The following is a 66,343-nucleotide window of genomic DNA, read 5'->3' as shown; positions in this document are numbered from 1 at the left end:
TGAAAGCCAAATGGTTCTCTCCAATACTTGAATGAAAACATTCTTTCCTTTTCTTTTAATGCTGCTCCAAGAACAGTTTTTCCCAGAGTAGCTATTTGAGACGTTTCAAAAACTTCTGATGTGTCTTATTTACGAGGCATAACTTGCAGTTACAGAGTTTGGAGGAGTCAGATGTGCTTTCTACAGATCCTTTGCATGGTGTTTATGGAGGAAGTGAGAGGTTCCTCCCTTTAACACCAGGGAATATACAGTCAGACACACACACATAAGTGCATGTGGACTTACATGCACAAACACAGGGAGCTGCATACAGTGAGAAAAGTCCTGAGTTCAATCACAGGGGGTCAAAGAGAACAAGAAAAATGGAGATTAATAGATGAAACTAAAGGACATCACAACGCAGGGGGAAATGAGGAAGAGGAAAAAAGGTGGTGAGGGTTTAGTGACAGATACAAGGAGGATGGAGGGATAGAGCAGGAAGGGATAAAGGGAGGTCTGCTTGTCCTCATGAGGGGAGAATGAATGGTGAGTTAATGGTCTGGTTTGCCTCCTGGGGTCTTACACACACACACACACACACACACACACACACACACACACACACACACACACACACACACACACACACACACACACACACACACACACACACACACACACACACACAGACCACTACTTTGTTTACAAAGGAGATTAGACAGTTCCACTCTGTACCTCAGCGTAACAGAGGAGCTTCAGCGCCATATGTGTAAACAATGAGAGGAATGTACACTGGTGTATTGACAATGTATGCTATGTACATTTTGTAATATTTATAACCTTCTTATCGCCTAAGGGAACAGCTGTAGTGGCCTACGTTGTCATGTAACTCCCAAATGCATGTTTTTCATGTAAAGTGACACAGGGTCCCCCTCAATCTATTTCATTTTCCAGGAAAATACTCAACTCAAACACAGCTATACACATTCCTTTCTCATTCTTGACCTTGGAAATAGCAGAGACGCTTTTGATCATATCCATTTTCAGTAAAATATGAGGCACTATGTTGTGGGTTTCTAATACCTATGAACAGGTTGCTGGTTCAGTTAGCTGACAGTTTGTCACAATCTGCCCTGCTTCATGTTTTCCTTTGTTTCATCCATTTTATTTAGGTTTAGTGTTTCCTGTTTTATTTTGTTACTTATCTTTTCTCTTATTTCAGAGCACTTGCCTTTTAGTGTTTTCCTGCCGGTTCTGATTGTCACCCCGCCTTGATTAGTTTCACCTGTCCTTCCTGAGCCCTGCACTCCCCAGACCTCCTGCTCAACTGTTCCCACTTCCACATTAGTCAGTCAGTATTTATACTAGCCCAGTTCCTTTGTTCCTTGTCAGTTTGTCTTTGTTGCATCTTTTGTTTGGAGTTTTGCTGATTCTTTCCATTTGGCCTAGCTTCTTCTTCCACTTTGACTCCATGCCAGATAAACTGTTGAGTTGTTACTGCTGCCTCCTAATCCATATCTGCTTGTGGTTGCTTCTACTACATGCACTCCAAATTTTGACACAGTTCAGCTAAGGACATACAAGTTTGTTCAGGTTAGCTAAAATAGGGTTACAATAACTGTGACCCTCAAGGGTACAGCACGTTCATGCATGAGCATGCACTTATGCACGCACCAAAGGCTTTGTCATCAGGATGGGGGACCATCATTTAAGCTCTTAGCACACTTGATGAGTGTTCCTTTCAACACCATGAGCAGTGCCTCAGCAGACAAATAAAGAAAACATGTTTTATCTCCCCATATACACCAATACAGAGCTTATTTGAAAAACTGGCCGCTCAATAGTTGACTGTGACACATTCTCTACCATAGACATATTGTGACATATTGACACACATACAGCCAATTTAATGTAGAATTCAGACTCATGGTGCATTATTCATGTTTTAATATTGGGGAAAGCAATTATGAGTGGGACAGAACATGATTGGTCTATGTAAGCACTGAAAACAAGCACATTATTATTGGCTTTAAACCAGGGCAATCCTGGAAAAACCGAGACGTCTGGTCCCTGTTAGCTAATAGTTTAGTTTTGCAGCAATCTACAACAGTTTGCTTTAGGTTAGTTTTTTTTTCCTGAATGAAAATATATGATTCTAAATAGATAACAATCTGAAGTTCTTGACAAGTGATAGGCGGTAAGTGGTCTAAGACAAAAAAAATTGCGAATATATTTGATGAGTAGTAATGTCACTAAGCTGTACATTCATTTGTCATTCTTTAATCACAAGCAAGTTTTATTCAAGCTACTGTGTTGAAAGCAGAACCGTTTTGAATCAATCCAAATATAACTTTCTGTGTGCTTGCGTGTCTTTGGTGGTGCCATTCAGGATCACACCCTTTTCAAGTAGGCCTTCACATCATCTCAGCAGTTTCCTCTTTGCTTGACGTAGTGTGTCACATTGGAGCGGACAGCGTCCACTCCAGCAGGGCTCCTGTCCAGTCTGCCGGTGAGCTGTTTCTTATCTTATAAGAGTAGACGGAACATCACGTCTGAAACCTGCCTGTCAAAATCTTCGGCTTTGCCTACTCGGTGCGAGGGCATTCGTTCAGAAAAGGGTTTACACACAGGTAGTCCCAAGAGCATTTGAAACAACTTCTGTTTTTACATCACTGCTGGGGGGCACCAAGAGAGTCATATAGCAGTGTCTCTTCAACTTCTCGCTTTTAAAAGTAATAAAAATGGCCAAATTCTACAATAAAACCAATTTAAATTGGCCCTCTGCCACAACATTCAAACAGAGATTTAAACTTCATGTGTGAATAGACACAAACACACAGTGATGTACCACAGGTGTGAGGCTGAGACAGAGCCTTGTAATGCACATTCTCCGGTTGCACCTGAATATTTAACCATCTGAGCGAACGCCTCTCACACACCAATACGCAGGTGATAGTGTTACATTCACACCTCCTGACATTTCCTTCTGCAGCTCCAAAAGTCATGTCAAAATAGTGCATCCACCAAAAGCAAATCTGTGTCTGAGCCGCGTCTGCCATACTCAAGTTAACTGAACTTAACATTACTTATGTCACGTGCATTATATCAAGTGCTTGCATCATACGTATAAGTTGCAGGAATATCTAAGATGTTCCCTTTCTTTCTATATCCTTTTCTTATATTTCACCATGATCATTCTCCTGCAAGTCGACACATATTCAAACCTCTGCTAAATTCAATACATCGCCAGAGAAAACTTTTCTTTTTCTGTCTTGCTGGGTGAACAAGCGTATATTCCATCTGCAGTTCACTAAAGCAATGACTGATAACACGTTTGTGTGTGTGTGTGTGTGTGTGTGTGTGTGTGTGTGTGTGTGTGTGTGTGTGTGTGTGTGTGTGTGTGTGCGTGTGTGTGTGTGTGTGTGTGCGTGCGTGCGTGTGCGTGTGTTTGCGTGTGTGTGTGTGTGTGTGTGTGTGTGTGTGTGGAAGTGATGAGTGGGGAGCCTTCGGCTGGTGGTCCAGACTGTAGGTTTGGCCATGGGCCAGTTGAAGACGATCAGTGCAGTGCTGTTAGACCTCCATGTTAATCCCCTCTGCCTCTGCTTTGTGTTGAAGCCAGTCCAAAGACAGAACAGCAGTGTTTCTTAAACTGTGGCTCAGAGCCTGTTTCTTGTATGAATCAATAAAACACCAATGTTTTCTCTAGACTTTTTACTATCTACTTTAATATAGCCACCCATTAGTGCCAAAACCCTTCAACCTCCCTTTTCTTTTCGTGTTTCTGTTCATGACCTTCAAGTTTTTGAAAATTTACGATTAAATGACTCACAAAAGATAAAACTACTTAATTCAATTGTGAATATGAGAAGATAACAGATCTCAGAGTCTCTTTTGAGCCTAAAAACAGGATAGACAGCATCAGTATTGCGCTGTCGTCATAAGTCTTGAATTGGTAGCTGTATTGTTTCCATCTGTGATGCCTCCTTCTGTGGTTGTCTTTACAATTGACTCGTCATGAAGCCTGAGTCACACTGACAGATTCCAGTGCAGCGGCACAAAGAGCCTCTTGTGGTTTGACATCTCTCATGCAGACATGTCTGATATAGCCGTGATTACACTTATGTTATCATTTGTATCTTTTCTCATGCCAGCTGGCACAATCGTTACCGACAAGGCTGTGCCCACAATACTTCCTCTTGAAAATAATCTGGTCACTGATTTGAATTGTATGATTTGATGATTTGGTCTATGGTTATCTTCTTATAAAGTAAATCTTGAAACCATCATGCTGAGACGCCAAAGACGCTGACTTTTCTCTCTAAAGTTTGATGGGCCGACTTTGAACAGCAGCGTCTCCAGATTGATTTGGAAATCATGGGAGAAATTAACTTCACGTGCCCTATTTACCCCCATTAGCCTCTACTAAAGGCCTTTGGCTGCTCCGCTGTTCTTGTATGTGCACAATACTAGTATCATATTGAAAATGCGTTTAGAAAATTCAACAGAATTGGTTGTATCTATAAGAAGCGCTCTGGCTACTCTGGATAACCCACAGACCTACTTTCTTTTTTTTTTACAAATACAAAAACTTAAGGTCGTGTGTGGATTTGATAAGAGCAATCAGGATATTTATTCTGGAAAAGGCTTTTTATTTTGTAATCCTTCAGCAGTGAGCACCATGAGCTAAATACTATTCAACTCCATTGTACTGAGATAATACATGTAAACATTTTATAGCTAGACACCACCAGGTAAGACTTTAGGTGAACCAACCCTGTTGTTAATGTAACATGAGTGTGTCCACACGTATAGCTCTGCCAGTATTTAGCACCTGTTTGGAACGCCATCCTCTTAACCGCTAACACTTGTGTTGTGTTACACTCCGGTGGAACATCATCCTTCATTACAAGCTCTTCTGACACCATGAACAAAAGAGCAGTGGACTCATCTGACTAATGACACTATCCTCTGACTGTCAGTTTGCCCTAATGGTTTCTTCTGTTGTCCACAGCTAAATCTGAAGGTTTAGCACTGCCATGGTTAACACAGGAATATCTTAAAATTGGCCCCAATTAGCCATCAGACTAAATTCTACATTTGGCCCACCCGAGCTGGGTTATGTTTTAGAAAAAATATTTAGGTTTTTGTCTTCTGTCAGTACAGCTAGATCATCGGTGGCTTAGAAACTTAAATTAATCAGTGGGAGAAATGAAAGTAGTGGCTGAGAAAAGTCTTGACTCACACTATCTGTACTGCTTTTCATAGGTTCATTTTATGAAAATATTGGTATTGCGAGTAACCATTTTGATGCCAAAAACTACTGGCTGCAGATTTAAACTAATAATAATGTTACCATGGTGAAATGTTCAACATCCAATAGATCAAAATTCCAAACACAGAGACATAAACATCTTCATGATTTCAAGTTTTAGTGCCTGCAGAGCAGAACTGTAGAACTAAACACGTCTAACAGTGAAACCTCAGATGTCAAACTGTATTAATCACCGACTCTGAGCTTGACTGGTGTATCGGCTCTGGTTGCAAAATGTCTCACAGAGAATCACAACGTTTATAGAGATAATGAGTTGCAAAAGAAAATATGAGAAACTTGGCTAGCCCAGTTTTTCCCTGCAGTTGTTGAACAGACAGTCAGAGGAAGGGCTGTGAAATGTGAGAGAGCAGGGGATGGATCAGATATCGACCACACACATTAGTTAAGCAAGACACATCATCTCTTCTCATGTTCTCTAAGTCCTACATCATTGTCTTCTCTGGATGGTCGCCACCTTTCAGTCATACTGTCTTTTCATTATCCTCCCTCCCTCTGCCAACATATACTTTAGCTCTTAACTCATCCTTCCATGTTGTTTTCTTTGTGTTGTAACACTCACCTTTCATCCATCCATCTTCCATCCCTCACTGTTCGTCTCACCTTCCTTTGATCCTTATGCTATAGGTACTATACTGTACTGTGGGTTGAGATACTCCCTACTACGTCATTTGATCACATCAGAGTCTATTCATCCTTTATATATTACAAAGGTAAATCCCTGATGCCCCATTGCTCTCTTGTTCCTCTCCCACTTTTACACAAAAAGTGACAAAAATACAATGATTCATTTCTGTTACCTAATGTAAGTATATATAAGACATGTAAAACTGTATCATGTAATGTTGGAGTTTTTTCTGAGCATTGTATGACTTGTTGTCGGCTAAACTCATCCACATAAGGTCGAAACACTAAATTCAAAGTGTAAGTAATTGCAGACGGAATACAGTACACTGGGTATAGTACATTTATTCATAATTAAATGACACAATTTAAAAGTAAATACTGTATAAAAATATAGCTGTAGCTATGTTTCTGAAGTGAGGAAATATTGTTTCACTTACACAGCAATTCATCTGAGCAGAGGACATGAAATTAGCAGTGAATAAACAACTATGCTTTTAGTCATGAGAACTAAATGTTTTGATAAAGCTTTTCTCTCCTCACAATTAAAAACAAAAAGAGGAAACAATGCAGTCAAATGAAACTAAAGTATAAGAATATTGCAGACGCTAAGATACTGAGGAAGGTTTTCCAGCGAAGAAAAAACTTTAAAGGTGTCCTGTCGAGTTTTTGACCACTAGCAGTGCTAACGAGAGGGGCGCCCCAGTTTGTTTGAATTGTATGAGCAGGTGGGCGATGCATACACCGTCCTGCCACCGCTTTTAGATATTCCGCTGATTGAAAATTAGTGCTGGTAACAGCCGAAGTAGCATTGCAACAGTAATGACAAAGGAGAAGAAGCTTGTGAACATTAATGTAAAAAATGCCCAATTTAAAAATATTTAAAAAAAAATGTTATTTGCTAATTTTTTATAAGAAGGAAAATGTAGTGTTATACATCAAGGATACGGAATTTATTTTGATGAGAAACATTGAATATAAATTTGTTTACAAGACAACTCCACAGGGCACCTGAAAGATAATTTTGCAAGGTAAACCATCCGGTATTTTACTGCTTAAAGATATATGAACCTTTGGCACACTCTGAGATATCACACTACAGTAATAAATAACATGTGTTCCTTTTATAAAAACAAAATAAATATCAATAAGTTAATAAATTCAAGATTTCATAAATACATTTCATATGTGTAAAATATTTTCCCATGTAACATGCTGTATGTGCTCTACAGGAAACATTTTAAATCTCTCTGAACAAATTAGCGATGTAAGGTGTAAACTGTATGGGAAATTGTAGATATATTGGAGGAAGAAGAGGTTCAAGTCCTACATGGTCCCACATAATGCCTGAAAGTTTCCTCACAGTGAGACAAGTCAGAAGAAAAACACTCAACAGCATACTTCAGAATTTGGGAGCGAATGTAAAACTACACAAAAACCTGACACTAGCTCACACTCCCTACACACAACCACACTTCCTGGCAGAGTGCTTCCTCACGGTGTGGTAAACGAGGTTGTCATCCAGAAACGAGAGGTCATCGTCAAACGCTATCGGTCTACAGCAAGCCTGAGGGGGCGTGTCTTTAGAGGGCAGCCTCTTGTTGTGAGCCAGGTTGTAAAGGATTTTGTCGTAGTTGGTCTCGGACTTCCTGCAGGGTCCGGAACAGTACCTGAATAACATTTCCTCGCTGGAGCGGTAGCCCAGACCGAGGTCCGTCACATTGAGGTGGATCTGTTTGAGCACACAGCCTTGTCCTCCTCCCCTGGCCTTCCTCCCTGCCCCCCCTTCTCTGGCTCTTCCTCTTCGTCCTCCACTCTGCCGGCTCACCCCCTTCTTCCTCTCCCTTCTGTGTCGAGCCCGACTGCTCAAGTCTTCTTTAAGGGGGGATGAGGTGGTGGAGGAGGTAGATGAGGACACGGTAGATGATGAGGAGCGACGCACTCTACTGATGGTCACTTTGATAAAGTCCACCACGTCTTCAAACTCGTTTGGGGATGGTTCCTCCATCGTGTCTGAAACACATGAAGAAATGGCACTATTACAAGGGCGTATCATATTTGACAGCACATGTTGTTTCACTCTAACTCATCACTCACTCTGGCTACGGAACAGATGGAGTGTTGTGTCATAAACTACACATGCAAATGCGGAAACGGTGCACATTGTATTGTTTTTTTCCCCGAGGAATCCCATTATTTCTTATGCACCACAGTGTTGTATATTTGAGTGGACTAGTTGCATTAAAGATGCAGATGCCACTATGTAGCCCCTTGGCAAATACCACTAGAGCTAGAACTAGTGGATTGACAGAAAATGTATTGACAACTACTTTCATTTTTTTATAGCAAACAATCCAAATATTCATTGGTTTCTATCAGTTGTGAAGATTTACTGCACTTCTTTGTGCTTTGTGAGGAATAAATTGGGTATAATGATGTTTGTCAGAAAAAACGAGCCATTTGAAGATGTCACTCATCGTTATTTGCCACCCTACAAACCATAATATAATTATTTTCAAAGCTCATAAGCATGTCTTATGTTGGAGTTGTACACTGTGGGAAATGTATGAATAATAGCAGGCCTAATTGGTAAGAAGGTTAGAGGCCAGGAGAAGACAAATTTGCACATATTTAAATACTGGATCATGCACTTTAAAATCCATCTAAATAAATTGTTTCGTATCAAATTCAGTGCAAACATTGTATTTTTTTAAAGTTAAAATAAACATTTTTTTTCAATGTTGCAGTTAATCTTGACGTTTTTTTTCTATTTGACACAGAAAACAATGTTATTATTTGTTTTAGGAAAAAAAAAAAAAAATCAAGACTCAGCAAGCCTGCTGGGTGAAAATGACTTCTAAGGATATTATTTGGCCACTTTTGACACACAGACGCCTACATTGTTCTCCTCCAGCCAGCAGCGTCTCTTCCCAGTCCGCTGTAGCCGCCTGTGCGCGGCTGATTCCCGGGGAGGTGACAGACAGGCGGATCTGAACCGGCGGGAGCTCCAGGGGAATCTCGGGGGCGCGCCCGTTACTCTTCGTGGACGTGGACGTGGACTGCGGTCGGCTCCGGAGCAGCCGGCTGGCATGCACGGCGCTCAGCAGTATCAAACAAGTGGTCAGGCTATCCCATAACTTCATTGTCCAGCTCAGTCCCACAGAAGGACATGGCGCGATGAAAAATCAACAGGTATCATCTGGCAAACGCGATGAACGGCATATTGAAGACGTTCAATAGTTTGGGTTCCTGCCACTGAAATACGATGAAGATCAATGTGTTATTGGCTGCGTAGCCTGCTGTAAACTGCACGCTATCACTCGCATGCCAGCTGGCAAACGCTGTGCAGCGTGGCGCAACATCCAAGGAGGCACGGAGCCAAAGGCAGAGGCGCAAAAATGAAGTTTGTAAATCCAACGACGCTTGAAAGACAGCAATACTCCCAGTTTATAATCTACAGGTTTCCATTCTATTGCTCAACGCAGAGACTCCTGCTCATCCATAATCAGCCTCAATCCTGACTGAGCCGTGAGGAGAAGGAGAGGTCTAACTGGAGAGATGGGAGGTGGTGGTGACGTCTGATGGTCCATCCTCTGCCTCTTCCTGTCTCCACCCATGAAGACTACACAGAGGGATGGAGTCCAGATCCATGATTGAACCTGAGGTCCAGAGTTGGTGGGGGTAGAGGAGTTCTGTTATGAAAGAGGCTCAGTCTGTGTGTTCAGATGTCTGAGAGGGAGAGAGAAGTTTCACACTTTTAACTAGCAGTACTCCTGATTCCACATCCTGCCTTTTGTGTTTGGTTGACATTGGACAGGAAATGTGTTTCTAATCAGCCAGTCAAAACAGACTCAGTAGATTGTGTTGCTACTTATAACCACAGTGCTCTTGAAATCACGCTGTTTTGCAGTTGATGAGCAGATGACATTTAACATCAAGGGAGTGTGAGCTGATATCCATTACGGCGACTGGGAGTTTAACTGGGGATTTTGCCAAAAGAAGACGTTATTTTAGTTTGGTTTTGCATAATCCGTGAGGCCAAGTGTCATTTCATTAATTTTCTGGCACAAGCGTTTTCAAGAACAAGTGGCTGAAAAGGTGCAAAAGAGCATTTTAAAGAGATGTGAAATGTTGTTGAAATCGGTACAAGATTTTCAGACTTTTGTTGAGTACTCAACATCCTATGCTATAATGTTGCTGAGACATACAACAGACTGTGCATGGATCAGCTTACTGCACGTGAGTGTACTGTATTGTGTCATGTATTCCCATATTTACTCAGTTTCAAATTTAATAAACAATATTTGTTCAGTAGGTTTCAATGAGCCTTTTTTGTCTTGTATTTCTTCCTGCTCCCTTAATGCGTCACTAGTATCTTTATTTCTATCTTTGTTCTAATTTACTGTCATGCTGGTTGAACTTCTTTCAACATTCACATAGGTGGAATGCACCAGCAATTCACAGGACAAAAGAAGGGAATGTGCCATGATACTGAGCCAAGGAACTGACAGATTAACGACTGCAATTCTGAATACACTGATTTGTTTTCTGTTCATTGCTATGTTTAATAAAATACATAATCTATGAGGTACGTCATTAGCCTTTATTCCATAGCAATATAAAGACCATAATAGATTACATTGTTAATCATCTCTGTCGTTATGATTTTTAGTAGAGAGCACAAGGAGATATATGTGTTTACTTAATACAGAATCTTGCCATTGACATAACTTTGTTTAGGTGTCCACATACTTTTGGCTAACATAAGCTATTGATACCAAACCAAGCTAAAACTGCTAATACAGAATTTTTAAAATGTCTACAGATAAAGCTTCATATTTAACTGCCTTTATGAGCAGGAGAACATTATATAATTGTCACAGTCACGCCTTTTCACTCTTCCTTCACTCTATTTCTCTCAGTTCACTCCAGTCACTCCCAGCTTACAGCCCAACCTCTTCTCTCTCACCACACTTTCCCCCACTCACCTAATCAGCCTCACGCAGTTCACCTGTCCGCCACGCCCACCTCATCAGCGCTATCACTCTCACCTGAGCACTCTGCTGCACTCACAGTATAAATGCCACACTCACTCATTCACTCTTGGCCAGATCGTTCTCCGCATTCATGCCAGACCTTCCAGCAATTTCCCTTGGACTGATTTCCCCTTGCCGACCCTGCCTGTTTGGACTTCCCTGCCTTGCCTGTGCCCTGGTAAACGACTCAGCCTTCTGTCTGCCTGTTTCCCTGACGGCTCGGCGCTCTCCTGATAGGAATCCACTACGTGAGTCTGATCCTGCCTGCTTGTCTGCTGTGTGTTCCGCTTTACATAAAGCTTCTGAACATTACTCTGTCTCAGTTGTACTGCTTTTGGGTCCACACCACACCCGTTACAATAATAGTGTTAGTAAAGTTAACCCAAACTGCTTTACAAATCTAACATCAAGGAGGAAGACCAATCTTAAAAAAATATACATTTTTTATTGTCTGCTATGGTAAATGCACCGTCCTAAAAAGGAAAAGTCATCCCTCCTTCAAGCCACAGAGGGTCTCAAGGGGACACCATCAGGTTGATCTAGGGGTCATGGGGAGTTGGTCCTCCTTTTCATAGAGTTTGGTCCGGGTACTTGTTGCTGATCTGGATCTAAAAGACCTGTTGAAACACCTTCAACTAAACAAATAATCTACTCTTAAAAGTGAAAAAATAAAAATGATGTAATGTTTGTTGGTCATCCAAAGCAAATATTTAAATTAAAAACACCTGAACATTTCTTTCTGCAACATCTTGCCGGCTTAGTACGAGTTTGTAGTGGCTTAAGGGTTTAAGGGTTATACACAGCCACAATTAGTGGTTGTTTTTATGGCATAGAAATGCATTAGAATATTTGAAATAACAATGACGGGAGAAATGTTAATTAGAATATAATCTAATAGTCAAAATGATGACTTGACGCCTCAGGCCTAGCAGGTCCAGGACAGGAAAGGGGATATGGCTGCAGAGAAAAAAAAGAGTAAAAGGAGAGAGAAAGAGAGCCCGAAAAAGAAGAAATCTATCTCTATAAACAACGCTGTACATGTCAAGTGCTCTCCTTCCAAGAAGTAGAAGTTGTTTATTTCACTTTAGTCATCACCACAGTAAAACAAACTAATCTTTTAAAGTGGCCCAATTATGCTTTTCCACTTTTTCCCTCTACTTTAGTGTGTTATATAAATATTTGTACATGTAAAAGGTCCGTAGAGTGTAAAACCTGAAGTCCACGCCTAAAAGGAGTTACCCTCCCCCTCAGTAGCTCCTGAGCTGCCTGAAATGGCTCCATTGAATTATCTCCTTCACTTCAGTAACTTTATGAGGTCACAATGTAACGGAAGTGATGTAAAACTCTCAGGCTAGTTTGGCCCTCAAACAACAAAAGAGAGAGACGGAGCTGAAGCTCCGGAGGAAGAGTTTTTGGAAATGTGACCAATCACAACAGAGCGGGCGAGCTGACCAATCAGGGCAGACTTTGCTTTCTGGAGGAGAGCAAAACAACAGAGCATTTCAGAGAGAGGGTGAGAAGAGATTATAGCCAGGATGAGAAAAACATTAATTAACATATGTAAAAATGTTATAACTAACTTGAGATAAAAATATGCACCCGGAAAATGGCATAATAGGGCCTGTTTAAGACTTTTTTTTTCTGGGTATTGTCTATCATAATTATTCCACATGATCATATTTGATTCAATGTCCAGATGGAACAAGGTAAAGCTCAGTAATATGGAGATGACTAAGACGACTTCAGTTATAGTGCTAAGACACATTGCATCCTTTACTTTCTCTCTTCTTCTGCAGTGATTATTGTGGTTAAAATCTACCGCTGATCTGGTGCACACAAACTTGTTCTCCTGCAAAATCTTTCCAGGAAGAAGAGAAATGTTGCATTTTTGCTGTTCAGCAGAACTGAATAAAGCTGTTTACTCTAATGTAATTTAACTTTACAAGGTTGATGTGAAATACATACCGTACATCTGCATGCGTGTGTACAGTAGGGCTTTATGTAAATGTGTAAACATACATGCACGTCCATGCACCCTTGGAGTGCAGTGTTTCATCATGAATCATGTTTGTGTGAGTGCATGTTAGGCACATGGTATTGTAATCACTCGACTACACCGAACATGTAAAAAACATCTGAGCATCCAAATATGCTGCAACTGTAAAGTCATACAGAATAACAGTTGTCTGTTTCCGCTTGTGTTTTTAGATGTTAGACTCCTAATCGCTCAGAAGAGGCTTCCCTTTCCACTGACCTGCTCACTTAACTGTATGGGAATACCTCATCCTCAAGCAATTACACCCTTGCAAGCAGCCAATACACCAAACAGATGTCCCCTCTCCTTCTTTCAAAGCATTGGGGCTTATCAGTGGCCGATCTACAATTGAATCTGTCAGACATTTTTTGGGCTCAGTTTGACTCACATGTAACACGGCTAATTGCACAGGTCATTTCACCCGTCAGTATTGGCCGACATGGTTCGGCTTATGGGAGCGAGGAGTTGACAGCTGGAATGGATGTCTGATTTGGGACACTGCTGCCGGTGTAATTAGAAGGAAAAAAAAGAATATCCTGACTCTCCACATTGACAAGGAGAGTGGGGAGATTGGTGATAATGTGTCCTGTTTTCTACATTTACACGTTTCAATCTGATGCTTAGAGGGAGGGAGAATCTGTGCTTGTTTTTAGCTGAGCTAGAAGCAAGGATGGCAATGTTGGTCGGTCTGTCCAGACTGAAATATCTATATATCTATTACAACTATTGGATAGATTGCTATGAAATTTGGTGCATACATTCATGGTGCCAAAACGAGGAATCCGAACGACTTTGGTGACATCCTGACTTGTCCTCTAGTTCCAAAAGCAGGTCAACGTTTTTGGCTTTTCTCTTATCCAGAAAAATATCTCTACATAATCTGTTATGGTTCCCAGGCGATGAATCCTAATTTCTTTGGTGATCCCCTTAGTTTTCAGCTAGTGCCACCGTAAGTTTGACGTTTGTGTGTTTGAATGAAATGTCTCAACAACTATTAGAAGGATTGCCATGAAATTTGGTACACACACTTATGTCCCCCTCAGGATACATTTGATCCACTTTGGTGATGACGTAACCTTTCATCTGGTGCCATTATCATGTAAATATTTTTGATTTCTCCAATACCTTGATTTGATATTAAATAACTGCAAAATGTCGTTCCCATCAGCCTCACCTTTAGTGCCATTTGGAAAATGTTAGCATGTTAACATGCTGAACTAGGGTAGTCGTACCAGCTAAACATCAGCCCCTTAGCATTGTTATACTGCTGACATGACACTTGCATGGCTGCAGACCTTTAGTCTTGGTTTACTTGTAGGTGTATAATATCAGCCAGCTTGTTAATTTCACCTGCAAATGCTATGGATATAGTTCAGGGGCAGGATAAATGGATCACCTTTAACCCCATGGTGGACCCTTTGGATTCACTTAAGGATGTGGACTCGCATCAAATTAACATTTAGAAATAAGAAGCTACCACAAATAACATTATTGTCCAGTAAGTCAACTGATTTGTAACCTTGATTTTCTTAGTCATGTTACTTGTATGACATACACTTTTTTAGTGGAAGAGTAAGTAAGAAGTTCCTATGCTGATGATTTTGTCACTATCCATGGGTTTTGATAGTGGATGGATCATTGTGGGGAGCCACAGTGGTGCTTAGAGAGTAATCCACACCATGTGTACTCTGGTGCTGCTGGAGCCTCGGGGTGAGGGCGATCAGGCCAGGGGAGCTGTGAGAGGGGACACCGCTGCTGAGCTGAACCACTGGGAGTAGTCTCTGAAATGTTAAGATGAGGTCAAATAGACCTTTCACTTCATGTTGGTCTCGCGTTTGGCAATGAGTGTGACATTATTGACCGCTAGGTGGATATGTAAAACCTAAATGTCTAATTTTAGGTGGAGAACATAACATTTAGTGATTTGAAACACGAAACCTCCAGATGTGCTGAGTGTTCACACACATGTGCATGTAGGACTTAAATGCTGCCACTAGTGGACACTGTTGACCACCTCTGTTATCAATGTGTTATACATTTACTACATGGAACAGCTCTTCAGTGGTGCTCACACCAGGGAATAATCATATCTGTTTCTCCTTTCTTTAAGACTTACACTTACATTAATTTTTTTCTTTAACTCATTGCTATGATTATTACACCTGTGCATGTGGTAATTACATGAAATATGTCTTAAATATGTTAACGTAAAACAGATTTTTCAAAAACAAATTGTAGGGTTATGACAGCACAACAAAAGTATGTGAAAGAGCCAAATAACTGATGCAAATAAAGACTGAAATCGATTTTTCTTGATATTTTTAATGATCTTTGTAGTGTGGCGAGAAAGAACAAATTAGTTCTCAAAAAATCGAACTCATCACGTCCCATGCCTTTGCTGCTGTTCTTCTCATTGAGAGAGACAATTTTCTAAACCACCAGTCTGGTTTATTTGCTTGTTTTTAATTGAATTAAAAAGTGACAAACAATTGATTTGACTTGGATAAGGCTAATATGAAAACTACATTCTGTTCCCTCTTGGTTTGAGTAAGGTTGATTCACAAAGATAGATATGGATGGATTGGTTGATTGTGGGACAATGTTATGTGAACATATATGGCTTGGTTTGGGCTTTGGCTTAAACCTTCGTTTTTGGTCACGACCAGCCTCGGTTGTTACGTTATCGAGATCCCTGAGAGCTAACCTCAGTTTGGTGTTCATTAAATCCACGCTGCTGATCTGACTGAGGTTTTGAAAGTAAGATTAAAAGAGGAAATCCTCTAGCTGAAATTCCGTACTAAAGTTACAAAGCAAAGTTCACAGGATCACCTATTTACTTGAAATTTCACTTATGTCAGTACACGGAGAAACTAAAGAAATTAATTTAGATGTAACATATTCTAAAGTCATCATACTCAATTGAAACCATTTTTTGTCGTATTTATGTCTCAATCTCCACCTGCCAACCCTGGACCTGTCTGAATATAATATAGGGTGTTGTATGAGCCTATTGACCTTAGTTTCCTGTCACATAATTGAAATCCAGAAATAGAATTCTGCTATGTAAAAATAAAATGATTAAGATGTAAGGTTATATTTACATAAAGCCAGCTTCATTTTGTCCTCTAAAACAGAGATGATATCTCAATCATTTTATATGACATAACTTGAATAGATATCAAGACAACTATGTAATCTTATTTGTGCCCAAGGTCTTTGATTGGTGGTGTGATTTTCTTTTTGGTTTCTTTTCTTATCTTTAGTAAACTAATAGCTGCATATCATAACAGAGGACAAAAACAATAAACAGGTAATCATAAAAAAAATATTTTAACATAACATATAGAAGTAGCACAATCAAATGTAATTGTTGTCTATAAGGCAGACATGAGGACATTGACTTGTTCATGCTTTGACAACAATCCTTGAATTGTCGTTCATTACCTGTTTATACTCCAGCAGTGATGATGACAGATAATAATACCTAAAGTATCCTCACAGAAGCTCACATCTACATTAAAGTATACCAAATATAAACTGCTATTGGTATGTGTATCAGTGGTCATTATATGTGTTTGTGTCCGGTGTGTGAATGAGAGGCAAATTGTTTAGTACTATATAAATTCAACAAATTACAATTAAAACATAGTGGTCATAAGTAAAAAAAAAAGAGCTATCATGTCATAACCCTGCTATTGGGGATGGAATCATGTTCTGTGAGCTACAGGTTTTATACTCCTTCCATGGCCATATATGGGCATGAATGGCAGGTATTGTCTGTGCTACTGTACCAATCAGGTAATTATAAAAATGACTATAATGGACATGTAAATTTACTTGAGGTAGTTAGCATGGTGTATTGCAGGCCCCAAAGATGTATTTTAAATTTTTACTCGGAAAGACATTCAGTCTTTCCAAAACTATGCGAGCCGAGGTAAAAATAGTGGATCAGAATTAAATAAAAGGATTTTCAAATTATTCTGTGCAGGTTGATGGCTTGAGTAATTACTGGATTTAGAATATCGTTTTGTATAAAGGTAGAATGTGCCTGACTCAGAAAATGAAGTCTAAGTAGATGAGTAGATGGCAAATGGCTGCACAAATCAACCTGTTTTGTGGCTGCTGGACAGAATTTTATCCCACAATATCTCATAATATAAATGTATTCAGAAGTTCGGGGACATTTGCTGTCCAAACATTGTTTGAAGCTGATTTGTGCAGGAGATGTACATTACATTACATTACATTACAGTCATTTAGCAGACGCTTTTATCCAAAGCGACTTACAATCAGTAGTATATTACATATCATTCACCCATTCACACACTGATGACAGGCTACCATGCAAGGTGCCACCATCAGACTCTAACTAACATTCGTCATCATGTAAAGGATAAAAGTGCATTATGACCAAATCACTTATAAACTTTGACTAATAAAATGAACTTCATCTATGTTAAATGTGCCTGGCGCCCTGCGTCCATTGTTGAGTCCTCTCTTTCTTTGGCCCTTCTTGACAAAAAGAATGATTATGATGATTTGGCTGAGCTCTCCTGCAAACACTGCTCTCACTGTACACACACATACACACAAGCTCACAGACCTCCTCTCCTTCAAACTTCACTTCTTTATGGCAGGTTTAGACAACACATGACACTTTATCAACTGGGCAGTAGTAATCACATATTAGTGACCACAGCAACTGCTTTGGGGGACATTCATTAATGGATTCATTGTTAGGCTTCCTGGTCATTGTTGTACACACAGTAGTGACTGTTGCCTGAGCGTCTCCCCTGCTTCCTCGTCAAGACAGGCACTCCATCTGTGTGCAGTGTGCGGATTAGAGGCTCGTTATCCTCTTAGCTCTAAACGGCCCCACGTTCCTCCACTTCGCTGTCCATCTCATCTGCGGTCTAAGACGCGAGATTCCTGCGTAAAGATGAGCCCGTCCACCATTCAGCTGTGTTAGTGGTTGAGCGTTACGCGTGGATCCCTCTCCATAGTCCTGTCGGGACACAGTGGCTGTTTGTCCGTCCGTTAATGTGTCCATGTGTCCAAACCCCACTGATCTTTTGCAGACTGTAATCTTATCAGTGTCAAACCGGAGCTGCCCTCTTCTCTCGGGCAGTTTCTGCCTGTCTTCGAATGGCATTTGCGCCAAAATCTGGATAAGGAATATTCTTTTTTCATAGAAAACTTTTTATCAACAGAGGGGTTAGCTACATGCACAGTCACAAGACGCGTTTGGATGTGTGATACAATGATCATTTGATCGTTTTAAACGTTTGATCAGAAGAAGACATGGAATCTACATGTAAAGAGAGGAGTCTTTTATACTTACTTCTCTTTGCAATATGCACAGCCAGCGTTTGCTTTTGTGCAAGAAGATCAAATGCTCGGAGATCTGGTGAGTTAATAACCACTGACCTTTTTTTAAAAAAAATTATTATTATTTATTATTATTTTAAAATGTGGAATAATAGCTACAATGATAATACTTTATATAGAAGCATTGTGGGTGGGGGTGTGCTCATCTTTCTATTTGTATGATGACACCAGTATCAGCTTTTAAACTTTGTCACGTCACATTTGAATTATAAAATGGCACATATAATATTTATGCATTCAGAACATGCCAAGTAACCTAAAACGTCCTTCACGTTCTAGTTTATGTAGATAAATGCTGGAAAATATGAACTTTGGTTATTGGAAAACAATCCATCATCATCATGTAATCTACACATCGCTTTTCATAATGAAGTGAGCATTCTACAACAAAAGCTACAGAGCATCGTGATACTTAGACTATTAATAAAATGTCCCCACTCCTCTCTCTGCAAGGTGCTTTTTAGGCATCAGCAAAAAACTGCACATAAACCATAATTGGTGAGCTACAAATTGTCCATAGAAACAGGACATTAATGGCTAAGAGGGAAAGGACACAGACATAACTTGGCTAAAAAAGGTTTTTTTTTTCTTAAAATATTGTTTGTGTTGTAAAAAAACAACAACTCTCCACATATTTTATGAATTTCACACAGTATGTAAATATTTTTCAAAGGAAGAAAGACAGGAAGGGAATATTCAACTTCAGACCAACAGCACATTTATCAACAACCTTTTCAATGTGCTCCTTCCTGGATGTTGACTTTGTCATCTCCACAGTGTCTTCTCTCACTCCCCGTTATTTAATATCAAATCAGATTTTCCATCCAAGTTTCTTCACTGTTCCTCCTCTTTCCCCCTTTCCATCACTTCCTATTCTCTCGTTGTCAGTCTCTCTGGCTGTCTGGCGTATTTCAGCCAAACTCTTTTGGACCCACAGGCTATAGCAGGCTGACGATTACGTCTGTCTGTCAGCACAGAAAAACTCACCACAGTTGGGACTGCCACACAGAGGAATGCTGTAGTTCTGTCTTCATGACTTCCAGTGACATTTGTACTTGTTTTTTATTTAGTTTTGAGGTCTTTCAGGCTTTATCAGAGGGAGGGGGAGATGTCAACAGGGCTCGATGTCCAGATGAATCACATCAGCCTTTTACACAACAAAGCTGGTTGTACTAGGAAGGAATTACGTTTGAATGGCATCTCTCCCCAAGGTGGTCTTACTTTTTCAGGATTTCGACAGCTTTCTCCCCGGTTAGAATAAGCTGTTGAATTATTTATAAAACCATTCAGTAGCTCTACACTTACTGTAATGTAGATCTAGACTTCTTAACTGGTCATAAAAATCATTGCTTATAAATGAAACCTTTTCTATCACGTCACTCGGTGCAAACAAAAATGTCTGATGAAAGACAAGGACAATGTAATCAATATGAGAAACCATAAAGCCATGCTGAAGAGCAGCAAAACAGCATGTGTCTTTGTGGTCAGTCACTTTTGGATGACTCAGACCCGGAAGGAGCAGCACTTCTACATGACTCACTCTATAAGTGAAAGAAGATATCTCAATTATTTGGCCCAGAGTGGTATAAAAGTGTCCAGAGTATTGACATCTCAACACAAATTAAATGCTGCCTGAAACAGCTTGAAAGCTCTTGCCGTGTGGGACATTTTGAACTTAAACTAGACCGATATTAGCTTCTTGCAGATAGATTGGAATCAGTCTTTATGTCAACCAATAACAAATCAGAAATTTCTGTAGAGAATTAGCAAAAACATGTTGAGGAAATGTAGTAGGAGACTGTCCATGACATACGTTGTCCTCCTGCTCAGCTGTTCCCACTTCCCAAATATTCAGTCACTATTTATACCAGGCCAGCTCATTGACAGTTTGTCTTTGTTGCATCATTGCTGTTTGGAGTTCTGTTCATTTCTAGACAGTTACCTGTCTTCTTTTGCACTCACCCCAGTGAGGCAACTTTCTTAATACATCATCAAAACTGCACCAGTCTGTTGTCCTCATGTGCTTGGATCCTTCCCATGCTGCTTGCCTACCATCCTAACTGTGACAGATTTAGAGAGTAATGAGTCTGCCTCACCTGTCCCATCATGCACTGCATTGATTGGTCAATGACCCAAATGGAATTAACCGGTCAAGTGGAGTTTCTGATTCTTGCGCACAATTGGAAGCCACATCAGCAACGACAGCTGATGGAGCAACTGCATCCCGTAAAAGGCTGAGCTGTTGATGTACTGATGAGTCTTTATTCTGATCCTCTCTCATGATCACCGTGTACCCAGACCTACCTTACACATGAAACACCATTGTACGATGATGGACATAGAAATAAGGATTTAAGAAGTTCCTTCTCTATCTGCTGTAATTCTGTGAGTTCAGCTCACCCGTACCTTGACAGAGTCGCACCCCTGGGGTGATATGGATGATCGGGGAATTCAGATGACATATTGAATGACCCGCTCGGTTGGTAGAGCAGGGCAAGGAGAAGGGTTTGACAGAAAAAAAAAAAAAAGTAGAATAAATGTTCAGAGGATTCAGGAGGTCGGCACGGGAGGTAAAAGAAGGGAGTCACAAGAAAAAAAAGGAAAGTTGAAAAGAGCATCATTGTAGCTACATGATATTTCAATTTACAATGGTCTACCTTGCTATATTAACCTTTTGTTTAATCCCCATGTCAGTGTATACCAGGGAAATCTGTCCTTTGTCACCTAGACCAGATCATATAATCTACTCGCATATAAAGTCATGAATAATATGAATTTATAATACATAATCTTTATCTGCAGTATTTTGTAATTAAGCTTTTTTAGGGACCTTCTTTATGTTCTTGATGTGACAACCCTCTATTTTGTGTAAATGTTACGACATAAGATGCACGCCTATTACTCTATAAGGGTCCTTGTCTGCTCATCTTTCTTCATTAAAGCCAGGTTATGAATATACAGCCAGCGGTGTTGATGAGCTACACTACCAGAGCTCTTTCTATTTCGTCTTTAAGAGGCTTTTCAGGCCACAGTTGGACACTGGAGGTGCAATCACAATCTCTTGAAGTGTCACAGAAGCACCCAGGATTTAACAATGAAAATAATGAGAGTCAGTTGATATTAAAGGCCAGCTGACCAGGCTACAGGTTATGCCATTTTATATGGTCACCTTGTCATTCTTCAAATAAACTATAAGGTGAAATACAAAGTAGGTTCTGTTCATATTATCATTGGATATTTCAGATATTTGTTCAAAGCTCATGGAGCTATTGACCAAGTGTTTACATATATTAGGCAGGACATTTTATTCCTTACTTATTCTGAACCAATAGAATCAATTTTACTCATCTTAAAATAAGCTTCAAAAGGATGAGGCTGTAAATGTGTGTTCTAAAAGAAAAGAATTTCATCTTTATTTAACCTACATTGACACTTTTAAGCCACTTGTGTGCATGAGGAAAATGCTGTGAACAAAACGTTGATGTTTTTACATTGATGAACATATATCGAGTAACAATGGCGTTCATTAAGAGTTGAGTTTAGGACCTGGTGAATCTAATATTTGTCTAATTCACTCTCAGTTTTGCTCAGTTTTGCAATCCACTAGCACCTAAGGGAAATATCTGGCTTCACTGTGCTCACCAGCTAGTCTGCTGTTTGGAGCTATTTGTGGGTTTTCAGAGTGTCTTTACTGCTGCTAAGAAACAATGCGGATGAGAGTCGTGAGTTATAGAACAAAAGCTTTTATAGTTTTATCCAGTTGAATTAGTCTTAAATGGTATGCTGATCTAAATTTTAAATGCTGACATGCTAAATAATCTTATCATATTGTAAAAATTGGTCACATATGGCATGTAAATTCAACATGAATTGTCCTCTGGTTCTATAATTCATCACAGCTAAGAATTAAAATAAAGAGTTTATGACTGCCTCTAGTCACAGTGACACGTTTCCCCTTCATATCTTCTGTTTCCCCCACTGATCATGTATATGTGTGTTTTTGTTCAAACCAGATCGTCTGAGTCCTCCGCTAGACATCCAGCTGGAGACAGTCAACTGCACCGCCTTTAGTGTACGATGGAAGATGCCCCGGCGACATGTTAGCACCATCACTGGATACAAGGTAGCCACAGACTGTGACTTTTACTTTAAATGATAACACAGATGAAGCAATGCTATATGTATTATTCAATTTTCTTTGAAATCTTCAGCTCAATTGGTGGTGAGAAAATATTATAAAAATGTGATAAAAAGCTGTTAGCTGTTACCAGTCACCAATGTATTACCATATGTAATGGGTTGCTAAAGCAGATATATTTTCCAATTCCTCCATTATTTAACATATTGTTCATGATAGTCTTAAGGTAAAATGCCCCACAGGTTTGCCAGCAGCCGTTTCTGTGCTTTCTTGCTTGGTCCCACCTGCCAATTTAAAGAAAGTCTGAGGCAGCACCGGCCGTGGGGACACAGGAAAAAAAAACAAGAGAAAAGGAGAACATTCAATTTAAAAAAAACAGTGGGCTTAAAATAAACAACACAGCTCATTTTCAGAATGGATCGAAAGCTTCTCAACCTGGTAAACAAAAAAAAAATCTCAGGTATGTCGTTAATCATATTTCTTCCCACTTTGTCTGAACGGACGTCCTCTGGAAGCTGTTGACGCGTTTGGGTCCCCACATTTCTACCTCTGCTTTTAAAGTGCCTGTCAAATCCACTGTCCAGCAAGATGGCCTAGAGGGCTAGATTGATACGACTACATTTTTGGTGTTTTGATGGAAAACCTTTCAGTGCCAAATGTATGCTTTTAAGGGGCAATATAGCTCTGAAGGTCACAAATCTTTTTTTCTTGACCATGTGTTTTGCTCCACGCTGTGCTTCTGGTACTAAAGTGGGATTTCCTATTCTTGAAGGAAACATAATAGATGTAGATTTATTGATAGGCAAAGACAGATTTATACTCTAGATTTTGTGTATTGTTACTGCTGAAAGTGGACTGAACACTGAATTCAGAAAGTAGTCTTACTTGTCTTTTTTATATAATAACATAATGTTTAAGTGCGCATGCTTTTTGTTTTTCCTTTTGTATGCTCATTAATTTATTTAATATTTTTGTTATGAGATATAAAGCCTTACCATAACCCAGTTTCCTCCTTTTACTTTCTTCCTTCCCCACTTCCTTCCTTCCCCTCTTTTGTTTGTTTTGAGTCAAACATTAACAAAGTGTGGATTCGTATGAGTGTACTCGGCTTTTGACCATATGCCTGCACTAAGAGGATTAGTCCGCTACCTAGCTTCCCCACGACTCGCTGATAAACATGTGCGTTCATTTGGCCACTTTAGATCACTTTAGAAGTTCAGAAATAATCCTGTTTCCTCATAGTATTTCTTCCTAATCATATAGTATTTACATTGTCACAGCCATGACTTGATAATGGAAGCTAAAAGCTAAAAAGTTATATATTTTTTTTTATCCAAACAGAAGATTTATGAATGCCTGCCAAAATAGGTAAGATTTTTAATAAATTAATCAGTGACTTTTTCAGTCAAATATGTATTTGTATGAGTATTTCTGTGTGTGTTTTTAGGTCTTCTACACAGAGATGAGGAATGGCCTTCCGATGGGTACAGTGTCTTTGATGGAGGTGCCTCTCAGCTTGGACATGCTGACCACTGTGAGTACACTGACTTTTTACTGTTCTACTTTATGTTGAAATCTTTTAATTCCTTTGTTCCATTGTTTCTTCAAAACTATTTAAATACACAAATTGCTTCATTATGGTGATCCTGGGCATTGTAGTTTATTTAAAGTTGATCCCACATGCACCGTCCTTTGTACTAGAGCATCAAATCTGTATTATTCCGCAGCTGAAAATAGTTCTATGTAAATGCACAATATACTTCTGTTTTGGTAATGTATTTTAAAACTACAGTGCTCAGCTGTTTTAGGGTATTATTTTGGTGCTTTAAAAATGTAACTATAAACTTGTAGCCTGTATTTTTTTTAAGATCTACTTTTTAAACAAATGGACAAGGGGGACTGCTGCTTTTGATATTTTAATGAGAAATGTAAGAATTTATGGAATAGAGCCATTAATATTTGGTGACAATTAACATTAAATCCATCATCAAATCTTGCAAGATTTAGAATTTTTTTTTTCTTTCTCTAATATATGTTACTAACAGCATGTTGATTTAACACTTATGGATACCTCTGTTTCTGTTTTCTCAAAAGGGGCAATTTGATGGACAAGCAAGCTTTGTGAGTATCATTTAGCCCCTTCTGCTGAATTGAACCATGTCACTGCTTTCTTATCATGCTTGACATTTATAGGTATTTACGTTCCTCTTTGTTCTTTTTTCTCTCCCTCTAACCATTCTTGTCTATATGCTCTTGCTTATTTCTTCTTTACTTTTTGAATGTATTTGTACCTCTACCCCCACTCCCCCATATGACATCTTCTAGGATGTGGACATCGGAAACCTTAAAATGAACTCAAAGTACAGAGTCACAGTTGGAGCGTATGGTTGGGCTGGGGAGGGTAGACCCAGCATGCCCAGAGAAATCGCCACTGCCTCACATGGTAAGAATACGTGAGTAATAGGAATCCATTTTAATGCCGATGCTTTTATTTCTACCGTGTTATTCATATCTTTAACTGAATTAAATTTCTTTCCGTGCCATTAGACATGTGCATGCCCCCATCGCCCCCCACTCAGCCTGTTGTCATGGCTGTATCTGACACAGAGCTGGCGTTGTCATGGCAGCAAGGAGAGAATGAAGGAAGTGCCCCTGTCCTTCACTTCCTGGTGGCTTACATCAGGTCAGTTGAGCGATCAACCCCAAGAAAGAATTTAATGAAGCTTAAGGTTTATGAAAGCATGCCTTTTGCAACCTCACCAGCTCAGTGTTGCTGCCAATACTCAGGCAGACTTATATTTACAGGTATATACATTTGCACTAAATTACACCCAGGTCACACACATACGAACACCATTAACCCAGCCCATAGAGACACTTACCAGTTGAAGAGCAGTCTGAAGTGGCCACATCATAGAAGGCAAGAGCAGGCCTCAGTGAAAAGTTGTGTTTCAGCACTGGCTGTGAGAGCAAAGCAAAAAAGACAGACTGGTTTTCTCTTACTGTTCATTCTCTTAATATATAAGCTGTCTGTCATTGGACAAAACTGGACGAGGTGGACAATTCAGAGAGCTTTTATCCAGAACACTTCTCCCTTATCTTCTATCACAAAACAGATCGCTTGATGGGTCAATGATTGCAAATGTTTGTGGGGCCAAGCATTGATCAAGCCCCAGTTATAGTCATCATGCATAGGTTTCAAAAGATATACAATTCGAAATATTTGCTAAGAAATTTTGCAAAAATGATCCATAAGACAAGCAGAGTTTCAGATGTAATGCTGCACCCTTTAAAATAAGGGTGCAAAAGGAATAGTTTAAGATTTTGGGAAATACACTCATTCCCTTTCTTGCAGAGCATTAGATGAGGAGCAACTGGTTAACGTAGCTTAGCATAAAAACAGGAAGCAGGAGTAAACCGCTAGGATAGCTTTGTACGCAGGTGTGGAAATACTACTACTATTGCCTTAAAGCTCACCAATTAACACTTTGTACCTCGTTTGTTTCATCTGTATACAAACTGAAATATGGAAACAGCAAGTGGTGATTTTATGAGGAGTTGTTTACTGGAACTGTATCTATGATATGAGCTTCAGAGGTGCTAGTAGGCCTGTTGTTTGCTTCCAGTATTTATGTTAGGCTAAGCTACATTACTCCTGGCTTTAGCTCCAAAACTGCCAAGCAAATATGAGAGTGGTATCCATTTAACTCTCAGCAAGAAAGCAAATAAAGTGTATTTCCCAAAATGTTGAACTAATTATTTTGATTTGAACATGTACATTCATCAGCAGAAACAATCACACACATGATGGCTACATGATGATTTTAAACAGTTATTTTCAATCATTTATATGTATGCATTAATGGGTATGTATAGTCGCACAAGTCCCCATTGTCACATCGCTGTGATTTCGTGAGGCTTTTGCTGGTCTGCTTAATCTAACAATTGGTGTTTTGACATGAGGATCAGTTGGGACACGAGAAAGAAGGAATTTCATTCTCTGTCTTGTAGTGTCCGGCCTCAAACACACAAATGGCGAACTCACACTGACCAACTCACACACACACATATCAAGGTCCTCTCTGGTCTAGATGAGTCCTCAGCTACAATGTCAAGGAAGTCTGAAATAATTTGCATGGCGTCCTCTGATTATGTGTCTGACACAAATAAAAATAGGCAAATAGAATTTAAATATGACCCCATAAGATTTTTAAAAGAAAGTAAGAATAAGGGAAAAAAAAGTTGTAAAGATATAAGAGGAAACAAGCTTCGTGGTGAGGAGTTAACATGCTGAGGCGGAGCAACGAGAGAGGGACAAAGATAAAGAGACGCAGAGAAACTGTCAAGTACTGTCACAGAGTAGACATAAATCAGAGTCCGCTTTTGCATGCAAGGGCATTTCCCACACAAAAGAGCCATCTCAGAGGCAAATATTTCTCTCCTTACATCAAAAGAGGCCCTGCTGAAGAGAGACTGGTGAAGATGACTCTATTCAACAGATAGTTGTGTCTCCAGGCGCCAAGAAACAGCACATAAATATGGCAGCTGGAGATGGAAGCTGGAGATCATAGGCAGAAAAAAGTTCAAGAGTTCATAATTTGTTTTTTTGGCTCAACCTTTCAAAACAACGCTCTGATTAAAGCAGACAGTAATGCTTTTAAGACTTAAAGGAGCTCAAAAATAGTAACATAGAAAAAATGACAAATAACATCTCAATCGATTGTTTTGGTTGTTGGTAAATTATTCTGCATTTTTTTACTCTGAATTACTCAGACCTCTCTAGTAGTTTTACTCTTTGCACTTTTGCCTGGGACATAAAACATATCAGCATCCTCGAAACAATAATTTAAAGATGTTTTAAGAATAATGATCTTTGTTAAAAAAATTAAAATAAACCATGTTTACCCATGTTTTGTGCAAAGTAATATTGAAAAAAAACCTAAATAATATATGTTTTGTATGTCTTGTTGTTCACAGGCCAGAAATGGACACGGAGTGGACATATATCCGTGAGCCCATTGAGACTAACTCCATGGTTTTGAAGGGGTTATTACCGGAAACAGAGTACCAGTTTGTTGTCAGGGCAGCCAACGTGCACGGAGTTAGCCCACCCAGCCACATCAACAACCCCGTGCGCACTCTCGGTAAGGCTGAATGTTGATCTCTGTGCCAACGAGCTGTGATGTGACAGCCAGGAATGCTTCGTCTCAGCTCGCTTGTTAGTCTGGTTTCAACCAAATTTCAAAACAACCTCAGTTTCAGTTTAGTTTCAAAAATACACCCACACAGAACTAAACAAACTGTGCATATTTTTTCCATTGCCAAAGTTATCCTCACAATAAAACATTTATAATGTTCAACCACAATGTTTACATCCCAATGTTATTGCGAAAACATTCACATTTTTCTCCCAGCATTGTGAAGCGATGATATTGTATTTCAAAGTTTCTAAACACTTACAGTACAGGCATGGTTTATAGAGAGCACAAACTTGTATTGATGACCATCAGTTAATAATATTTTAAGCATATTTCTGCCACAATATGATATTCAGAAATCTTGACTTTTTTGGCCCAATTTCTTAAAATTTTAAATATTTCTTCTGTAATGTTGGTCTTTGTTAGGTCCTTGTCAAATCATCACTATGGAATAAATTCATTTTGTTCCATTCATTTTAACACAAAAACACAGTTTGACTCTCTGAGCTTGAATGCAGGACAACAGCCGGCAGTGTGTCAGTGGAGCCTTGGATGACAGAGATGTAGAGCAACAGAATCATTTACTTTAATATTTTTGATGTAGTTGGCTGCTGGGGGAGGGGGATGATCAGGCCTGATTGATATTAAAACACACAAACACACGCTATTACACGAAGGTGTGTACTACAGATACACACACATGCTTACATGCAGTAATAGCAATGTCTTAATGGATTGAGGACCATTTCATTCAAACAATTTACCTATGGGCATAATGTTGTGAGTGGATGTTTGTGCATATCAGGCTTTAGGAGTATGTCTAGATATGACTGTTAAAATCAAACAGCCATGTAGACACAATCACATTATCCACATTATTTTTTTCTGTGACCTACAGACCACACTGACTCTAGAAAGCCACGTGGGCGGGCGGCTTCTGCCTCACACACTATGTTAGCGGTCAAACTGTTGTAAACTGCTCTGATTGAATTAAGTCCAATCCTGCTAAACTGCTCAGAGAGAGAGAGCTAGAAAGACAGAGGGAGAGAGGTAACGCAAGAAAGACATTGTTACGAAAAATGTCTATAAAAGTTCCATGAAACACGAATAAATTAGCTAGTTAGAATCACAGGGAGACCGACAGACGGACAGAAACGAAGAGGTAGACAAGCGTGGTTTCTTAGCAGGGGATAAAAGCGGGTTACGTCCGAGTCTCATCAGACAGGATTAAGGACGTGATGCCAGACCCCTTCTCTGCCCATCCACACCCCTGATGGATGCACACACACACACACACACACACACACACACACACACACACACACACACACACACACACACACACACACACACACACACACACACACACACACACACACACACACACCTTGAGTGAACAGCGGGGGTGGGCTTGACTGACTGACATACTTTTATTGTCCCCCCCCCCTGTACACCAGCACTCAGTATTCAGGATTTAATGTTAATAGGCTCTGTTAATAAGCACTTTAAATCTTGGCACCCATTCAGACTTAATAGTCAGGTTTCTACGAGATTGTTGTTCTGTTTAAAGCTCCGGTGTATAAGTAGTCTGATATCAATCGATCTTAATACATTTCAATTCCCTAACTTGCATTACAAAATGGTATACATGCATTATTTGATACTGCAGATCTGGAGGTGGAGGATCAAGTAGACAAAAGGGAGGGGATGTTGTTATGTAAGCTTAGATTAAGCTTTGTCAAGGTAGAGTGGACGGCAGGGGAGGTGTCACACTGAACATGCATGCAATGTTTTTTTTCATCTTTGGTACTTTATTTTGTAGAAAGGAATTTTTGAGCATCTTAAGACTCATTATTTATTTCTATACGGTAAAATGTACAACATACATAAGAGTCAAATATACATTTTACATATCACATTTTCAACCAAAACCAGTGAAGTATTATTAAAATTACTATTTATATTGCAAAATAATTGTCTATTTATTAGGAGGAATATATTTTTTTATTGCTATACTCACAGTATTCACTGTCTGGCTTTGTCTTTGCACATTATGAGCTGCCGTTGTGTATCGAGGAGACACGTTTCAGTACGTGTTACAGCAGCCTGGCTACAGGCTAACAGGTAGACCTGCTGGGCCAGAAGCTGCTACTTTTATTGAATGTCTGTGTCCTAGCATCAGTGAAATGTTGTCATGTTGTCAAAACCACAGAGGCCCCAGGCATCATTCTTCAATCTCTTCATCTGTGCGACTTTCATGTGATTCGAACCACGTTGTTGTTTGTCGTTGGGGCCATTTTCATTATCATCGTCATTTTGCTGTTATTTTGTGATGAGAAATATCCCACATGAGGGTGTTGTTCTTCAAGTAGAAACTATAAGCAGCATCATATAAATAACTAAAGCAGCAATAGTTACTTAAAAATCTCAGAATGATTATATAGCTCTATAGATCATTCTGGTGTGATGATCTGAATCTCTGATCTGAATTCAACGTTTCGTACTAACTGCTGACATGTTTCATTATTCAACCATCTTTGTTTAACCCTTCAAGCACTCTACTGCAATCATCATGTCTCTTTTTACAACTGCTTTCGATTGTTTAAAAGCATGTACTAAACATAAAGTATCTTTATTAACATTCTGAACAGGTGCATCAGATGTTGGCAGTGGGGATTACGGCCGTTACATCACAGATTCAAGGATCAAAGATGAAGATGGCTTCGACATTGATGACTCTGATTATGATATCTTTATTGAAGAGGTGGGTTATTACATACCACAGCTGGACAGGAATACTTAAACATGTTGGGCTTATCTAATCTTGTAAATCCTCGTCCTCTTCCTAGTTGAAGCCCTTTCCAGGTATCAATCAGGACAACAGGAAGTCCCAGCTCCGCTCGCGCCCTGATCCGCCCTCGGGACGCAACGTTGTTTACCGTATGAACACCATCGCTCCCAACGCTACTGCCCCTCCATCTTCCTCCACCACCTCATCTATCTTCCAAGATCTCAAAGATCTGATTTTCTCAACCGCCTCAGAGTCAAGTACAGCTATTGACACAACAACTACTGCCCCACTTACCACTACCAGGTAGGATTTACCTATACTTACCGGTACCTTGATTTTTTTTTTTGGGACCGAAATAATCTTTTTTTACATTGATGAAACGTCACTACCTCCAGAGTTTTGGCCTCTCCCTTAGAAATGTTGAGCATTCACAGAAGTTTCCCTATGTAGGGGAAAAAAGAGGAGTATCAAGAAGGTTGCTTTTATATCAACAAAACTTATTGATTTCTAGATTGCTTTCTGCTTTCTGCTTCCACTTAATTATTAAAAAATAGATAGAGACTGGAGCAGCGAAATGTCACACCAATTTAAGCTGTCATTCTGGTTGTGACGTACAGCACATAAATACAGCAAATCTAGTGCTGCATTGCACTGAACATTTTGCTTTGTGCTGTTTGATCTATTTAATTATTTCCCTAAAACACAGAGGAAAAAACATGCATTTCAAAGTGAAACATAGTTATTTGTTAAACCACTGACTATGCACTCACTAAATTTATCTTTCTCACTCTTCTGATCCACCATAGCGTCACTTTTCCCACCACCACGACCGCCCCGACCATGTCCCCCTGGAAAGGTGAGGTACCTCGTGTGTACGACCTGACCTGCGATGATACTGTGTGCCCCCCCGACAGCTTCTGTCTCAGCGATTACGACGGTGGAGGCTCACGCTGCCACTGTAACCTCGGACGAAGAGGGGACACTTGCTCTGAGGGTGAGAATAGTGTCGTTGGGTACATGCTTTTGTGAGTTCTGACCCTGGCAGTCCAGTTTCAAATCCAATCCACTTTGCATGTCGTCCCCTCTCTCTACCCTTTTCATGGCTATCACTCTAAAGGCAAAGTAAAAAAATCTTAAATGAGTCAAACGTTTGTACCTCCATCTCTAAAATGTATCCTGATTTTATCCCTCCTTCAGTGGTATCTGTGAACTTTCCAAGGTTCTTTGGCTACTCTCACATCACCTTTGAACCCTTGAAGAACTCTTTCCAGACCTTTCAGATCTCTTTGGAATTCAAGGTAAAGCACCTTTTTGTCTTTCCCCAATGATTTCTGTCTTTCAAATACGTGAAGAGCTTTAATCAGTTTCTCTGTGGTACAGGCAGACTCTGAGGATGGTTTGTTGCTATACTGTGGAGAGAACGAACACGGCCGTGGAGACTTTACCTCTTTGGCTCTGGTGCGAGGCAAGCTGCACTACAGGTGAAGAAAAAACAGGGACTCCCTTATGGGTTTAGATACTCAAAGGTTTGGCTGGTAATTAAAGCAGCAAACAGAAAAACGTTTTTCATGAATGCTAGAACACAAGTCTTCAAAAGCATCAAAGAGGAAAACTGATGGACTTCTTGTAGAAACCAACTAATAGGATTTGTAAACATAACAACGAAGACGTTTATTATGCTGTATTGCCATTTTATCAAATGTGCAGCCATGAAAAAATTGTATTGTGTATATTTTACTCTGTGTAAGCACAATATATCGAGGTGCTAGAACAAGTAGATATGATCTGTTTTCCCCTCAGGTTTAACTGTGGTACGGGATCAGCTCAGATAGTCAGTGAGAGCCGCATTGTCGTCGGTCAGTGGCACATGGTCACCGTCTTCAGAGACGGCATGAGCGGCTGGCTGCGGATGGACAACGACAACCCCATATCTGGCCGCTCGCAGGTAATAATAAGACATGCAAGTGATAAGATAAAGGCTCATGTTTGTATTGATTTGACACATTATCACAGTTAGCATGAGGACATATATATGAGAGGTTATGTGCATGAATGTGGCTTGTCAAAGTATAGTTAGTACATCTTTAAAAAATCATTTTTTGACATTTAATTCATGTTGTGGTTCGGATGAATTTTGTGCGAGACATCATTGCCTTTCCATTCTGGCAGTGGACAAAAGTGTTTTTCAGTAATAAAGCATCAAGCACATTTTTTTGTCTTCACTCTTCCAGGGCCAGTACACTAAGATCACTTTCCGCTCGCCCCTGTATGTGGGTGGATCCCCGACTGCTTATTGGCTGGTCAGGGCCACAGGGACGAATCGGGGCTTTCTTGGCTGCATTCAGAGTCTGACGATCAACAACAAGGCGACGGACATCAGACCTTGGCCCCTGGGCAGAGCTCTGAGTGGAGCTGATATAGGTGAGGAAGCATACAGCATGTGCAATGAGTGTTTCTTTGCTCGGACCAGCTTAGGCACTGTAGAAGGAAACTACATATTTTAGACTTTCTACATAAATAATGTTATAAAGTTTGCAGGCTCAATTTGAATTTAGGTGGCACTATTTCTTCAATCCAAAGTTTGGTGCCTGTGTCATTTCACTCCTTTAAAGAAAATGAGAGCAAAGAACAAAAACGTACCATATAAAATGTAATAAATATTTTCTGTTATGCAGCAGAATACACATTTTTATTTAAATTTATACGCCCAGTTATGAAGTAAGAATGTTACTAGAAATAATAAAAGCACTGAATCAGATCCATATGCTGGTTCTGCCTTAATCACCTCATATCTCCTTTCTACCAGGTGAGTGCAGCGACAGCGTGTGTGACCAGGTCAGCTGTGACAATGGTGGAGTCTGCTTTGCAAACCGTGCCGATGGCTTCATCTGTCTGTGCCCGCTCGGTTTCAGGGGAGATCTTTGTGAAGAGAGTAAGTCAACTCTACTTTCCTCTATCTCACGCCTACAAAAAGAAGTCAAACTTGCCACGTTTACAAGAGTTAACGTTGCTTACCACTGTGAACGTAGAAAGTAAAATCCCTTTTGTGGTTTCTTTTTACTTGATGGTCACAGATTGTCATGCAAACCTTTTAAAGTAGTTAGTGACCAGTTGAGCGCAATATGAAGGAAAATTGGTGGGGGATGAGGATCATTATGTCTTATACAGAGGCAGAGGGATTGATAGCATGTCAGACCAGCATTCACACAATATAACCTTACACTTTCTCTGTCCTCCTCATCTACTTCTTCTTCTTCCTCCTCGTCACTCTTAATCATCTTAATGCTCACGCTTCCTCTTTCCCCATGGTCCAAATCCTTTTAATTCTGTCTTTGTCATTTTTTCAGCTTTCTCACTGTCCTCACCTCTCTTCAATGAGAGTGTGTTTTCGTACGCTGTCATCCCTTGGCCTCAGTCCTCTCAGAGTTATCTGTCCTTCATGGAGTTTGAGCTGACGTTTCGGCCGTCGATGCCTGATGGGACGTTGCTGTACAGTGACGACGCAGGCAGCGGAGACTTCCTGGCTATCAACCTTGTGGATGGATATGTAGAGTTCAGATTTGACTGCGGCTCTGGAGGAGCTACCATAAGGTGTTAAATAGATGCACTCTCATGCTATTCTCTGTCTACTTAACTTTCTAATTTTATGTTTTAACTAGATGGCCTATAACGTGTGTGATGATCTGTGCTACAGGAGTGAAGAGAAAATCAGTCTGGACACATGGCATGAGCTAAGGGTGTCTCGCACAGCAAAGAGTGGTATCCTTCAGGTGGATAGCCAGAGGCCAATGGAAGGAATCGCTGAGGTAATTTGTTTATCTGTTGCATAAAGCTACATTAGTTCTATAAAGGGGCGAAAATGTCACAACAAACTCACTAACGGTGTCTTTGTACACTATTAAGTTCTGCAGGGCTGCGTAATTACAAATTCAGCAGATGCAAAGCAACATAGCTGTCTCATTGGAGACACCTGTTCAACCTCAGTTACTCATCTTACAGCCCTTGTTTTGTCCTTTAACTCCTGAGAAAAATATCTGGTTCAACTCCTGTTTACCTCTGATACCTGCTTTTTATGTCTTCATCTATTCATTTGCAAAGATGTCACTTTAAACTCACAGTTTGACATTGTCTTACTTATATAGCATCATGTTACCACATAGAACAAAATAAAATTTTACTGTATGTTATAAAGACAAATCAAGGGAAAATGTATTATTCCTTCGTCCACATGAGGGCATTTATAATAATGTGATCAAAGAAACTCACAGATTAACCATCTTTTTATCTTTTTTATTCATTGCATATAAAAACAAACACGTTTCTGCTAAAAGTTTTCATCAGAATAATCCAACGAGCAGAAATGGCAATTGAAACACAAACGTTGGGTTCTTCATTTATATATCTGTATGCTAGCCTTTATCACTGTACTGTTAACAATATGTTTTCGGTCTTATATATTATCTTTCACCTTCAGATAGTCCTTGTTGTTTCTGACTCTTACGCTCATACCTCCTTCATCAGGAGTCGTAATGTCTGGGCGGTGCATTTTGTAAATTAATCCTATTATGTAATTATGTATTCTCTTTCCTGATTGGTGCTTGAACCTAAACTGTGTATATAAATTGCAATATGTGTTATATGAATACTCTGATGGTGGCCTCTAGCTGAAATACAAAAGACCCTTGCTTTGTTTCTTTTGTCCTTGCATCTGACATAATTACCTAATATCTTTCTGTTTGATTTACTCTTCAGGGAGCTTTCACTCAGATCAACTGCAGCTCACCTCTTTATATCGGCGGAGTACCAGAGTATGATAAAACCAAGAGGACATCAGGAGTGATAAAGCCCTTCACGGGAATTATTCAGAAGGTATTAGCATATCTACACCTGTAACACCTGTACTATACCTTTATTTATTACTTTGCAATACAATTAGTTTGACATTCATTTCAAATCATCACACTGGTAACAAGTAAACAATAACTGTATATCTGTTGCAAAAAACATGATGCATATATCACCTGAAACGCAAAAAAAACTACGACTGAAGTGTCTGATTTTTTTTTAACCTTTTCTTACCTTCTCTTCCGTCTCCTCGTCTTTGTTGCTTGCTTTTCTTTTTACATCCACAGCTGATACTCAACGACCGCACCGTCCCAATAACAACCGGCTCAGCTGGGGGAGTTAATGTAGCAAATTCAGCTCACCCATGTGTGGAAAGTCCCTGTGCCAACGGAGGGACGTGCAGGCCAAAGTGGGACAGCTATGAGTGTGACTGCCCCTTAGGGTATGATGGGAGGCACTGCCAGAAAGGTCAGTTGGTCAGGAGTCCTATTGTTTACAGAACTGGATTTTATTGTAGCACAGTAACATGTTTGAGGTATTTTTTATTCAGTATACATACTATTCATCCTTTGACTATAGGACAGTTAAAACAATAACTGCAGTGTCTGGTTGAGCTCAAACAATTGCCAGCACATCCCAAATGTTGACAGGAGACTTCACTGATAAAAAGTGTAGGAAAAGAACTTCCAATTCACAGTTTGGTGTGTTTTGATTAGAGAGCAACAGACACAAAAAGGTATCAGATGATACATATAACTGAAATCAATGTTTGGTTTACACACCATGAGTAAATATAATCTGTTTTGACATGTCTTTCGTTTGTGGAATGAACCCAAAATAACTTTACATTTAGATGACACACTCAGTGGTTTGTTCATTAAGTAAAGACAAAAAACAGAAACTGCAATTAACATTCTTTTTTTTAAATCAACTGTAAAGAAATTAATGATAAAAAGGCTTTTGTTTGTGTGTAATATGTGGCTTTAACCATGTGGCATGATCTTTCCTCTTCTCAGGGATTAAATGTGTGTCTATAATCATGTAATGTCATATACAATGATGTATTGGACAACATAATCCCTTCAGTTTATCTATGCCTTCTCTGTTTTTAATGCTTTCACTGATCAGAGTGTGGGAATTACTGTTTGAACAGTAAGTTTTCAAAGCAGATATTAACAACTTTCTAGCTTAGCCGGAGTCAGTAGATTCATGCGGACGCTGCCACCTTGTGACGCTATGAAGTAAATACAATGTTTTCTCTGCCCAGCTGTGACTGAAGCTATTGAGATCCCGCAGTTCATTGGCCGAAGTTACCTGACATATGACAACAGAGATATCCTGAAAAGGTTGGTGGTGAAATGAGTGTGAAATTGGGTTTCTGGTATATTCAGATACAATTTCCCATCTTAAAGTTATTATTTAGTTTTAATAATGTTTGTTGCTATTACATCAAAAATTGTAATCACGCTTGCAAGTAAATTTGTCATTATTTTTTAGGGTGTCTGGGTCCAGGACCAATCTTTTCATGCGTTTTAAGAGCACAGCCAAGGATGGCCTGTTGCTATGGCGAGGAGACAGTCCACTGAGACCCAACAGTGACTTCTTGTCTATGGGGCTTCAAGATGGTGCACTAATCTTCAGGTAAGTGTTTGCATAAAACAGTAGGAAAACTATAAAAACACCTGTGTAGGTGTATCTACCTATTCTTACTGAAATGTGTTATAGAGAAATATTGTGTGTCCTGCTTGCCACATGGTTGCTCTTCCGTGTCTTTTTGAAAAAGCGGGCCAGTAGGTAAAGGTCAGATTTTAGTAAGAGATGAAAGTTTAGTGTAAGAAGAGGATGAGGATGATGGGGAGAGACGCTGATCCCACCCAAGGGCAGGGAAAGCTAAGCACCCAGTAGAGGCAGAGCTAAAAAAAGACCGGAAGTCTGAGGCAGGACCATGACCTGGGAAAGAACCAGGATTTATCATGGCAGTACCATACAAATGTGAACCCACTGCACCCTTTGAAACCAGCTAAACTCCTTATATGTGTTTCCATGTTGTTCTAGTTTTAATCTGGGCAGCGGTGCAGCTAATATTTCTGTCAACGGGACCTTTACCGATGGAAAGTGGCACAGAGTAAAAGCTGTGAGGTAAGCTCTAAAAAAAAAGAAATCCTGTCAAATAGACAGTAATGTGATAATCACAACATCTGTGTCACCTGACAACTCTGACAGTAAAGTTGCGCCAACTGCTTTATTTGTCCACTTGGGGACAGCATAAACACTAATGCTGCCCATGTCTGCCACATCCAGCAGATCCTGCATAAACCGTCATGCTTCTGCATGAGTGTTTATGCGCGTTGACTGATAGTGTTTTCCTGTGAATAATCTACCCCTTACACACATCTTTATATGTCTTTTGATCATTTGTTGATATACAATTATGGATTATTGCATCTTTATGTAGAAGTAATTTGGTAACCTGCTGTCTGTCCAGGACATTAAGAGACATGTTAACTTCTAAAACTTGTGGAAAATGGCAAACCCAAGGACGGCCTTTTAAGGACTTCAGATTTAGATTTTTAATACTTACCTAGGGGATTCAAAAAGCAAAGGTGAAAGTGCCATACCATTTGTTTACTTATAATATATCTCATTTACTTTTCAGGGATGGACAGTCAGGGAAGCTGACAGTGGATGACTATGGAGCAAAAACAGGCAGGTCACCTGGAAAGATGAGACAACTCAATATCAACGGACCCTTATATGTTGGTATGTGGAGCTCACCACTCACAATCCCATTAAGTGATGTAAATGTACTGCAGATCAAACTGTGATTTTAATATCTGCATTTGTACTTTCTCTCCCTGAAGGTGGCATGAAAGAGATAGCTCTTCACACAAACAGACAGTACATGGGAGGCTTGGTGGGCTGCGTGTCCCACCTCACCCTCTCCACTGATTATCACCTAGCACTGGTGGAGGACGCTGCTGACGGCAAGAACATCAACACGTGCTCCAACTAGCACATGGCTAAAACATGTGAAAGTCCGTTTACAGCAACGGGAGCGAACACCCTGACCGGCTGATTTTTCATCTTGAAAACTGACCAAAACATTTACATATTGGCCTACCTATACAGGGCTGATGTGGTAAAAACTCAAAGTGGGAAAAGACTAACAACAATGTTACTTTGAGTCAAAAGAAGATTAAAGTGGCTCCTGTGTGCAAAGTTTTCAAACCAACTTTTACCTGCCAAGTTGTGAGTTACATTTTAACATGAACAACTTGTTGATGAAAAGTCTTTTGAAACATGGCAACAGCAAAAAAAAAAAAAAAACACCAGAGGATATAACAAAGCACAAGTACTCTGTGAGCTTAAGCATGATGGGTAATGATGGTCTTTGAAGGACAATTTTTTTTTCATGGGATGATTCCAATCGTATCTTTTATTTTTTTTCTACTGTAAATCCTTATTTGATTGCTGGAAGAACCAAGTGATCCGAGGGATCAAGAGTCATCACAAGTTTTTCATGAACCTGACCTAGAGCAGCTAGCAGAGATAAACTTCTTTGTAGAGGATTTAGGTTTTTGGCCGTAGAGGATTTCTGTTTTTGTTGTTGTGGCATTTGTATTCTTGTTCGTGGCGTATTATCAGTCTGTAGGCTGCATTTTTTTCTTTAAAGTCTGATAGATGTCAGGTTTATTTAAAGGTTGCTAGTTTTGAAGGATGAAGAGATGTCAGCTTCACACAACATTTGTTTCTGTAAACACTCTCCTTTTAGTTTACATGCTCCTTTATTAGGAACTCTCAGATACGAGTCACATGAAAGCCTGATGTTGACACGGTGATGCAGCCAAAATCCTGGAGAAATTGGGCGTGACGGTTACTATCATCTGAAACAAACCACCGTCCTGTGGACGTAAGCCTTCAAGATGAGCTTTTGTTGTCACATCAGAGAAAATAGATAATCTCTTATTTAAGCATTTGCGATGCAAAATTATAAAAGCAGTTTGCACGCCTAAACTGTACTTCTTAAAATGTATCGATTTATTCTTGTTTAATTTAATTGTTGTATTCCCCCACCCCCCAAAAAAAGAAAAAAGTGTTTGACCACAATGTCAAAAGAGGATGAAGCACATAAACCTTGGTTTTAAGTTTGAGCTCAGAACAAATCCAGTAATAAATTGTCAGTTATTACACAAGTTTACTTCTTGAATTTGTTTTGAGGAGAATGAAAAAGTCAGTGGTCGTCGTGGCATTTCAACAAGTGTTTCAAGTCTGAAAGGCATGACAAATGAAATCCATCGTGTGACTGAGATGTGAATGAGCTTAAGTGACATGAGTTTGAGCATCCACTGTACAAAATGTAGCACATGTGTTGATCTTGTTGTCAAATAGCTGTTAACCGTAGACTGTAGGAAGATGTTGGTGCAGCATCTGTGATGTCGCAATATGTGTCTAAAGATCCATTTGCGCTCGCTGCCAACTATGTTAGTTAGTGATGCCAGATAATCCAGATTTCTGCAAAGGAACTGACCTGGGTAGAAATTAAACGGGACAAGCAGGAACCACCACGGCTGAGTGTGCTCGCCCCAGAACATACTACTACTCAAGCCTTAACATTCCCCATAATAATCCCCTAAAAATAAAAAAGAGTAATTTACAGACATAAGGAAGTGTAGACTGGTGTCAATATTTGTTATTTTATGAAAAGATGATTGTAGGAGAGTTTAAAAATGTACATATGGGTTCCAGGGTGAAACAAATACATTCAGTGAGTTAAATAACATAAGATCTAATTTCTTTTAACAAGTAATGTTCACTGTTTGGTAAATGGTTCATTGTCACATTTTCCCTTTCAAAAATTAACCTCGCAATAAATGCTAACCGAATAGCCTGCTTATGGAACAACATTTTGTCATGAATGGCAGAGCGCTCTAAATTTTTTGGGGTAATGGGCTCAAATCAAACATAGAAAAATAAACAGTCTCAAACGGTTTGTGGCCATTGCGCGATCAAACACTTTTCAAATGGTATCTGTCATAGAATTGATAAAACAGTTAAAGAAAAATCTTCTTCCCTGAACCATATTCAAGTATTTGGGTTGCTACACTTATACTTGTTGGGAACAACAACCTGTGAAAAACCCACAAAGCAGTTCTGGATCTAAGAAAACATTTTTTTATACCACGGTACACAAACAAACACACAGGAACACAGTGTTCAGGAGAGGAATGGTCAGCACATCCCAACCAAAAACCATTGAATTCAACTGAAATTGGATTTTTGATCCCCGTCATTATTGCGCTTTGTCGAGGTCCTTTCAATCCCCAGCAAGGTTGCAAGATCGACATTACATTTCAGAACATTCTGATTGATTTCATACACTTTTGACGGCTGCAACACAAACCAGCTATGAAGTATTCCCTTGAATCTGTAATGTCTTTCTCCCGATCACTGTACAGTAATGGTTTTGACATGAAGGAGGACAGATTCAGCACACAGCTGCATTATGTTAACGTAACCATGTCACTGATTAAGATTACCCTTGTGATGTCAGCCGCTCTTCTTGGTACCTCTTACCATCTCTAAACGAGTAATGAGTGTCGATCAGTGGAATTTATATTGTATTTTATTCGACTGTGCGCCCGCTGTTGTTCTGTCCTGTCTACTTAACACACACAGAAAATCGTGTACACATACACACAAACACGCGGCACTCCAGGACATTTTTCTATGCTTGAAACTGGAATTACATTAAGCTCCAGGGCGTTTACACTCAAATGCACTAATGAATTCAGCTGTTTCATATAGAAGAAACCATTTAGTTACATTGAGGTCATCCATGTCTGCTCACAGTTTAAGGTTAAAGGTAACCTCTGAGAGATTTGCTCTAAACATGACAGATTTAATTCAATTGGTTTTATCTAATTGTTCTGTACGTTCCCTCTGTATCAAAGCTGTTATCAGAACAGTTACCTAACCTGTATCCCAACCCTAATCCATTTTCTCACTCAGAACATTAATGTTGACTTGAATACTATAACAAATCATATTACATACACCAGGAACACTATAACCTCATCCTGCTCTACTTACCGCTAAACCGCATTTAAAGGATTGACCCACCCAAATAGCAGAAAAACATATTTATGTTCAAGTTATTTCTAGTTTATGCTTCATGTCCAGGTGTTCAGCATAAAATGGCAACCCTTTAAATGAACACACTGACTATTGTAAAAGCAAGAGCTTTTGGAACAAATTTACAATAAATGGAAAAGTCTTTAAAAATATGCATTGTCATTGCAACAGCCTGATTAAAAACTTTTAATGTGACAATAAAACAATTAATACACTGGTGATGTGGGCTTTGATAAGAGGCTACAAATGACAAGCCTAAGAACTGGGCTAAAACAAAAGATGCATTAATTAGACACATTAAACTAGTACAGAAAAAAAACTTACACCTTCTACTGGCTCTTGTTTCTCTGAGTAATTCGGCTGCCTCGGGAGAGATTTCCAGATGAATGGAAATAACAGTGGAAGTCATTTGACCTTTGTCTTTGTGCACAAGTTTGTCTTTGCTCACCTAAGGAACACAATGAACTGTGTTACCAAACAAGGTGATGTTCTCTTAGATCTCTATTCCCCATGTTCACTATACAGAACACACTGTTTAGTCTTGCCAAATAGGGATATGTGGTTTTTTTGCGTGTATAAAAAAAAGAATATAGTGTACAATGACTGTGCATTGAGAATGAATAACTTAGCAAGTGCCACAAAACATTATCAGACAAGAATGTCAGACTCTGCTGCAACAGCCTTTATGAGCTATAATGCTTCTTAAAAAACTTTATTTAATGATAAATGATGAAAGAGTCCAGTTCATCCTCTCAGGGAGATGTAAATTTAAACAGGTGAAAGCCAGAGAGAACATTTCGTGGTGCCTGGCTCTGTACATATTGAAAGCCCAGCCAGCTTCTTCCTCTTAGTGTCAGGTCCCACCAGTGGTTCTTTTATGTGTAAAATCAATAATACATACGATCTACAGACACCAGACAGGAAGTGTGAAAAACATAGGGACAGAACTTCACTTATGTCTATTCTGTGATTTAATCACAAGCGAAGACAGAGTAAGTAACGTCTCTATTCTTGTTTTGTTATTAAAAAACTTAAAAAACAAAAGATTAGAATGTTTAAGGACACTCAGAAGTACTCTTACAAATGAGAGACTAATCCTTTAAGCCCAAAGATTTCACATGTTCATGAATCTAGGAAAAGGTTTTTTGAGGACTGAATTAGAGACTAGGAAGATATTCTATGACAAAATAAAACAAAGAATAAATATACAATCGGTAAACTTTAAAAGACTATTTTTACTCCGAGAGAAGCCTTCTATCTATCTCACCATCACATGATACTGATTACTCTTTGGGGTCTTCTCAGGTCACTTAGTGTTTTTTCTGCCTGTTTCTAGTGTTTGCTGATAGTGACGACATTGTGGAGCCGGTTCTCGTAGTAGCTTCTCCTCATACAGTGTTGAAAAAACACATCAGTTCTCTTGTGACATTGTTGAAAAAAAACATTATTTTGTAATGTTACACTGCCTGATAGCAAACCTGCTCAAATGCACAACATCGGAATCCAGGTTTGTCAAGACATAGCTTATACATGAGGTAACTGCTTCCATGATATGTGTAGTGGACATTGATCATTTAATTCAGTATTGGGGGCCGAAATCAAAGTCTTTGTTTTGTGAGTACATCTCCATCTGTTTTCCAAAAGTAGCTGTGTGCTCAGTACAAAGTTAATCCTTTGTGATAGTAGAGCTAAACAGTCAAGTCAATGTTGTCCAGTGGTCGTCTTATATCATGAATAACCCTTTAAAAAACACATTTGCAGGTATTACTGTGACTGAGTGACTTTTTCTTTTTTGATCAAGGGGATTTTTGGTTTCATAAAAATGCTTTAAATGTAGGACTGTGGTGTAGTACATATTCATCATGTGATTTTCTTAGAAAGCTCTTACCGTCAGCCACAATCATTTCTAAACAAGAAATAGACAAATCAAAACATTTTGTTTTCACTGGAGGAAACTTTAGCTTTTTTTAAAATAAAAATTCACGTGATAAACATATTTCATGGTTGGAAAAGTGATTGCTGAAGATAATTAAAATGTGGTGGTTGGTGACTCAGAAACAGGATTTTCAATCCCTTGGCTCAGTTCTGTGCTTCATTCCCGACATCACATGCTGCTATTTTGCTTGCGGTGCGGCCGCTTCTAATTCAGCCTGATGAAGTTGTTGTTGCCTGGTTTTATTATGCTTCAGATGCTCTGTTTTGCTGGGGGGCTATCCCAGTGGTGCACCCACTGGTGCCTGTGAAGACATGCTGCCTCGCCATTCTGGGGTGCTGCCTCAGCCTTCACCAGCGCCATATGCTCTTCTCACCAACACCAGGATGTTTCAGCCAGGCAAGGCTATTAGAGGTAAAATGTCCAGGATTACTCTTAGACATAATATTAAAAGCATCACAATATATACATACATTATTAACAAACCAGTAGACATGAAGCTGTCTATATATATATATATATATATATATATATATATATAAACTTATTGATGTATACAAGGATTGATTTATAGTCAAGGACATAAAAGAGAATGCATATATTTGTTTAAAATTTACCAAGTTTATGGGATTATGTTTTCACAGTTGACTGTGCTGATAGCAAGGGAACCTTTTTATCTTACATTTTTAGCTTTGTTGTTTCTTCTTGGATGCTCAGAATCAACCTCAAACTCACATCCTTGCATCTTCTACTCAACTCCGTGTGCACTTTTATTATTATTTCAAGCCATTATATTTATGTTAAAGCTGCTATGAGACCAATGTTTTGACATACTAAAAAAAAGGAAAGTGACAACAATGTTCCTTGGACCTTTTCTGTGTACATCTATGCATCTTTTTGTGAGAGACTAAGTGCTTACGTTTGACATCCATGCTGGTTTACAAATGGTATAAGTTTACTGTATGTACTCATTATTAATATGTACATATTATTCATCTGTCATTTAGTTTAAAGGCTATATTTTTATAAAGCAAATGTAGATGTTAAGATAAGACATTCAGTGCTGGTTCCAATAACTGCTGTACTATTGTGTGTTCTTGCAGTGGTTATCACTGGACCAGAATACAGAGGTGTGCTTCTGGAGGCTCAGACAGTCGGAAGCACTAATGCTCTGGGTAGCTGGCAAATCCCTCCTCCAGACACAAAGTTTCTTCAGGTGAGTCTTAAGGACCTAGACTCCTGAAACAAGCAGACACGGAAAGACACAGAAAAGGACAGATTTCCCTGCTAAAATTAGTCCAGAAGAAGATATGTTGCTTACCATCTTAAGTCAAAATGGTTTTGTGATGTGAATTTGATGTGGATGTTTTTGAACTGGGCAGTGCGCAGGAAATACACAAGGCGCTGTTACTCATTCCAACACCAACCTGAAGGGCAACACCACTGTGTACAGCTGGATACCACCAAATTCTACAAGCAATGTCTACTTCATGTAAAGCAAACTACTTTTTCCTCTTTTTTTTTTGCAATCTCAAATGCATAAAGCTGATTAAAACCTCTGTTCACTTACTCTTTATTTTTTTGTAGGGCCACAATCGCTCAGCAGCGCACAGTCTTCTGTGTTAATGTGAAGTCCAAACCTCTGATCAGAGGTAAGTACAGCAGGGTGATGAATTAAATGTAAAATCACAGATAGATACTTCTGTTCTGATTTGGTCCTCATCTTCTGCTTCCTAGGGAAACCCAGAGGTCTCAGTCTGGCTACAGATGCAAGTGCAGGAATGGCTGAAGAAAAACCTATGCTTCTTCTTGTGATATGTTTGCTATTGTTACAGGTGCTGGGGTGAATATCTTGCTAAAATAAAGGTTTCCTGCATTCTGTTAGACTCTGAATGAGGTCTATTAAAATCACAAAATCAGTTTTCCATTAAAATCAAACATTTTGCAGACAATGTTTCATAAACCCGTGAATTTAGATGATTTGTTATCTGGATTTTTGACTAAACATGGAACCTAAATACATAGATTTTATTGTGATATGGTGCATAGGGTCCATATCACACTGCAGATATAACTAGCTACTTAATGTGGAGCTTAAAAACATTTGTGCACCTAGTTTTTACTGTGATGTGGTCCCTATGGTTCATATCACACAGCATATATAATTAGCTCCGTCTATCTTGACAATATCCATTCACTCGCTGTGGACATAAATTATAAATGTACCTACATTTATAATGCACAATGCAGTCTTGTCCATAGCTTTTATGGTGTGTGTTCAGTCCTATTTAATACGTAAGAAAACACGTGGTCTTTAAAGAGAAGAACCGGGGAACCTTTACAGACCTGAGCTGCCATTAAAAGCATTTCAACGCTTTTCAAGACTTTTTAAGAGTACGTTTCTAAGAGTACGTGTGAATATAAGAAGACAGTTAGTCAGTCTTGTGACACCCTCTGGATTTTGTATGTTGGATTCTCTACTACAGTACATTTTACTGTAATGGATTGTTATCAAGCTTGATAAGCAAGACTTTAAATCTCTTCACATATTATATGGATCTGTATTGTATACTTATGTATCTAAGATGATCAAGTTAATCCATCACTTCTCATAATAATAAAAAAACTCAGCAGATTAATTGCATTCCTTTACAGTGGGAGAGGTGGGAGCAACGAGGGAGAGAAATGGATTGATAGAGAGACATCCAGAGTCCTACTGTGGTTGTTTGTTATTGACTGAAATTCATTCCACTTATTGGAGAGCGTGTTATGGCCTGCTTTTTCCACTTCGTTTGATATATAACCTAGATTTCCAATATGGTGGTGAACAGAAACCCAGGCAGATACTAAAGAGGCTTAAGGCATGCATTACATGTGAGATTTAAAGCTCTAATACCATATACATAATTTCCTGCTTGACTCCCACTTCTCTGTTCCACATGCTGCTGCATCTCTTAATTTCAGCACCTGAAACCAAAGGAACAGGCACACAGTCTACTTTTACGAAAGCATGGTTAGCTGTTAGAATGAATTAAGTGTTTTTATTCACAAACCTGTTTAGGGCGATTATAGAAACAAAGCCCACCATCCATAAACAGCAAACAACACAACACTTTTTAGTGAAGGTCGAGGACCTTTCAAGTTAAAGACTGGTATATAAAGACTGATTCCCCTGTCTAAAAATGAAAAAGTAAATCTTGATCACAGAGACAATAAAAATAAGAGCCTTTCATGAAAGGAATACATATGATAAAGTCAAAATGCTAAACATATGTTTGCACTTTTACATTACATTACATTACATTACAGTCATTTAGCAGACGCTTTTATCCAAAGCGACTTACAGGAAGTGTATTCAACATAGGTATTCAAGAGAACTACTAGTCACCAGAAGTCATAAGTGCATCTCCTTTCTTAAACAAGCATCTTAAGGCATAAACCAGAGCAAAAGTATAGTGCAGAGGCAAATTACTACGAAAACAATAATTGCAACAGACTAATACGAATATAACAAGTGCTACAAACCACTACGAATAGGATAAGTGCAGTAAACGAATACGAATTCAATAAGTGCAGCGGACTGATACGAATACAGTTCAAAGGAACTTTCAAAGCATTTGGTGAGAAGGGCCAAGGAAAATGTAAATAGACATTTGTGCCAATGCAGAAGGAGTTATCCCCTATAAACCCTAAGCCTCTGGCTCAGGCCTTTGCACAAAAATGACATGCCAAAAATGAGTAGAGTGTATCTTTGCAATTACTATTTGAGTTATCTTGGTATCATAATAAATTAAATGATTAATATGAATAATGAATACTACTTGTGAGAATTCTGCAGTGTAAGCATCAGTATATGTGTTACTGGGTCACAGTAAATAAAGATGGAACACAGCATAAGGGAAAGATATAATTTCCACCCAACAAAACACTTTTAGAGTGAATATCCCTTTGGAATGATACAGTTGTACCTCTAACAAACCATATCACAACATCTGAACATTACCTGTGTACAGACTGAGGATAATAAAATGAAGCAGGACGAAGTTGGAGAGGTTTTAGCAGAGGCATGTTGAAGCAGAATCTTTAAATTGGCCATTTGGGTACATTTTATCATATGTGCCGTTTGAAATGTTCTCAGGTAACTGTAAAACTCTTTTTATTTAATGTCACTATAGGTATATATTCCATCTATATACAACTGCATTTGTATTTGTTTTTAAAAATAAATAAATCAGACCTCTTTACATGTCTCCATTCAAAGAAAACCTTAACCCATTGATCTATTTGACCAGCTCTGTATTGAAAGCCAATGCCTTTAAGAGGAGTGCAGTACCATGATTAAACCACTAGCTGGATACAAAGACCGGTTTTCACATTGAAGGCTGAGGATAGGCTTTAGGTTTGTTGCCAGAGGAACGCAGAGTGCAAATGAACACAGACGGCTTGAGTCAACTCAATAGTTATCCAGAGACATCTGTATAGCCATTACTGGCTTTGGTATGCCCTCAAACACAAGTTTTGATCACAAATCAACAAAGAGTGAAGTTTATTTTTTCCTCTCCGATCCGCTGCTGGTTCATTGAGTTTTGGTCATAGAGGGATTTGACTTAAACGTTGGAATCTGTGGAGACTCATTTTTTTACAATGGCATAATGTTAGTGCTGTTCGCATGAAATAGCAAACTCGCTGCCCCTGGTACCCCAGCCTCTCCGATTCAAGAGGAAAGGAGAAATTGTGAGATAAATTACATCATCTTCCATCATCTTCTGCACTTTCTTGAGTAGGCTAAAATTGATAAATGCATTCAATCCCACCCGACAAAGCCTCTTGGTGCTCTGTACAGTATCTATAACTTATTTGCCTCAGTAGTGAAATATTGATCTCCAACTGACTCATGTGCCTGAGGACACAGTACTGGTCACAAGGTCAGCACCACTCAATAATAATTAGTATATTTTCCACTGTGCGCCAAAAGCTAGCTATAACATGGGATTCAGACCTAAGCACCAGCACTACCAGTTTGTTCAATACTAATTGACTCATTGAAATGTTGAATACTGACCTCCTTTGCTCAGGTCATGCTCTGTGAATGCAACACCAATGATGTGTTTTTCCATCCAGACAAGGTCATTCATCCAGATGGTGTAGAGTGAAATAGAGGGGAAGCTACAGATAGTTGGAACTCTGAAGATGAGAGACATGGACTTATAACTTGACAAACTACAGTGCAATATAATAGATATAAATACTTTTTTCACCAACACCACTTTGTGTTGAAAAAAACCCCCTAAGTTTTTGATTTGCAAGCAGGCATTTAACCTCAGTTTTTGAGGCAAAACAAGTTATTTTTCCCTAGGATGCTTTCCATTTTGAAAACATAATAATTTAGTAATCAAGTCTTACAAGTAGAGATAGACTCCGGTACTGTCAAGCAGAAAATATATTTTACTGAGTTGTCAAAAATCAGGTCTGCAACAGGCTTTCTACAGGAAGAAAATTGCAAAACTACTTTTAGCTCTTTTTCTTTTTTACATAATCATTTTTAAAAGACCTAAGAAGCTCCTGAAATATAGAATTATTTAAGATAGCATTTCTACTTAATCAATGAAATCTTTATAAATAAGTTCAATATACTTTTCAAGAAAAAAATGAATGGAGCTGTCATTTTGTGCAGAAGAGTTGTATGAGGAGGATGTCCTGCCTCTTTCATCTTCCTCTAATCCCTCTTTAATTCACTCTTGGCGCACAGACTGTATTAACAAGACAAGTGGCCTTGCAGTCACAGTCAGTGTGAAGCAAATCAACATAAAATTTGGCCTGATTTATGTAATCAAAAGTGTATTCTACATCGTTGAAATGTGTTTATTTTCATTGAAATACATTTATATCAACATTCATGTAGCAGTAGATGTGCTGGTATATATTTCCCTGCTGTGCTGACATAAACATAAACATTGTAACTGTGATTAGGTCATCAAATCTGGCAGATCCCTACAACAGTAATCTCTTAAAACATCTGTCCGTGCGGGCTGTGTGAATGTGATGTAGTTCACAAATGCATAAACCCAAGTACACATGCATGCATTTGAGGACAAACGCACACACATAGGACACACAGTTACATGTAGAGTATCACATAAGTTCTTATTCCAGGCAGATCAAACACTGATCCACATGCATGCACAGTGCGCAGATTAAGGCTATCCCTTGCTGTAGGGGCTTAGTTGACATCTCTGTCTAAGCTCTGAATTCTTCACCTCCCTCTATTCCCTTCATCTCCTTTACAGCATGTTCAGCACCATAAAAAGCAATGACCAGCAGATGAGGCATGCTTCCTTCTGATGTCCCGTCGGCCATCCTAAGAATATCATTGAGAAAAGGGCTTAATAAAAATTCTCCTGTTTGCTCTCCCGAAATGGATCCTGATGATATTAGCACCACTATTAATACAATTATATTTATTGTATTGTACTCTTAATATACACACTTTATCAAATTTAAATTATACATTGACTAACCAAACCGTATGTAATATATTAAAATACATATAAATATATAAAATATTTAAAATATAGGTTGATGGTTTCACCACAATACAACACACAGATTGAACAAACTATTATTAGATGTTACTCATTATCATGTTTATTTCCCAATTGTACTATCCTATTGGCAGATTTCGATAAAGCCTCTGAATGTACTCATTTAGACAAACCGTACTACAGTGTTTTTGTTTCCTTTTTTGTGCCATTTAAGACTTTCCTAAAGCTGACCCTTCTGCACATTAATAACCTGTTCCTACAGCTAAAGATAAGGTATGACATGTTGTGTGTGAGAAGTGTGTGTGGGTTCTGGATCATGATGCGTGCCTTATGAGTCAGAGCTGTGGAGAATACTTTTGAAATGGGAAGACCAATTAGTCTGATTTCATGAGTGATCTTAAAAAGTCTGTGCGTGCACTATTTGGACCAGAGGACATGTGTGAGTGCTCGCATGCATGCAAGAGGTTACATAGCCTGGTCAGCATGTTAATTGACTGGCTGTGCTGAATTGCATATAGGTAGGAATCAATAGACATGAAAGGTGACATGCATCGTAGTGTGCATGTGCTAGTCTACAAAGTCAGAGCTGAAATGGCTGTTAATGCTGGTAGAGTTAGTGAACATGATGTCTGTTATGTAAGGATCTCGTAGTTAAAGGGTGAGAGCTCAGGGCTGGGCTGTATTACATGGAGAGTGGGGGAGAGAAAGAGAGAGAGAGGGGGGGGGGAGCGAGGCGAGGATGGAAGTGTGTTTGAGGAGAGGAGAGAGGATGACAAGAGGGCAGGGCTGAGTGAGCAACACAGAGCAACATGGGACAGAGGGAGAGAGACACATAGAGAGAGAGATGAGCGGATAGGAGTCACCATTTGGCAAGACAATCAGAGACAGGCCTCTGATTCAAGGCTTGGTGCACAGCTGGTGTGACGGGTGAGGAGGCTGCAGGCTAACACTGAGTGGACGGAGAGTGACAATGTGCAACGAGGGGGATTTAATATACTGGATGTAGATTATCAACTCACTAACCCAAGTATCAAACTGGAAACATTAGGTGGAGGACAAGTTGTTGAACTGCCGACCAGAGTGGAGTAACAGAATGGATGTGGCTTCAACATTTCGTACATTTGGAGATAACAAATGACCTCATGGCTGTGGACGTCGTCTAGCATCTAACACTACTGGACAAAGAAGTAAAAGAGTAAAGAGATTTTTTTTTTTTTACCTTCTACAGTTTATTACAGGTTTTTTTGGCGTTTGACATTTGGCATTAAAAAAATATATCATTTTGTACAGATTACCCTTTTCAATCTTCTAGCTTTCACTCCAGAAGTGAACATATGGACTTCACAAAGTTGAGATCAGCTGCTCCTTCATATTCAGTACAGAGTACTGCCTGGATGGTTTACGAAGAACAAGGGCTTCCCTCAGTGAAGTGAATCTTGATCAATCTGGACCTTAATGTAGCACGATCTGAAGAATACACTGTACATCTCCCTCGCATCTCTGGTGCAAATGATACTACTATGGAGCCGAGACACAAGCAAAGCAAAGTTTACAAAGTTCTAGACCCACTGCACTCTGCCAGGTTGGTGGTCTTGATGAGGTGTTCGAACCATGTGGTCCACTGAGAGGATGGAGCCAGAGAAAGCCAACACCCAGAGCAGCTTCTTCACCAAGGTGGATGTGCCTGACCATGCTCACTACATCGTTGCCTTATTTGTCTTTGTCATCGGGACGCTGGGCATCACTGGCAACGCACTGGTTATGTTCGCCGTCTATAGGTGGGTTTGTGCAAGGGATTTTTTTTTTTTTTTTTTTCAGATTTTCATTTTTTTATTATTGTGTGTGCCTGTTCTCTTCAAGGGAGCCCTTATCATTTTTTTAATGTGGGTCTCTTTATTTTAATCAGAGCCCTGAGGGGATGTTATAAACACTCAGATATGTTATGGCCTCACAGAGAGACAGACAGAGGGACTGGGTTGTGTGGATGTGTAAGCTAAAGGAGTTTGTGTTATTTTTGTGGACTTCGATTGTAAGGAATGCATTATTGCTGTCTTTAATTCACTGCATTGTAAGGTTCAGTATTTTCCATGTAATTTACTCTCAAGAGGACCAAAGGGGCGATTATCAGTGAAATAATCTTGCATGTTAGTGTTCTGGTCAAAACATCATTTAAGTAGAATGAGGAGTTAATCAGAGTAAATTGGTCCTGCACTCTTGAGAGATATTGTGAAGACCATCTTTAATATTATAGCAGTGATATAGGATCACAACTGAGGCTTTTAATTGTGCTCTTACACAAATGTAATTATTTGTATGCAGTGTAAAAATGTTATTTTAAATTGGTTTAATTTATTTATTTTTAAGTTGGTCTGAAATGTGTCTAATTTCTATTATATTTTTCCCCCTCATAAATCAAATTTACAATGCAATTTAAATCATTTGTGAAATTCACACAGTCCATTTAAAGTCACATTCATGTCATTCTGCAAGATGAGTGACTCTTAAATTATAAACATTTGTTGAGAAATGGATGAATGTACGTTATTTGTTGTGTAATTAGAACTGCCGTTGGCCTCGAATTGTGCTACTAACATTAACGGTTTCACAGAAAGTGGGTCAGAGATAGAAAGTGTGTGTGTGTGTGTGTGTGTGTGTGTGTGTGTGTGTGGTCCGGGGATTGTCAGAAGCTTTTAGATTTCATCTGCCCATAACGGTGGATAGATTAGATGGGTTGGGCATTGTGTTGTGCTGATAATTTGTGTTTCCTCAATCAGAAATGTGCATGATGTTATGAGTTCCAAGAAAATTAATTTACACACAAAAACACACAGACACACCTACACACAGACACACCTACACACAGACACACCTACACAGCAAGAAAGAGAGAGTGGGGGGATAATTGTCTCTCAGGTGAGATGTCATGATTTTCCAGGAATGAAGTAAGTGCTGTAGTAATAGCTATGTGCACACACAGCCTCTTGGTCACGGAAACAAAACAACACCAGTGATATAAAAACAGACAAACACTTAAATACACATACATTTCATAAAGATATTCAAAGGATTACCTCACCTGATGGTTTGGTGTTCGATCAGAGAGCAGCCATTTTTGATTCAACAGTTGAGAAACAGAGATTAATCAATGAAAAGCTGTGGAGGTAGACATCAGGTCAATATGCTGCTTAATCAAGCTGCTATGAATGAAGGTTCACACAGAGTTGACCAGTTCAGCAAAGAGCTTCTTACTGATCCATGCTGAGGATTAAACAGCCCTGTGTTTATTGACATATGCATTCAAAGAAGATACATGACACGTTAACTGACCCTTTTTCCTTCCCCTAAAGAAAGAATGACTGACAGACATTTGGTACAACACACAACTAAGGGAGAAGCTAACTTATGCCTGAGCACATCCGTCAGCTCTTCAAAGTCTATCTAAGAAAAGGAAACAAGCCTTTTGAACATGCTTTTCAATTTAAAAGTTTGTTCAATTTACAGTATATACATATTTATTGGCTGCACATCTAGTTCTACAGTGGCTCAGAGGAACGATCATTACACTATTATATAAAATGCCAATAGATTGCCCACCTACCACTTATTAATAATAACTGAATATAATATCACAAACAAAATCAAATCTTGCTCATAATGTAGCAATAGATGTCCTGAAGCACACTTCCCTGCTCTGCTGACATAAACATAAACTAAAGAATAATAAAGTAATAAAATAAATAACTAAACTTTAGTTAAAAGATCTCAGGTGTTGACTAAACCAAGTGAATTAAGAGCAAAACGTGTGTATTGTTACCACTGGCAATAACTCTTCCCTTCCTTTACACTCTGTGTGTGTGTGTGTGTGTGTGTGTGTGTGTGTGTGTGTGTGTGTGTGTGTGTGTGTGTGTGTGTGTGTGTGTGTGTGTGTGTGTGTGTGTGTGTGTGTGTGTGTGTGTGTAGCAACAAGAAACTCCGTAACCTGCCTAACTACTTCATCATGAACCTGGCAGTCAGTGACTTCCTCATGGCTTTCACACAGTCCCCCATTTTCTTCATCAACTGTCTCTACAAGGAATGGGCGTTTGGAGAGATGGGTAACACTCTTCTTTCTTTAACAATTGATTTAAGATCGTACTTTTATCTAAATGACATAAGATGAAACAGTATTTTGCTCTTGTTAACACGTTGATATGTTTGTATGCGTTCCTTCTCTGCAGGCTGTAAGATGTACGCGTTCTGCGGCGCCTTGTTTGGCATCGCCTCCATGATAAACCTACTGGCCATCTCTATCGACCGTTACCTGGTTATCACCAAGCCCCTGCAGACTATTCACTGGGGCTCCAAACGAAGAACCACGCTGGCCATCCTCATGGTCTGGCTTTACTCTTTGGCTTGGAGTCTGGCTCCTCTTGTTGGCTGGAGTGAGTTTTCATCTCATGCCACAGAGCTGAAGCTCATTAATACAGTACATGTTATGTAAGAGTCTAACAGAAACAGGCTGTAGAAAAGCTGATGTAGCGATTGATGTAACTGATCCACCAGCAATTACTCATGTCACTAGAATCTTAACCTACTGTTTCCCCTGATATCTTACTTCCTATGATTTCACTTCACCCCTGTAGGCTCCTATATCCCGGAGGGCCTGATGACATCTTGTACATGGGATTATGTCACGTACACATTGGCCAACAGGAGCTACACAATGATGCTGTGCTGTTTTGTTTTCTTCATTCCACTGGGAATCATCTTTTACTGCTATTTTTTTATGTTTCTGGCTGTACGGAAGACTAGCAGGTAATGTAACTCTTATATCCGAGAGTATTTGAATATAATGTGGTTTTTGCTTGTGGACTGCGGGTGGAGATACATGCAATAAATATGAGTGTGGATAAATGTCCATGAATTACAGAATACCACTGTTAAATAATCCATAGATACATTTTGATTTGCTTTTCTATGCTGTGCTTCTAGCACTCCGTGTAAAACGACCCACTTTTATTTTGTTACTTACTGTATTTACTCTACTTACTATGCATCTTTAGATACATTAGTATTTGGTACACACGTTAGGAGATAGCTGTGTAAACTATGTCTAAAAACTGTGCTATACATCTCAGTCAATGTAGATTTTCTGCCTATATCCTTACAAATCCCCTATATCTACAGGGAGGTGGAGCGTCTGGGGACTCAGGTGAGGAAATCCACCCTGATCAAGCAGAAGTCCATGAGGAGTGAGTGGAAGTTGGCAAAGATCGCCTTTGTTGTCATTGTGGTTTATGTCCTCTCCTGGTCACCGTACGCCTGTGTCACACTGATTTCCTGGGCCGGGTAAGACTCCTTTCATAGATAAGATTATTTTCTGCTGAATTGGTTTTAGTGTGCTTGTACATTTCTAGATAGTATTCTTTATCTTATACATGTTCCCTCTATAATAGCATCCCTGCTATGTTGTGATCAGTGTACTCTGAGGATTCCAACCATTTACCTTTTAATGCATGTAAGAGCTGAATACCTGAGTCTACCAGTGGCACTGTGTGTAGTGTGCTCTGCGTTTAAACATGCTAAACATGTTGCTCAATACATTTTACATGGAATTTGTGGAATTAGTAAGGCAGCACATGTAGTAGGGTTAACAACCCAAATTATATAATTTAAACAGACATGAGTTTATGGTCTAAATCGCTAGTTTCTAGGCCTTTTTAATACCGCATCATGTTCATTTAAAGCAAATTATGGTTCCATTAAGAGTAAAATAGACAATAAAGCAGGGTATGCTTTAGGAAGTGGCTACCTTGTTATTGACAGGTCACTACCACAGTGTTGTCTGGTCTTGGAGTTGGCTGTGTTTTCGTCTTACAACTTTAAACCTTGCGCAGTGTGTTTTAAGTTCAAAAAATTGAATTACAACATTTTTGGTCACCTCAGTTCTTATTCAGCATATGTACTTAGCTCCACCCTCTCGAGTCACCTGTGGTTGCAAAAAACAAGATGGCTACAGCCAAAATGTGACAATCAAGGCTTTAAGCGGAAATAATTCATGGAGAATTAAGAATTAAATGAGGCTCAGCTGGAAACATTAAATAAACCTACTTTCAGCAGATATACAATATTATAGCAGTAATGCTAAAGTTCCATAACTGCCCTGCTACACTCTGCCTTAGACTGCTGGTCATCTGGGTAAAAATATTCCCAAAATGTTGTTGAATGTGTCATTATGTAATGTAATAACTGGAGGTCAAGTACCCCTGGATGAGTGACATATCAACAGACGGTGAAGTTCTCATAAGTCCTCTGCTTATCCAACCCATCACAACATTCACTAAACCATGTATCTCCTGGGAAATACAGAAGGATGAGGTGTAGTTATGTAACTTTGAAATCTTTCCCCTGCTCGCTCACAGGGGAGAGGTTGCCATAGACACACACACGCAGACATACACAGACACAAACAAACAACACACACACATGCAGATCAGATAGACTGATCCACCCCTCTGTGGCAGTTGGCACATTTTTGCTAATCCCTGATCAAGTTTACGCCGTCCAATATGTTACCAAATATAGAAAGAAAAAGTAAACTTTGAGTTGCGGTGATGCCACGACAGTTTTTTTTAAACTCCTGTTGTTCTGTCTCATTCAGTCATGCCGACATCCTGTCGCCCTACTCCAAGGCTGTCCCTGCTATCATAGCAAAAGCCTCAGCCATCTACAATCCTTTTATCTATGCTATCATACACAACAAGTACAGGTAAATTGTGAATCTGTGTCATGTTTTCTATTATTCCTTCACTCTTTATCTTATCTTGTTTTGGAAATCATAGTTCCTCATATCCCTCTTTGAAAGTAAAACCAAATAAATTGTTTTTGTTCCTGTTTTTCTGTATTTCATTAGGATGACTCTGGCAGAGAAGTTTACCTGCCTGAGGTTTCTGTCTCCCACTCCTCGAAAGGAATGCATCTCCTCCTCCATCAGTGAGTCCTCTTTCAGGGACTCCATCATCAGCAGGCAGTCTACAGCATCAAGGACTCACTTTATCACTGCGTGCCCTGACATGGTAAACTTTTTTTTACCTGTATTTTGTTGTTCTATATGATGTCTTGTATGGGCTCTCACTGATCACACATTTTGAGTTTTACTTTTATATTCCTGTTTTTAGGTGAAGTTAAATAACATGCTTTATGTATCTGAGGTGAATTCCTCTTTAATTATTTCCTTTCAGTTGTCATTCAGTTCAGCTCACATTAACTCTGCTCGGTCCTGCAGGTGTTAAAGGATGTAGAGATGGAGCCTTTGGGAAGGAAGTCAGGTGACTCCTTCAGGAGCATACCGTCATACAGACAGTCTTCCAGAGGCCGGTCCTATAAGAAACAATTACAGCCGAAGACCCAAGCATTGGAGAAGGTGAGAAACACAAAATATAAAAACTGTGATTTCAGCTTACATGTGTTTTGGGTTATTGAGAAAACCTTTTCTTTTTCACATTGCCAGCACCCATCTACCATGAGAGAACCATCGAGCACCTGTGACCATGAACTGGTTTCCAGTTCTCTCACAGTCGCCTCTCTCCCCTTACTGGTTCTTACGAGGAGGCGCAGCCAGAGTCTGAACAGTGAGATTTCGGATGCTTGGGATAGGAAAGGCAGCATCGGCGATTACCACAAGAGCGACTCTTTTGATTCACTGAATTTTGGAAAAATCCCATCCACTGATCCCAGGTCTCCTCAGGGTGTCCCGCGCATAATCGTCATCAGTCCCACATCTGAAAGCAGCCTCATCAAACATGACAGTGTCTGCTTAGAGGACAGTGTTGAGGCAATGGAGAATAATATTTTTGTCAGCCTAAACTTCTCATCAGAAGTCTTTGCGGCTGTGGAGCTACTCCCATGACCAGCTGGACTTGGTTGGACAATAATTACCTGTGTACTTTTTGTTATAATTTGTCACCACAGAACACAACTCACAGGCTCAGACTTGTTTTGCATGTGGACAAAATATTTCTCCACCAAAATGAATCATGTATACCACTCTGTTGCTTAGATAACTGTAGAAAGGTTTGTATGCAAAATGAAACAACAACACCTGGCTCTGGTATGCAGCGTGCATACGTGTGTTTGTCAGACTTTGACAGGGACTGGTGCACCCTAAAAGTCAGCATGGGGTGCAGTCATCTTTTGGTTGTTTTCTAAAAAATGATAAATGTAACAACATATTTTCATGAGTTTGGGGCCAAAGCTTGTGCAGATGAGATTCTTAGTTTAGCTATATGAAACTGTGATGTCAGGTTCTGAGATGAAACGTTTGGTTAATCTAGACACACTTCATGTGTTATCTGCTGCAAACGGAAAAGAAGACATCTATATCCACCTTAATGGGAAAATGGGACGATTTAATCCCCAAAAGATTACTGTTCATTCTGACTCATATCACACAAACATTGCTAAAATAACTTGAAGGAAAGAAAGCACAGCAATAACTTACGGCTGTGAGGATGTTTTTATAGTATTTAAAGTATACATATTCAATTCTTGTCTTGTTGTAGTAGTTCCTTCGGGCAGCGTGGACCTCCGCAACTTTTCTTTGGCAGGGAAAGACGTGGTATGATGAACAGTTGAGATATGCTGTGAATACTAGCCAAAAGACTCAGGCAGGGTCAAATGTGTCTCATAGAACAACATTCTGTTAACATTTTCCTTGTGGTGACTTTAATATGTCTTGCTCTGTGTGGACACAGTGCTTTGTAATAACTGCTCCACTGTTTCCTTACACTATTCCTGTGCATATAAAAGAAGTAACTGAACTATTTTTGTTGTGTGTAAATGCTACAGTGTTGTTGCCAGAGATCTGAGTGAGTGTGTCATTCAAAATCACACTAAAGGAAAAGAAGCACCAGTAAAATAAATGTATCTACAGCACACATTTGACCAAAGATGTTTGCTGAATTATTATTATTCTCATAATAATAATAATTATTGTCTCGTTAATTTATTAAACTTTTTAAAAATCCTTTCTTTTTAGACAGATAACAGAATCACTCCAGGGAATTAATAGCAACTCCTCTTGCTCTTAACTGGTTGTTCTTAAAAATTATAGTAACTCTTGATTCACATCTGTTAACACTTGGTGTATTGTCTGTATCATCTGTGTTTTAACATTTGATACTTGTGCATCTGTTCGTTTCATACCTACAAACATTATGGGGGAACGAAGGTGAGGAAATGTTGGGGTAGCACTTTGTCATGTTAGTTTATGTAACGATTAAACACTCTGAATCCACCTTTTGTCACATTTTCATCAATCTGAAAGGAGCACACATGATTACACTTGTATTTTACAGATTGCAAAACCCCAGATTATGTTCAGTGACAACATTTGAGGCAAGTGTTCTTTATTTCTCCAATAGCTACGCATGCATGGCAGCAGCAGAGTGGTTAAAGAAAGAGACTCAGGCTCTGGTACATAAACTGTGGTTAAAGTAAAGTACAGCCAGTCCACATCTAACAATTCAGAACACATGTAACTATCTTCTTATATACTTTACTTACAATATTTTTTCAGTTTTTTTTTCTCTTCATGTGGAAAACAAAGGTCAGCCAAAACCACTGGCCTGGATTTTTTGGAGTGATTAATGACATAAGTTATACGGTGAGCTATATATAGTTTCAGATCTGCACCACATGAGTTATTAGAGGAAAAATCTGGTTCATGGTGATAAAACTGAATGTTGGATTTTGATTTAGATCTGCTTTGTATCTTCATGTTGTCGTTTAGCAGCAGTCCAATATTTCAGTGTTTGGGAATATGAAGGTAGGAAAGCATATTTCCAAATTCTGGGGCTGAAGTTGAATGAACAGTGAACCATGTGGATAATTGGTGAATGACAGTTGGAGCAGCTGTAACTGCCATATGGAAGAGTGAAACACCCCTCACATGGGCAAGGTCCCTTGCATACTTTGATATCATACCACATTAAGTGCTGTATTTTTTTTCTTTCAATTTTATTATTTTTTAGTACGTAAAACAGATAATGGAGAGGTCACACTGGGTGAGTTCTGTAAGTGTTGTTGTGGGGGCTACATTGTGACTTTTGACCTCATAAATCACTCTTCTTCATCCCCTTTCCTTTGACCTTTTTTCAGATTATATCTCACCAAGATATACCATATCCATTAAATGCCTCTGTTTAAGTGAATATTTGGCAATTAACTGACTTTATTTTGAATACTTCTAATTAAAAGACACGTCTGATTGTCTGCCTCTCTTGCTTTTTTGTGCCCATGCTGCCTTCCTGTCCCTCCCTTCACCTCTCTTCCCCCAGGCCCAGTCATCAACTCTACAGGTTTGCCATTCTCCATCCATCCACAAGATGCCTCAGACTTTTCATGAGTGTCAGTCACATGACTCTTCCATCCACCTGCTCACCTGTTCCTCATTCCCCAATTACCCCGACAGTATTTATACCATCCCATCTTCACCTTGCTCTCAGCTCATTGGTGCTGTATGATGCCATCTGGAACCTGAATCTTATGAGTACCTCGCCTGCCCTGTTCCAGTTCACCCAGGATTTTCTGTTACTTCTGTTTGGACTTTCCATTGATGCCAGTAAGCTTTGTATCTTCACCTTTCAATAAATCACTGAACTGTTCCTGTCTGCCTGTCTTTATCTGGGTCCTTTACTTGCAGCCTCGTAACCATCTACCTGACAAAGATCATATGTTTAAAGCATTGCTGTAGTGGAGAATCTCGTATCTCTAAAATGTTCACTTTTCATGAACTCAGAAAAAACTGTCCTGTTTTCAGCTTTGTGATGAGGCATTTTCATTACAATTGTATTTTAAGAGACATTTCAAAAACACAAAATCAACAAATTTATAGAACCATGGATTCTGCTGGACAGGAAAGGTAATCTGATAAATTAACTTTAGCAGGTAGGTAGATGTGGAGTAGGAAGCACGGTGTGTGGGTGTGTGTGTATGGGAATATGGTTATTTTGTATTTATTTGCATCAAATGGCCACTAGAGGGAGATGGTGAATCATATAACTAAAGCAAAAGCTCAAAAGTTCACACTTGTGTAGTAAGAAAACTGTATGTGTTCCTCATTAAAGATGCACGTGACACCTGTCCTTCTCATTTGGATCCGAGTTTGAAAAGGTTTTAGGCCTTTTGCTGGTAGCTGGTGTTTGTGGGACTGGTGTTAAACTACAAGACCATGGGCGAAGCATCGCTGTCAACCCAGTCAAACAATGTGATCCCTTCAGTGCGTTTCTGTCCAGAAAAACACAACTTTATGACAGACACATGCATGAGTGTGTCTTGTTTAAGTGAGCGAGATTACATCACCATGCTGGGAAGCCTTGGCCCTTGCAGTGAAACCAAGGCTGCGCCCACCTGAAACTGGAGATTCATAATAACCAGTTAACAGGCAGAACTGGCCTCTTGTCACCTGGCAGGACGCTGCTCTGCTTTATTATTATTATATTCCTTTATTGATCCCCATGGGGGAAATTCAAGTGTTGCAGCAGCTCAACTACACAGACACAGACAATAAATACACACAGACAATAAATACATACTATACAGCTACACAGACAATAAATACACATACTATACAACTACACAGACAATAAATACACATACTATACAACTACACAGACAATAAATACACATACTATACAACTACACAGACAATAAATACACATACTATACAACTACACAGACAATAAATACACATACTATACAACTACACAGACACAGACAATAAATACACATACTATACAACTACACAGACAATAAACAACTATACAACTACACATACACAGACAATATACACATACTATACAACTACACAGACAATAAATACACATACTATACAACTACACAGACAATAAATACACATACTATACAACTACACAGACAATAAATACACATACTATACAACTACACAGACAATAAATACACATACTATACAACTACACAGACAATAAATACACATACTATACAACTACACAGACAATAAATACACACACAGACACAGACAATAAATACACATACTATACAACTACACAGACAATAAATACACATACTATACAACTACACAGACAATAAATACACATACTATACAACTACAGACAATAAATACACAGACAATAAATACACATACTATACAGCTACACAGACACAGACAATAAATACACATACTATACAACTACACAGACAATAAATACACATACTATACAACTACACAGACACAGACAATAAATACACATACTATACAACAAAATAAAGATAGAATGTGGACGGATGAGGACACTTTCATTACAACGAGCCCATCATGCCAGTGTGACGTGATGCTATATTTGACCGACCGTGGAGCGTGCGATCGTGGATATTATCCTATGTGGAAAAAATATATATTAAAACATGAAGTTATTGTGTCTAAGATTTTTTTTTCAACATAACATTAACACGATCACAATGTGTCACTTGAGTAAAATATTTTCTGTTAAGGGTTTCCCTCCCTCATAAGTAATAATTTAAATTACACGAAGAAAGACCTTTGCAAACAGAAGTAATTAACTCATTAATTAAGTAACGAAGTAAATTAAGTGAATTACTTCTGTTGAACCAACTCTGCGGCTCAGTGCGTGATGACGTTGCTTCATTACTGACGGACCTATCACACAAAGAGCTCAATAAGTGGCAGCGGATGTCTAATAAACTGTATATTGTCCCAGGACATAGAAGCATACAGGAGCAGGAGCAGGACACTGTGAGTAAACGCCTGCTTAACTCACTGTGAATCATCTGTCTGCCTGTAGTTTATTCAGTTATTATAAGCTGTCTTTTCTTGGGTGTTTTATTTTTTTCTTCACTTTTATCACAAAATTCAATGTAAAGTTTTGAGGCAGGGTTATCATACCTTGGTTGGTATTTTAATTGGTTTGCAAATGTCAGTGAAAAAAGTAAAAAAAATAATAAATAAAAACATGATTGCAACTGCAAGAGCTGGGTTGTTCCTTCTAGAAGCCCCAAAAAACATGATTTTGTGAAGTGGCAATCACTGTCACGCAGTCCTGGTTGTGTTAGTGGTTTCTTATAGAATGTATTTGTGTAATCTTTTGAACTGTTACACATACTTGATATGTGATACTCAAACAATTCCAAAGTAAATATTAGGGTAACCCCAATGCAAGTAAGCAAATTGAATGAAATACAGCAGAAAATAAATAAATAGTGGAAGATATATACAGTGCATTGACCTAGAGAGGAAGAGGGATAGAGGTGTAGGGAGAGTGTGTGGGGGCGGGGAAGTATTGACGTTGGGTCATGCTTTAGTCTGTGCTGAATGGACCAGATGCTTTGAACTCCCCTTGGGACCCTGCAAATGCTAAAGCTCTGCCTCTGGTCACTGATATATGGGTAGCAACAGCAAGAGTACACACACACATACACACACTACATTTGATTAAACATAAGTTGAGGTTCAGTTTAATTGTGATTCATTTGTCTTTCATCAATCCTTTCCCACCATCCTTTCTTCTCTTCACCCCATCATTCTGTGATCTTTGCTGTCCTTCACCCTTTTCTCTTTACACCCTGTGTTCATTTATTCCCACAGAACAAGTTCTCTCTGCTAGAGAGGAAGGAGGTAAAGCATTGCAAATGCAAAGAATTTATTCCACCAAAAACAGTGTGTGTGTATCTGTTTTTCTTTGTCTTATTTGTGCTTCTGGATTTATGGGTGCATAATTGCACGGAAGTGTTAGGAAGGGCACCATCCATGCAGAACTCATTATTCACTTAACTCAGTGTCATGACCCTTGAGCTTATGTATTGGTCTGACATGAAAACTGCTGATGTCGAAAGACTGTTGGCAATATCACACATACACACACACAAAAATATTTACCTTGCCATTTTTTATGCAGTAAATGAGACTACATATAGACCAATCATACTACAATGTTGGAAAGCTAATGCAACTACTGCCAAAAGTTCAATCAAAACCAGAAAAAGAAATGCATTTCAAAAGATTTAATATTTCATTTTTTCCTGGAACTGTCTCACTACTGTGCACAGTTTGTTTGAATTTTTCCAGCTGCAAGCAGCTTATCCATTTATCTTGTGTATTGCACAGTGGGACTGCACTGAAAACCTGGTGCCATCTTTCCGTGATTTAAGCATGTTTGCCATTTTTTAAAATGTCAACTATGGCTGAAGCTTCACTCCTGTTGGGCTGCTGGCAACCTGGACTATAGCAGAGGAGGTTGTTCCAGCATCTGGTTCAAAAGTAGTTTAGCCAAATTCACTTCCAGTCTCACCGGAGCTGGAAGCGCCAACACAGAAAACGCCAACACAGAAAACAGAAATCAATTGAGTGACACAATATATACTCCAGGTCTTGACTGGAGTCATTGACTCTTAGGGGGCAGCACTAGTGTCAACACCCTACCAGCTCAAAACACTAATCGACATAAGTGAATACATAGTGTACTGCAGTGTTGGACTGGGACCTGCCAGTGTTTATAGACATTGTTTGCTACAAACCACAGTTTCATGGTATTTGAGCAAACAACACATTCGCTAATGTCACTGCCTTACCAGTTGTGGGCCGTGATCAATGTAAAGTTTGTCCTCAGTCCGGTGTGAATGGAAATCTCTAAATTCATCCTCTGTGGAGCATGAATGTGGTCAGTAAAGTTCATGACAACCTGCTCATTTGATCTGGAGATGTAGGCCCGAGGGTGTTGCTACAGAAAAGGAGAGCTCAGTGATTTGAGTGTTTATCGCTCTGCTTCCAAATAGTCGGTGGGAGGAACGACTAAGAACAGCTGATCTTAAGTGGGTGATGATCTCTGTGAAATGTGTGTACTGTATGTCTCAGAGGAAACTTTGCATTTGGCCGCTCTTTGATTGACCCAGACTTGACTCCCACATAAAGCAGTTGAGTGTATGTTCATGTCTCTGAGCAGCTGAAGCCAGATTTCTCTCCGTTTATCTCTTAGGATTGACAATCGTTTGTTGTGAGCTTCCTGTCTGTCTGTCTGGTTGGCTGGTAGGCAGGGAGGAATATTTTCCACTGTGGAGGCGAGCAGTTATAAACGGTGACTGAGCTCAGACAGGAGATACAGGATAGTAAGCCCATCTCTGGATTCCACAAAGGCCTTCAGTGGTATTCTCTATACAGTACACTCAATTATGGAGAGATAGTTGTATCAAATCAAGACAAAATTGAATATATTTCTTTTTTAATGGATTTGATTCCAGGTTTCCATGGAAAATGTTTTGGTAAAGCACCTGGTTTCCTTGGGAAAGTAATCTCTATCCGTATCAAACAATGTGGAGAAACAGTTAATAGGGAAAAGCATCTAAGTTTTGGTCTGTCTGGGGTCCCTGTATGCTTTCCATTTGAACACATTTGACAAATCACAAATGAGCTTTAATATACTTATCTGGGTAGAATACTACCATTACTGGTTAGGCAGTGAATTAAACTAAATCCCTATAGCACTAGCTAGAAACCTTGAGAAAGATGAGGCTACTGCCGTAACTCGGTACCCCTAACTGTGCAGTATTTACAGAGATGGGTTGTGGGATTAGTTAGGCTTATATCAGTCTGGAGGGGTCAGACTGATCAGATGTCTGGCAGACAAATACTCTCCCCAATATAAACAACCCTACACATATTTGTCTGTTTACATTACATTTACATTACATTACAGTCATTTAGCAGACGCTTTTATCCAAAGCGACTTACAGGAAGTGTATTCAACATAGGTATTCAAGAGAACTACTAGTCACCAGAAGTCATAAGTGCATCTCCTTTCTTAAACAAGCATCTTAAGGCATAAACCAGAGCAAAAGTATAGTGCAGAGGCAAATTACTACGAAAACAATAATTGCAACAGACTAATACGAATATAACAATCATGTTTACCATGAGGTAAGGGTGTGTGAAAGGAATGTTTGTATACAGAGTTATGTGCGCAAGTATAACGTTTTTTTGTTTTTCTGTGATATGTGTGTGTCTGTGTCCTCTCACTGTAGGTTATTTAGGTCTGGCACACTGCCCATTTCCTCCAAGCTCATCAGTCTAGCTGAAGGGGACAGAAAAATCCGAAAAATGTTTTCCCACTAAACAAAAATGCCTTCCCAAGGTCTTCTGAGACCAGTTATTTATATAAGTTTACCTTTGCTTTGTTATCTTGCAAGGCAGAATCATACAGCAAAAATGCTCAATATTATGAATTATATTCATCTTATCACTAGTCAAAATATCTCACTTAATATGAGACATAATCACCTAATGAGTAACATTTCAGTGATATATATAGGGACTGGTTTTTGGACAATGCAAGTGATTCCCCTTTGGG

The 66,343-nt window shown here is 39.2% G+C and overlaps 4 protein-coding genes across 5 annotated transcripts; 3 read left to right on the top strand and 1 right to left on the bottom strand.

Annotated features, from left to right (window-relative positions):
- Nucleotides 1-7,248: 7,248 nt before the first annotated feature.
- Nucleotides 7,249-10,971, bottom strand: gdnfb (glial cell derived neurotrophic factor b). 2 transcript variants are annotated; one of them, XM_054611527.1, is made up of 2 exons: nt 10,921-10,971; nt 7,249-7,945 (listed from the first exon to the last, which is right to left on the bottom strand). In XM_054611527.1, exon 2 carries the CDS (start codon nt 7,938-7,940, stop codon nt 7,392-7,394), a length of 549 nt encoding a protein of 182 aa, XP_054467502.1. In that variant the 5' UTR covers nt 7,941-7,945; nt 10,921-10,971; the 3' UTR covers nt 7,249-7,391. The 2 variants fall into 2 exon arrangements, with proteins under 2 accessions (XP_054467502.1, XP_054467500.1); XM_054611525.1 differs by lacking the exon at nt 10,921-10,971 and adding an exon at nt 8,832-9,479.
- Nucleotides 10,972-18,304: 7,333 nt separating this feature from the next.
- LOC129101643 (pikachurin) lies at nt 18,305-38,376 on the top strand. The gene is given in 25 exon segments (XM_054611534.1): nt 18,305-18,410; nt 22,405-22,514; nt 23,977-24,063; nt 24,624-24,650; nt 24,855-24,972; nt 25,077-25,212; nt 27,507-27,673; nt 30,379-30,491; nt 30,577-30,844; nt 31,258-31,512; nt 31,716-31,816; nt 31,899-31,999; nt 32,319-32,463; nt 32,750-32,939; nt 33,325-33,450; nt 33,866-34,109; nt 34,213-34,324; nt 35,271-35,387; nt 35,651-35,831; nt 36,492-36,515; nt 36,631-36,709; nt 36,861-37,004; nt 37,419-37,502; nt 38,020-38,123; nt 38,225-38,376. Coding segments are annotated over 25 exon segments (3,291 nt in total).
- A 4,649-nt stretch (nt 38,377-43,025) lies between these two features.
- Nucleotides 43,026-45,275, top strand: si:dkey-251i10.2 (uncharacterized protein LOC562682 homolog). Its single transcript, XM_054611783.1, has 6 exons — nt 43,026-43,030; nt 43,685-43,842; nt 44,532-44,644; nt 44,811-44,920; nt 45,016-45,080; nt 45,166-45,275. The coding sequence occupies exons 1-6, from the start codon at nt 43,026-43,028 to the stop codon at nt 45,273-45,275; spliced, it is 561 nt and encodes a 186-aa protein (XP_054467758.1).
- Nucleotides 45,276-51,581: 6,306 nt separating this feature from the next.
- On the top strand, nt 51,582-57,858 carry opn4xb (opsin 4xb). The gene is made up of 9 exons (XM_054611782.1): nt 51,582-51,748; nt 53,931-54,064; nt 54,188-54,391; nt 54,593-54,764; nt 55,137-55,298; nt 56,611-56,718; nt 56,863-57,025; nt 57,235-57,372; nt 57,460-57,858. Exons 1-9 carry the CDS (start codon nt 51,582-51,584, stop codon nt 57,856-57,858), a joined length of 1,647 nt encoding a protein of 548 aa, XP_054467757.1.
- Nucleotides 57,859-66,343: the final 8,485 nt, after the last annotated feature.

The sequence above is a fragment of the Anoplopoma fimbria genome, chromosome 13 (assembly GCF_027596085.1).
Source record: "Anoplopoma fimbria isolate UVic2021 breed Golden Eagle Sablefish chromosome 13, Afim_UVic_2022, whole genome shotgun sequence".
NCBI lineage: Eukaryota > Metazoa > Chordata > Actinopteri > Perciformes > Anoplopomatidae > Anoplopoma > Anoplopoma fimbria.
This window is presented reverse-complemented; position numbering and strand designations above follow the sequence as displayed.

Excerpts from the sequence above, each read along its gene's own strand:
- si:dkey-251i10.2 (XM_054611783.1), top strand. Across the intron at positions 43,843-44,531 it reads GCCAGGCAAGGCTATTAGAG|TGGTTATCACTGGACCAGAA; the intron begins GTAAAATGTCCA and ends GTGTTCTTGCAG. Across the intron at positions 45,081-45,165 it reads GTCCAAACCTCTGATCAGAG|GGAAACCCAGAGGTCTCAGT; the intron begins GTAAGTACAGCA and ends TCTGCTTCCTAG.
- gdnfb (XM_054611525.1), bottom strand. The coding sequence starts at position 9,075 with ATGAAGTTATGGGATAGCCTGACCACTTGTTTGATACTGCTGAGCGCC. Across the intron at positions 7,946-8,831 it reads GCTGGCTGGAGGAGAACAAT|ACACGATGGAGGAACCATCC; the intron begins GTAGGCGTCTGT and ends CATGTGTTTCAG.
- opn4xb (XM_054611782.1), top strand. The coding sequence starts at position 51,582 with ATGTGGTCCACTGAGAGGATGGAGCCAGAGAAAGCCAACACCCAGAGC. Across the intron at positions 54,392-54,592 it reads GGCTCCTCTTGTTGGCTGGA|GCTCCTATATCCCGGAGGGC; the intron begins GTGAGTTTTCAT and ends TCACCCCTGTAG. Across the intron at positions 57,373-57,459 it reads AGACCCAAGCATTGGAGAAG|CACCCATCTACCATGAGAGA; the intron begins GTGAGAAACACA and ends TCACATTGCCAG.